We start from the raw sequence: 72,089 nt of genomic DNA, 5'->3' as shown, positions 1-72,089 counted from the left end.
AAAAAAGTTAAGCTGAAGACTCTAAGAGCAGCTGCAAAATTATGGTACTGCATTAGGTTGACTGTGAATATCCCTCTTCATAGCGATAAAGCCCCTATTTGGGACTCACCTAGTACTCCGGAATGTCTTAAAGATTCTTTGTCGCTCCCCCTAAAATCAGCAGGAGTAGTAGTATGGGGGCAAATTCTATACCAGAATAAAATCTTAGACTGGGAAACATTAAATAAAATCACAAACCTTTCTCTAGCTATGTTTAAATATTATCAACTCTCAAGTTGGGCAAAATCAGTTAAGGAAACGAGAACAGGCAATACAACCCTAGAAAGCAAAATGTTGGAGAAGCCCTTCAAGAAAGAGATATCATTCTGGTACTGGGCCCTCATAACATCAGGGGAGGAAGAATTTCGGATTCCGGAGAGAATTTGGGGGAAAGATCTGCCAACGCTGGATACAAACCTCTTTTTGGCAAGTATCTAAGAGCCAATGCTGGTCAATAGTAACTTCTGCAGCTTTAAAAAGAAACCACTTATATACAACCCACAAGGCTTATTGGACGCCGGAAAAACTGTCAAAATTCAGCGGATCTACGGTGAAGTCCTGTCCAAAATGCGGCTTACCGAAGGCCAATGACCTGCATATGTTCTGGCAGTGCCCCCATCTCGAGGACTTCTGGAAGGCGGTGGGTAAGTCCATAGAAGAGGTTTTGGGAAAACAGCTAACAGTGAGTATGGAGGTGGTCTTTTTTGGGGTTTCCGGGTCTACATCAGCAAACAGATTAACAAAACGGGAAGAGAGTCTGGTGTTTCTTTTAATCTTATTAGCCAGAAGAGAGATATGTGTAAAATGGATCATGCCAATAGCTCCGCTTCATGAGGAGTGGCTATCTTCAGTGCTAAGAACCTATAATTTAGATTAAAAAAAGAAACCATTTTCAAAATAATTTACTTTCTGGGAACTGTGGGAAAATCACTTTCGGGGTATATAAGTTAAGAATGTCTGATGGTTTTATTCTGTTCTTTCTCCTGGTCTTGTCTTCCTTATAAGTACGTGCTATGATTAAGTGCAAGCAACACATAATAGGATTGAAGGCCTATTAGAGTAGCCATGATGGCTAGCTCAACCCACCCAGAATTAAAACCTTCTACAATAGTAATGGGAAGTAAGGGGCCCCCAATTTTTTTCCCATATGATCCACATACGGTGATAGGTACAGATTACGTTTCGAAAGGAAGAAAGGGGCAACCCCGATAAACCCTTATTATAAGTGATGCACAATGAGGACTTAAAAAAAATTAAAACAAATTGTGTAGGTGTTTTATAATAATATTCTAAATCCAGTTAGTGTAAAAATAGTGTAGGTGTTTTAACCCCTTCGCTGCTCATGACGAGCTCAGCTCGTCATGCAGTACACTGGTCGTGTGCTCATGAAGAGCTGAGCTCGTCATGAAAAATGGGATTTGAAAAAATTCAGCATCCAAGAAGAATTGCCTCAGCATTGATGTGGTTAAAATAATATTCTAACTCCAGGGGGAGTTACCTGTACCCCATAACCCAAACCTAGCCCTGAACCCAACAAATACCACTGTACCCCATAACCCAAACCTAGCCCTGAACCCTAAAAATACCCCTGAATCCCAAAACCCAAACCTTGCCCTGAACCCCAAAAATACCCCTGTACCCCATAACCCAAACCTTGCCCTGAACCCTAAAAATACCCCAGTACCCCAAAACCCAAACCTAGCCCTGAACCCTAAAAATACCCCTGTACCCCATAACCCAAACCTAGCCCTGAACCCTAAAAATACCCCTGTACCCCATAACCCAAACCTAGCCCTGAACCCTAAAAATACCCCTGTACCCCATAACCCAAACCTAGCCCTGAACCCTAAAAATACCCCTGTACCCCATAACCCAAACCTAGCCCTGAACCCTAAAAATACCCTTTACTCCATAACCCAAACCTAGCCCTGAACCCTAAAAATACCCCTGTACCCCATAACCCAAACCTAGCCCTGAACACTAAAAATACCCCTGTACCCCATAACCCAAACCTAGCCCAAAATTACTTAAATTAATTTCTTTTATTTTTAATATTTATTAAATTAATTAAATAATTTTTGGGAATTAAATAAATGTTTAAATAAAATGATATACTTACCTATACTTACGTTGTAATGGCATGCGTTGTAATAGCATCTGCTATGTAATGTCATGCGTTGTAAAGGATCCTGCATTGTAGTAGTTGCGTTGTAAAAGTAGTCCGTTGTAAAAGTTGCGTTGAAACGGTTGTAGACCCCCCATACCATGTATATTATTCTAGGGAGAGGATCAAATGACATAATCCTGGCAGTGTCCCCCAATTGATCAATACGAAGCTGATACACATGCCAAAAGCAGATGATGATTGCAAAGGTTATCTACTCTGGTCGTCCAAAATATAGGTTTTGGCTCATACAGAATTAATATAGGACCGCTTGCGCCTTATACACGGACCACATCCATTTAATATGGATGAATTGCTTGTGATATTACATTATTTAGCATTATATAATGGACAAAATCCACTAATGTGACATCATAGAAATCTAACAGTATGCAGTATTAAAGAAGGGCCTGTATATTTGGTTGGAGAGGTGTGTAGTTGTAGTATGACTTATAGGGGAAGAGTTGGGTGTAGTGTGTGAGTTCCCGACACTGAGTATGTTTGCGTTTTAGCAAACTTGATGTTGTTGTTGTACTTGCAAATGTGTATAGAATAATATGAGTACTAGCACATGCTTCATTCAGAATATTTTCTACATATCTGATTGAAGGATAGTCCATGATGAGCCATCTCATTGTTACCAAAGGTGGTTTGAGCCAGAGGAGCAAACAAATACCACATTATGTGGGCCTAATTTCCATCGAGAAACATTGAAGGTGCAACCCAGTGAATCAAGAGACTTCACATTACAGGACCTAGTATAAATCTAGTGGGTGCACCAGGAAGTTGAAAATCACAACCAAGGGAAATCCACAAAAATAACAGCAAATGGGACTTTAAGGTCCATGTAAAAGTGGAAATGGAGCAACCGAGCAAATCCTTAGGGAACACAATGAATAGGTCTATGGGGACCACCCAGAAGCAGACCTATTGTTGTGGGTGAATTTAAAAAACGAAAGTGACTGTGAGTCCATTAGTGAAATGCAGTTAGATTACTAATTATGAGAGGGAGAGATTTAAGGAATGGATTTAGGGGGTAGGTTTACACACGGAATGTATTCTGATCCAAGGCATTGCCTGGCCCAAACAGGTATGACATCCTTGAAATCTAGACGCTTATTATCTAGACGCTTGGGTACGAGAGGTTTAATGGAAGTAGTGTCGTCCCCAGTAAATGTGATTGGAGGTACCAGTCATGTGACTTGTTTGAAAATTGGGTCTGCCCAGGTGTCTGACTGTGGGCCCGATGTAGGTGGCTCATTACCGGTCTGTAAACCGGAAATTCAGTAAATTTCAGGCTTACCGACCGGTATTTAGCCATTTACTATGTAGGTGATGGTTCGGTATTTACCGATTCTGTATTTACTGAATCATTAAATGGTAAATGGCATGTAGGAAGCACATTTAAGAGTGCTTATGTGCTTTAAGGATTCGTTATTTACCACCAACTATAAGTTGTTGGTAAATACCGAATGCCTTTGAAAATGCACTTTTTTTCGGAGCGGTTAGAGCTTATCCTGACTACTATAGCTAAAGACATTGTAGACTCTCTGAATAGCTGTGTTTATGATTTAAGTAAAAAATGCGAAAAAATAGCGGCAGCAGTAAATGGGATTAGTTGCTCCTTAGAAACGAAACATATTAAGGGCCCATTTTGTACAAGAGACAAGATTGGTGCAGAGAACACAGGTGCAAATGTCCAAAAGGGTAGAGTCCCTGGCATGTTGGTAACAGACAACACGCAAAATTGCACAACACTTAATGTGGGTACGGAGGCTATAGCAAAAGAGATGATGACACCCCCCAGTGATCAAGGGAACAATACTGATTTCATCAAAGTAAGCCCTATAAGGAAACATGGAGCAAAGGCTGAGTTTCAGCGCCAGAGGCCAACGGTTGTACAGCCGCGGATTAATCTCCCTCCCGCCGCAGCACCGTTTGTCGCTATCCTAGTGGGAGTTCCACCATTGAATGAGGGGGATAGGGAGTCCACAGATGGGTTACTTCATCTGACTAAGAGATGGTGTGACCAGAACTGTACGGGTAGCACTGGTATCTCCTCAAACATCTCTATGGCAAGAAGAGTGGGATGGCTAGGGAATACTAGAAAGGAGATTGAAGGTGATTGCGTTGTAGTCAATTTTAACAGCGCAAGTCACCCACCGCGACTCCTTTGGGATACATCTGAACTGAGGTATGAGGAAGGAAGGGTGAGGGCTGTCCCCTTAGGATTCTTCTATCCCCCAAGGACTACCGTGAGGGCGTCACAGGCAACAGTTCAAAGGGTGGTAGCTGAGCAAAACAGAGTAGAGGTTCGGCCTCCTGATATGGATCAGACAAGATGGTCCTCAGCCGTTACGGGTAGAAAACACTCAACCCATCCTTCAAACCAGGTGACCCAGATAGAAATGAGACATGATCCTATTGTATTAACAAACAGGTTTGCTAACCTGGCCGACAATATAGAAATTGACTGACTAGCCCTATCCATTACTTCATCTGATAAACATAACACTGACAGAGGTACACTGGATAAAGATACAGATATTGACCATCTAATCCCAGAGTCTGATATATTCAGCATTATGTCATGGAATATCGCGGGACTACGCCAAAAGGGCTGACTCTAACTGGTTGTCATCGTTAACCTCTTCCGATATTGTTGCATTCCAAGAAACGGGATAGGAAGGGAGATTTCTGGGGAGATGGTTATAAGACCTATTCAGTCCCCGCATGGCCCTCCTTAGCTGGGAGGTCAAAGGGGGGGGCTAATGCTCCTAGTTTCCACCAAAATAAAAGGGACAGTAAGATTGGTGGATGTTCAATCCCCAAATGTACTTGCCATAGAATGTATGGAGTTAAGCCATGGTAAAACACTAGTGATAAATTTTTATAATGCAGAGAAGGGGGGGTTACGCAATGAACATCTCCTTCTTTTGACCCATTTTTTAGAAGAGTATAAAAGTCAACAAACCACTTTTGTGTATATTATTGTTTTGGGAGATTTAAATATTCATTTATGTAAACACAACTGTCAAATAAGGGAGGATTATGGCCCTGCGTTTGCTTCAGTCCCCCACTTTGAACACACAATGAAGGGGGAGGCTCTGGAACATTTTCTGGCATCCTGTGATCTATATGAACCGAGCTTTTACGATAATCAAGAGAGGGTTCCTACATTCAAGGGTAGGGAGAATAACTCAATTATCGACTATATATTTGTTTCACCAGCCCTGTTAAAACATGTAATTGTGTATAATGCATTCTTGTCCCAATTTAGTGATCATAATCCAGTGATTATCAAACTTGACTGTGGGTTTGCTTTCTTAGAATTGGGATCTGGGGTTAGAGGGCCAACACATGTCAAAACAAAACAGCAAGGGAGGAGGCTGAAATGGTCTAAAATTATACCTGAAGATCTGCTAAACAGCTTACATGTGAGAGCTAAGGATGAACTGGAAATTTGTAAAGATCAGTGTCCCCAGGGGAAGGAAATAATTATTGACTTTGAAAAAATATTTTTCAAAAAAGAGGGAGGAAGGAGAAGTGATCAATTGATCAACGGACACCGTTTACCACTCAGGGGAGTGGAAGGTCCAGTCACAGCGTGTGCCCGTATCAATGGTTACAACAAGGAGGGGTTGCTGGACTGTTCCTAAGCGTGACTAAGGGAAGAACTAACTGGCGTGACCAAAGGTGTAAGTGTAACACCCAAGGGCATCCATTTTGTTGGATGGATTTGCCTCACACACCCCGAAGGATGTCATGCTTCATCATCGGCGGTTGCTCCTCGTCGGGGAGGCGGTGCAATCCCCGACGGGCTCACCTCAAAGAGGGGCTCTTTGGCGGAGATCTTTTTTCCAACAGCCTTATGGTGAGGTGTGGGTGTGTGGGCAGGGAGGTATGTGATAGTGAAAAGGGATATTTAAAATGTAGCTAAGGGTACCGGAATCAACTTTATTCTGGGGGTCCCTAGCTGCAATTAAAAACAGGGGGCTAGCTCACTAGGAGTCAACGAGTAAAGTCAGGTGAACCTAGATGGAGCTAGTGGTGAAGACGGTCGACATGTTTCTCGCAGTGGGCAATAGTTACCCGCGATTCATCAGGACCTATAAAAAGGTGATTTACAACATGCTGGTGTCATGTGTGAGTTTGTGTGTGTTTTACCTCTGTGGGGGTTGTCCTATGCCTAAACATAGAAAAGAGATAAAACAACAATGATTAAAAACAATTTGCAAGATGCAAAGTAGGTCACGCCATGGAAAAGAACTGTGAAAAGTGTGGCATGCTGTAGGTGTACTTGTGATTCAAGTAACAGTCATTGCATGCCTAAGTGGTTATGTATGCCAAGTGTCTAAAGTGTGGCACACAGAACAATCACTGAGTAAGTGAGGTGGATTGTTGTGAAGTGTGAAGAGGTTTAAGCAGGTTTAAAAAGGTTAAAATATGCAGCAGCTGTCCAGGCTCAAGTGTGCACCTGGGTTCATACCGTGTGTTGGCATCAGTCAATAGAGAGGAAGACACCCATTAAAACATAAAGGTGATTAGGTGAACAGTTGCACACACACTCTGACTCTAAAAGAGCCTTAGTTCTAACACACTCACATTGCCCACTCACCTATCTGTCAAGAACTACCAGCCACCAGAGGGGTCGGCGGGATAAGGCATCAAGGATGAGTCCATAGGTCAAAACTGGGGTAAAAGGTAAACAAACCGCCAGGCAACCATTAATAAGTGAGCAGTATCTTTAACCTCAAGGAACTCCTAGTCTAGAGCCCTGTTGTCCCGCTGCAACACTCACCTCTAATCTCTTGTGCCTTGGCTGCATGACCTACCCTTCTCCGCCGAGCTCGAGTAGATATGGGAGCTCGGCGGGAAGGGTTATTTACATCGGCAACAGCGAATCGAAACGAAACGCGCGTCTCCGCCTATCGGCGTGTCACGTGGTTTCCGTCGATTGCGGGGCGGCCATCTTAGACTAGTGGATCTGTAACATCAGGGAGGCTATGATGTGTAATAGCGCACCACTTAACTGTGTTCAGGATACCCGTTGATCAGGGGATTAAATCACGTAGGAGCCGGGTTTCGCTCCAGTGCTAAAAATGAGATGGGGCGAACATCATTCTAAATCGTGATATCGGTCAGTGTAGCGGCGGCCATATTGGAATGGTGTCACAGTGCCTACACCCCTGAGTGGGTCCACAGACCTAGCGTGCTGTAGACGGATTCGTATTGAATCTTGGGGTGTACACGCATCAGAGGTAAGATGCTAATGGCTCATTAGTAATAATAATTGGACAATACAGGATCGTCTGTTCCGAGTGTGTCATGAATAGCCCCTGAGGTACTGTGACATTAATTCTGGTCGCGGTATCGATAGTGTTGGGAAAACCACATATTTGAGTGTGTGTTAAGTTCACTATGGGGTATGAACCCAGTAGGGGGAGGTATAATTACAGATTGCAGCCCAATGCTGGTTGTAAGGCTGCATGGCAACAATGTTATAAGTTGGAATTCGGATGGCTCATAGCGAGTGCCACGGGATGTCTTCATTGAGACCCAGTCTATCAGAGGATAGACGGTGGACCCATCTCTGTTCCTTCTGAAAGAGGGCATTCTTGGGGCAGTTAGGGCTGGACTCGAGTACCACCCACTTAACAGAATCCGCGTCATGGCCTTGGTCTACATAATGTTTGCACATCTTTGTATGTGTCCTTTTGCAGCGGAAATTGCTACGATGTTCAATAATACGGGTTTTGATGGGGCGGGTTGTCATTCCGACATAATGCAAACCACAAGGGCACGTGAGGAGGTATATACAGTGTGAGGTGTTACAATTGGTGTGGTGCCTCAGCTCCCATGTGAAGGTCTCAGAGAGCTGTATAGTTTTAACTGTCATGGTGTATCGGCAGACTCCACACATACCACAGGGATAGTGGCCCGTGACCGGGGGAAGATGCCACAGTGTCTGTTGGGTTTCCTTTCTGGCCTTCTTAGGTCGGGTACTGATCAAAATATCTTTTAGGTTCTGTGACCTCTTGAAGGCGAACCTGGGGTCTTCCAGGGTCATGTCACCTGTGTTCAATATTCCCCAGTGGTGTTTGATTGTCTTCCTGATTTGGTTTGACAGGGGGGTGAACGTGGTCACACATGTGATGGGTTGGTTCTCAGTAGGGGCCTTTTCCCGGCGCTCAAGCAGTGCCTCGCGATTGTTATTCCTAGCCCGTTTCTTAGCTCTCAGAACATCGCTTTTAGGATAACCCCTGTCAAGAAGGTTCCTAGACAAGATTGTGGATTCCTTTTTATAATCACGCACATCACTGCAATTGCGCCTTATACGCAAGAATTGCCCAAAGGGCAAATTGGTGCGCAGGGCCTTCGGATGGTGGCTTTTATAGTGTAGGAGACTGTTGCGGTCGGTGGGTTTCCGATACATGGTAGTGCTTACTGACCCCTCGTCTAGTCTTATTGTTAAGTCCAGGAAAGCAATCTCCTTGGGTGATGAAGTCATAGTAAACTTCAAATGTGGGTTTAACGCATTAACCCACTCAAGGAAAGCTTCATGGGAAGTTGTGGGCCCTTTCCACAAGATCAGGATGTCGTCGATAAAGCGTTTCCACATTTTGATGTTATTGCGGAAAGGATTGGACTCATGGTCTATGTGTGTACTTTCAAACTTGGCCATATACAAACAGGCTACCGAGGGAGCAAATGTACTGCCCATAGAGGTGCCTTGGGTCTGGTGGTAAAATTTGCCCATAAATTCAAAATAGTTTTCTGTAAGCGCTAGGGTGGCGCATTCCATGATAAACGACTGTGGGGTGTTCGAATACCACCTTTCCAGGCCTAGTCTCTCCTCAATTACCTCTAGAGTGGCCCTCTGAGGAATGTTCGTGTAGAGGGCCTCCACATCTAGGGTAATCAATAGATCAATCTCCTCAGCGTTCTGAACACTGTCCAGGATGCGTAACACGTCTGTGGTGTCCTGGATGTAGGAGGGGATGTTTTTGACGAGGGGTTGCAGAAAGTGGTCACAAAATTGTGATAGGGGCTCCAGGACGGAGTCTATCCCTGAGACAATTGGTCTCCCTGGTACCGGTCTGGTTGCTTTGTGAATCTTGGGTAAGATGTAAAAATAGGGGACCCTCGGGTCCTTTTTGATCAGGAAGTCTGCCTCCTTTCTCGTGATCCATTGATCACACTCTGCGCTTGTAACCAGGCTCGTGATGGTAGTTAGCAAGCGCTGGGTTGGATCGTTAGTGATGGGAGTATAGTACTTTTGGTTGCCCAGTTGTCTGTTGCATTCTATCTCATAGTCTTTGGTATTCATTACAACCGTGGCGCCTCCTTTGTCCGCTTGTTTTATAGTGATCAGAGGATCATCAGCCAGTGATCTCAGAACTTTCATCTCATCCCTAGAGATGTTGCAGTGTGGTGTGTGTCTGTTCAATTTAGAAATATCTTTCAAAACCGCTTGTTCGAATGTGAGCACCTCAGGGGGGACCATTCCATTGTGTGGTGTGAATGTAGATGGATTATGTAGTCCAGAGTCATCTATAGGTTCACAGGGTTTGCCTTCAAAAAAGGCTTTTAACCTGACTTTTCTGAAAAACGACTTCAGTTCCCTAGTCTCTTGGAATTGATCGATCTTAGGTGTCGGAACAAAACCTAAACCTTTTTGTAGGACCTCCACTTCTTTCTGTGAGAGGAGACGGTCAGAGAGATTTGAAAAAATATGTCAACAGGTGGCCCTGGAACTCACACGCCCAACTAAACATATCCCAGCTAAACTGAAAAGATGGTTTGATTCCAATTGCTCTAGAGCGCACCAATCCCTGATGAAAGCACTGAAAACCGAACCTAGAGATAATCTATTAAATAAAGGTCTAAGGAAAGACTATAAAAATGCCCAGTTAACCAGAAAAAAGGAAATTACCCAAAGGGCGTGGGAAAACCTAATGGACACGGCAGTACTGAAGGATAGTGCTAAGTTCCGGGACATAGTGAATAATCCTCTTTTAATGGGGATGAGAACAGGCCACTGGATATTAATATCCCAGAGCAGGACTGGATATCCCATTTTGAAATGATCTACGCTAGTAAGACAAATGTTCCCCCTTTTTTGGCAGACACGGAAGATGAAGAAAGGAGAGAAGTGGTCTTTAGTGCAGTGGAGGTGGAGCGGGCCATAAATGATACCAAAAGTAACAAGGCGCCTGGCCCAGACGGAGTGCCTGCGGATTTATACAAGAGTAATCCAAAGGAATGGGCAAACATCCTATCAAATGTTTTTAATTCAACTGTAAAAGCAGGTTTTCCTGAAACATGGGCCAAATCTATTATAATACCGGTGTTTAAGAAGGGTCAAAGGGAGGACCCGCGCTGCTATCGACCCATTTCGCTGATTGACTCATCGGCGAAAATTATGGGTAGAGTGATACTGAATAAATTGACAAAATGGACCACGGATAATAAAATCTTGTCGGATTGTCAGTATGGCTTCAGAGCAGGCAGAAGCACAGAGGACCAGTGCCTGAATCTTTACCTGATATCTCAGAAATACACTAGAGCGACCAAAGGGTCGATTTACCTTGGTTTTATGGACCTCTCCACAGTGTTTGATCTAGTTAATAGATCAAAGCTGTGGAGGATGTTACTGGACCTGGGTTTTGAGCAGGGCTTGGTGTTTTTTTTGGCAGATCTACATAGGGATTTAACGGCAAGTGTAAGGTTAACACAGGAAGGAGTTTGTTCACAGTCTTTTAAATCAGGTAGAGGAGTCAGACAAGGGTGCATTCTGGCCCCCCTCCTTTTTACTTTATATGTTAATTCCTTAGATAAATATCTGTTGACATCTACACTGGACATACCGCGTATAGGAGAAACTTCCATCTCAGTTCTCCTATACGCGGATGACGCGGTCCTAATAGCCCGCACCCCTCTCGGTCTCCAAAGACTTTTAACTGAGTTTGGGGTTTTTATGGATTCCTTGGATCTGGTTGTAAACAGTGCAAAATCTAACACCATGGCATTGGGTCCTGGACGAAAGGAGGCTAGAACATTTTTCTGCAAGGATGTAGAAGTAAAAAGGGTAAAATCCTTCACATATCTAGGAATATGTTCGATGAACAATGCTCTTGGTCCCCCAAACTTCTGGCAAAAAAACATCAATGACCAGGGCAACTTCGGCCGTCAAAAGTTTTGCCCAAAGACTAGGAGGCAGGCCATGCGAAGCTGTACTTTCCATTTATAAAGCCAAATGCCTTTCAGCAGCAATGTATGGATCAGCAATCTGGGGGTATAAGCAAGCGGAGGAATTACAAAAAGTAGAGAACAAATTCTTCCGTTCTATCCTCTCAGTCCCTCAATCCTCCCCTACCTTTTCAGTACATCAGGAGTTAGGCATGGGGTTTGTGACAGATTCTATCAGTGTGGCCCCCCTTATCTGTTGGTTGAAAGTTTGGATTAATTCTGACTTACACCTAAATCATTTGATAATGAAAGATTGTCTCAAATTAGATAAAGCTAAGGATATTCAGTGGTTATCCTACGTGAGCCATGAGCTGAGACAACTGGGCCGACCTGAACTTTTTGAAAACCCGGCATCTATTGTCAAAGGGGACATTGGCTGGGTGAGGGAAAATTTTATGGCTCGTAAAGCCATGGAGAAGGAGGAAAATGAGCTTAAAAACCCCTTGTCAGAGCCCATTATTTACTGACCAAGACACCAGCGATAGAGCCGTATCCACAGATAGTTACAAGGACTTTCCACCGAATTTTATTGACAAAATATAGGTTTAATTTAATTCTTTTTGCTTTGGGAGTGTTTGATGGGTGGAGTAAGCCTGAGGATACGGCACTTTGCAAATGTGATGATATGTCTATACAAGATACAATGCACTTTACCTTCTTTTGCAAATTTTATAACGAGAGCAGGTCAAAATTCCTAAAACCCCTGTTAAGAAGTCTGGGGATTGCACAGGTGAGGCCTGCTTTATTATACCTACAGATGCTTGATACTCCCTGGGTAATTTTTAATGTGGCTAGTTTTCTGGTTGCTGCTATACGTGCAAAGAACTTAAGATGTATAAATAATGGAGTTGGTATGGATTTTCTGTGCTCATGATCACTTCTACTGATTCTTCTATCTACCTCACGTGTTTAAATTATGCCTTTTGATAAAATTGTAAATAGATTGTTAATGTTGATTTAAAAAAAAAAAAAGTTTAGGACGTTTTTAAACAGCACAATGAATGGAATTTTTGTATGTTTATGTGTACTTTGTATGATTTTAATTAATTGAATAAAGTGGTATTGACTTGACTTGACAATCCTGCCACCCTTCAGAGTGTTCCCCCTTTTACTGAATCAGTATTTACCGATTCGGTAATTCCCTTGAAGGCCCATAGGAATAAATGGGAATTACCGAATCGGTAAATACTGATTCGGTAATTACCGAATCTTACCGATTCGGTAATACTTACCGAATACATACCTACATCCCAGTTACCGATTCTAAAATACCAAATCGGTAAAATTCGGTATTTTAGAATCGTTAAATTTTCAATATCTACATCTGGCCCTATATGTTTTAAATGGTGAAAGGAGAAATCAATATTCAAGACATTAAAACATATGTCAACTTTTTCCAAGAAACCATAAACTTTAAATTTTTGACAAAACTAAAAGGTTTTCTTCTGAATTAACTTGATGCAATTTACAAGTGTAATTCCAATGTCAAAAGATTTAGTTGAAAATAAAGTGGCTTGTGCATTATTTCTAGTTCGGACACTGTATTTCTTAGAAATCGGTCACAGAATGTTTTCCTCTAATTCAAAGAGTAACCAACCTAGGAAGTGATGAATTATACAATATCATACTTTCAAATCACAGACATAGCAAGCAAACCTTGCAAAAATTCTACGTCTAAGACCAGGGCTTCTCTAACTTGGGTCGTTTCCAATATGAATTGTAATAACAGATTCAGGAGTCTCTTATCAGAAATACAGAGAAGGAAATACCTCTTCTTAAGTTAATGATGGAATGAGCTACGCACTTTTTAGGAGCAGATAGGCCCTATATCTGCTTTGTCTAACATCCCTTACCCTTTTACAGAGAAGGCACTTTTCTTTAGGCAGGGGAATTGAATTATCTAACTTGAAAATGTAAATGCCAAACTCAGAATTACTCACAGCATTTGAAATGTGGCATTACAATGCCTCAGACTGACAAACTACATCCAGCAATGAAATTACTGTGAGAAATTGGGTTGTTGGCTGAGGGGGTGTGAGCTCTTCTCAAGCAACAGCCTCAAACCTTGTCAGGCTGAACCACAGAAATCCCTAAACTAACTGTGTTTAACCCTCCGGTATCTTGACACAAAAGCAGTCAGGCTTAGCTTATAGGTAATTTGTAAAGTATTTATGCAGTACACAAACAGTAGTAAACTGAAAATACAACACAAAAAACCTCACAACAATTTAGAGTACATTTTAATACATTATTTGAGACAAAAATGATAAAATCCAATCAGTAGAAATAGAAATTGGTAGTTTCAAAGATTTAGATGAAAGTAGAACTAAAAGGCATGTAGCACCAGCTAAGGGTAATGAGTTATAATGGACCGGGACAAAGTCACAAGTTCAGGTCGACCGCTATGGAGCACAGGCCGGGCACAGGACCAGGTTTGACCCACTGAGGATTGTACCTTATGTCCTTAGTGTGGGGTGTGCACAGCGTTGATATGCGGGGCTTCGAGTCACTTCAAACCGGATTTTGTGGAACCTTTAGTTAGGCTGGTACAACTATTTTTACCCCACTTCCAATGGTCCAGGACTGGAGGGGCACCACTTGAATTTCTCAGGACTGACGCGGCTGGGTCTAGGTACAGGTTCAAGATAGTTGCAGCCATTCCTGTCCCTAAGGCTCTGATAAGGCAGTCAGCCAACTAGACAAGCAAGTCACTCTGGTAGTCATGGATGCAAGCAGAAAAGCAGGTCTCAAGCCTCAGGGCAGTCCTCTGAGGGCACAGGGCCGGCTTCAGGCAGCAGGGCAGTCATCTTGAAGTAGCAGGGCAGTCCTCTGCAGTACACAGAAGGCTGCAGACAGCTGATCAGTCCCCAGAGAGTTCTTCTGCAGGTCTAGAAGTTAATTGAAGAGTTGATGTGAAGGTCCTAATTTTATACATGGTGCAACCTTTGAAGTGGGAGAAGCTTCTGGGGTTTTCTCCCACAGAAGTGTCTAGAATTGCCTGTTTCACTGTCCTGGTCTGATCTTGTTTCGGGGCACATTGGCCTAGTGTGAAGTCTTTTGTGAGTGTGCGGAGTGAGCCCCTTTGCAGGACAAGTGTGGAAGGTAAGATCGCCACCCCCCCCATCACCCAGTCTCACTATTATGTGGCCGACTGAGAGGAATACACAAAGGCCAACTGACATTCACATCTAATCATGCGACCCAGGAGCGTGTTGCAGGAAATAAATGGTTACAACAAGGAAATTCCAACTTTAAAAGTGCCGTTTTCAGCATTGTGACTTAAAACCCGACTTTACAATTAAAGAGGGTTTGAAATTACAATTCTTAAGAGATCAAACTTGAGATTTCTACCTACTCCCAATCACATGCTACAACTATTTGAATGTCATAGGGTAACTCATTGTTATCCTGTGGGAGAGGTAGGCCTTGCAGTAGTGAAAAACGAATTTAAGATTTTGTCACAACCAGGAAATATTAAGCATAAATGTACATATCCACTTTTTTTTAATACACTGGACCCTGCCCTATAGGCTGTTTAGGGCCTACTGTCAGGGTGTTTTATATGTATTAAAAAGAAAGGGTTGGGCCTAGGAAATGGTTTGTTTTGGCAGTTCTAAATTGCAGTTTAAAACTGCATACACAGCCTGCAGGAGGAGGCCTGAGACATGCTGTAAAGGGCTACTTCAGTGGGTGGCAAAGTCAGTGCTCCAGGCCCACTAGTAACATTTAATTTACAGTCTCTGGGTATCTGTAATACCACTTTACTAGGAACTTACAAGTAAATTAAATGTGCCAATTTGGAACAAGCCATTGTCACTTTGTAGGAGTGAGCAAAAGCACATTAGCCCTAGTTAGCAGTGGTAAAAGTGCGCAGAGTCCTAAAAACCAACATAAATTGGTTAAAAAACAGGAGGGGTGAAGTCAAAATGTTTGGGGGCTCTGCAGAGAATAGCAAGGTTAATAATCACTGAGAGTTTTTCCACAATGTTACTCTGCTTTAAATAGTACAAACTTATATGTGCTTGTGGCTCTGCTAAAAGGACCAAAGAGTCTAAACCCAACTCCATCATTAGTGCCTGGATCATCAAGTTAGTAGGAACTGAGAAGAGATTTTTTAGATACTGGCTTCCTAACTGCTGAGTCATTGGTCAATAGTCAATAGTGCAACCCTATACAGAGCTTGAGGTTCTAATTTACCTAAAGTTGCTATTTTTTAAGGTTCGTAAGAATAACCTCCAAAACAGGTGTCAAACCTTTTAAGAGCATTGACAACGGAGAGAAGCGGCATTTTTAATACAGCTAAATGGTGATCCCATTTCAAGTTAGCAGCAAAGTATTTGAAAACCCCCACCTGTTGCAGAACAACATTATTAAGAAACCAAGTAAATGTATTTGCTTGTTTAGAAAATATCAGTGTCTTGGTCTTCTCCACATTGAGAACAACAATATTGGAATCACAGTATTTACAAAGGGCCTGACGTTTATTTTGTGAGCCTAGAGGGTTAGAGTCCATTAGAACTAGATCATATGCATACATGAGACATCGAATATAGATGCCTCCAATTTTGGAGAAAAAAGAGATTGTTGTTGATAATACAGTAGTAAGACTCTTGCCGTAGACCATTCCTAACTGGAATTTTATCGTTCAGAACTCCAAGACCATTCAAATGAACCTGGACCCAGTTACAAGAATGCAACTGTTGGATTATAATTAAACAGCAAATACCATGAAATACCATAGCTCAATAATTTGATCCATACTCTACCACAGTCGACCAAATCGAATGTGGTATGTAATCAACAAAACAACAACATAGTTTGCCTGTTTTTTGCAATCTGTCACCTCACCTTTGTCCAGAGGATCATACAGTGGCCCACAGTGGAATACATTTTCATATATCTGACCTCTTCTCTAGGGATAATGCCAAGCCCAGATCTCTAGAAGTTTCAACAAGGTTTGAGCATAGATATCAGACATTATGTTCAGCAGTGTGATTAATCTGTTCTTGGCAAGCTCCCCTGTGCTGTCTTCCTTATGAATCGGTTTGATAATTGCACACTGCTATGAACTGGCTATCATTCCTGTGGCGGAGACCCATTTAAAGAAAGGTCCTAAAACATAACTCCACCAGAGAGGGTCTGCCTTAAATAGGATAGCAGGTAAACTATCTGGACCACCTGCCTCCATCAGCAAAGATAAAAGCTCTGCTGGCTCAGGGTGGTCCAAAAATGCACACCATCCATAATTATGGTAGATACTGCCCTATCTTACCCGGCTGGGGTGACTCACAATTGTGGCAGCTGATACTAGTTCAGGCACACAGGCATGTAGACCCCAATGAGCCATTACCTATAAAATATGACTAGTCTGCCATTACTGGGATTGGTGAAAGTTTATAATATGCGCTTCTGGCAGGGGTTGTGGGGGGATCAAACCACTGACCAGGAAAACAAAGACCAAGGCCCAGGAGATGGAAGTCTCTGTGGGTGTTGCATAGCAGATGTTTGCTGCCTCAAAGCCACAACGATCTTACAGTCTTGCTTCACAGAACAAACCCAAGGACAACATCATTGCATAAGGTTCAAAGACTTTCAGGAAACATTTCAGGTTTGTGTGTGGTGAGACAGTATTGTCCTGACCCGTTCTGCAATTTATGGGTGCTCATATTGCCTCTTTTCAGGCCTGAGGGAGACATTGAGATTTTTCTCCTCACTCTTAGGGGCCCATTACGTTCTCGTTAGGAAACTCTTCCGACTGAATCAGTTTCAGAATCGTTTCTGAACTAATCAGGTTCTGCGAATCCGACAGACCGATTACAATGCTTCTGTACAACGTTCGGCCGGACTCCCATTGACTTCAATGGGAGCCTGTGTCCCGAACGAGAACACAGGCTCCCTTTGAAAAAAGGGTTTGTTGGGGAAAACCGTGCATCCTGTGACGGGCAACCCATGTTGCCTGCCACACCGTGCATGGTGGTAAAAAGGGTTCGCATGGGTACCCCCACAGGCCCTAACCAGAGGCCTCTGGGTGAAGGGGCGCCTACTACGGACCCCAAATTCAGATTTTGACAGCCGTTTCGTGTTGGGCAGACCGAATCGGAACGGTTGTCAGAATCGGTCATCGTAATCGCTGTATGATTCATCTCCGAATGACTTGGGCTGTCCGAATGTCATTCAGGACCGGTTCGGACAGCCTGAACGGTTTCCTTGCATTGTAATCAGTCGTTGGGAAATGTGTCCGATTCGGTCGGAAACATAGGTTCCGAATCGGATTTGCCAAATCCGAATCCCGCTCGAAGCTTTTCCGGACGGTATCCGAATCGGCACCTTAGTATTTGAACAGAGTCCCACTGACTGAGGTTGGATGTCCTAATTCTGGAAGCGTTTGAACCCTGCCTGTACTGCTTACAGTTCCAGAGATATTGCAGTTCACATTTGCAGTTGGATACTATCTCTAAAACCCACATTATGTGGTTGTTTTCCAAGGTCCTATGTGTATCCACACTGCCCACAAATCTACCTTTGTCCAGTTTTGAAATACTAGCCAATATTGTTTGGTACCTCATTATATTCTTTGTTGTGTTAGCCCAGTTCCAGCACTCACAGTCTCTCTCCAGAATACTGATGCCAGGGACTAGTTGGGACAGTAGCTGGTCTCCTCCTAAACTGTGTCCAGAAGGACAGACCCTAATTACCTGAGCCCAAGTAGCTCTGTTAGCTAGACTTGAAGACTTTAGAGAACCAGTCCCCTAGCACCCTCAAAGCAATCTTTTTAGTTTGGGAGAGAGACCCTGTTTACTTTTATTGGTTGGTGGATTTTAAGGTAACTTGCTTTTTAGACATTTTTAGGTTGAGCCTAGCTGCTCTAGGAGAGGACATTTAGAAATTGGTCTGCCCTTTTGTTACACTCATGCTTGTGGTGGCATTCACCTTGCGGGAGCGAGCAGCGGCGCGCAGGGCCCTCTGTTTTCAGTTAGCGTTGCTGCGCGCGCTTGTTGACACTCCTCTACTCTAGCTCTCACCCTTGCCCTCCCTTGTTTTCTTTAAGATGTGCTTTTGTTTGTTGCACCCATGTGTGATATGTGCGTGTCTATTTTCAGAAACATTTTCTTACACGTTTTAATATATCATGTTATCGGTGGTGATGTATAGATGCCTAAAACAATGTTTAATACGGATTGTACAATTTCTTATAGCCACTGTTTGAAACATATTTAGTCAGATGCCTTACTTGCTTTTGAAATAATAATGAATTACACAACGCAGTGCTGGAAAACATGCATTAAGGATCTCATGAGCAGGAAAGTGCATTCTTAATCATATATGTAAAATAAGGACGGCTTGGAATGAGGGGGTGGGCTCAGCCCACAGAGTTCAGACAAGTGCCTTTAAGGTTCGATGGTGCTTGATGAATATGTTGTCAATGCAAGCACCAGCTAAACTGATGTTCATCACACAGTCCTAAATATTCTTTCCAGTGTTTCTCCCAAATTTGCCCGGTGTGGCACAGCTGAGGCTGGAAGGTTTCAGCCGGCACCAATAAATACCTAAGTTAGGGCTCCCGGTACACCCCACTATCCTTCTAAACCGTAAAATGTTTGTTTTTTCGCAGAGGTTAGCACTCTCATGATCAGTTTTTGTTTGTCTCTTCCCAGAAGGTTGGGCGTAATTTGAACACCAACGTTGCCTGTTTACCAGCCAGACAAGTCTGCCACTGACACTGCCATAATATAGTCGTAGGGTCAATGTACACAACCTCAGTGTGTGTAGCCTGATGAAGGAGTCACTGCAACCTCAGCTCTTTTTTGTTATATAATTAAATATTTTGATTCAATCAAGAAAAAACTATGGATTAAGACTGTAAATATTCGTTCTGCGTCCCAGAATGTCTTTTATAGCACTAAAATCTGATCTCTGACGGCCTGAGCTGCACTGGTATTGATTTTAAAGGGCTGAGCATTGACTGTATCTGCAGGATGACAAGTCTAGCACGAAAATAGCTATCAGCCACTTGTCCGTCATTCCAGATTAGCATTTTCAAATGAAGATTGAAAATGTACAGCCCAGGGTATATGAATTCAAATCACCAAAGTACCATTTTCACCATATCAGCCAACAATGTGCTTGGAACGACACCTGGTGGCCCCTGCCCTCGGAAGCCCGCCCCACCCCCATGGACCACGCACGCAACCTCGGAATATAATCATCAGCAGAATTACGATTGGCTACAGCGGTTACCATATGTGGCTGATCCTGCCACTAGGAATGTATATGCCCCACCCCACCCTTCACCACCTCCAAGCACACACGCGCTCTCCCACTCACCACACACACACTGTTCCTTGCTGCACATGTTCACACACTCCCCCACCCCAACACATGCAAGACCACACCCCCCACACACAGACACACACACACATCCGCAGTTGTACGTACAATGGCACAAACACACAGCTCCCCCCACTCACCCACACATATATTAACACATGCCCCTGCACTCTACACACCAAAACACATACACACACACATCCTCTGCCTCACTCCTACCCCAACATCCCACATAAAGATTTGGCCTAATGTTTATCTGTAGCACCACCCTCCAATAAGTGTTAGGAAATATACACTTCTCATGAAACCATAATTTATGTATTAACTATCTGATGGTGGTGGTTGTGAGAAGTTGGCCTGATATATAGTGTTCACTATTCTAGTGCTCACTGTGTATCATACCAAACGACCCGTATTGATGATTGGTTGTAAGTCAACCTTATAGACCAGCTATCCTAGTAGCATGGACAAGAGCAGTCTTTAGGCTAAACTCTAGAGGGTGTGTTAAGCCAGCTGTTATACCATCACATATACCCCTTGAACACCAAGTGAAAGGACACCACACAAGTTGTTATGAAAATAAAAGGATATTTATTTACAACAAGTCTACCCTGATCTCTTTATGAGTCAGGGAGCTAAGCACATAACAAAACTCTTAAGAAAATACTTTAAGTTGCACAATTTACACAAATGCCCGAGGGGCACTGTAGGAAGGTGGATACCTGACTATGGTTGCCCCCAACTTTTTGCCTGGTGTTTTGCTGGTTTTCCGACTTAGTTGACCTGGGGCCCTACCAATCAGGACCCCAGGCCTACTGCTCTCTCTCTAAAATGGATTCCATGTACCTTAGGTACATTTCCAATTGGTACTGGGCCACCTTATCAGACCCTGTAACTCAGGGCATAGGTGTACCCAGGGCCTACCAGGGGCTGAAGCATGTATTATGCCACCCCTGCTTTCAGGTGTCATCCATCTTCGATCCAGGCTTGGATCAACTCGAACTATCTTCACTGGTCGCCTGCCAGCAACTTCTTTCTTCAGGCTCCTGGTTCGTCTACAAGGATTCCCGACGTCTTTTGAGACATATGCAGCTGCAGCCCCTGGGCTAGGTAAACTCGGCATTTCGGTGCCCCAGCATAGCCTCACTATCCAAGGGTCAGGATCCACTTTCGTTTTTCTCCTACCAGGTCGGGTTCGCCCGAGAACACTAACTTTGTCTTTACTAGCTCCCATAGACTTTGTCCCGCATCCCGCGTGAGAGTGCACACTCTGCACCCAAGTCCCCTAGACCTCCTATTAGTAATCTGAAGGTTCAGTGGTCAAGTCCTAGCGATTCCAAAGCCTATTAGTACAGTACTTACCTGCTAGTAATTTCGCATTCCACTTTTGTAGTATATGGTTTTCCGTGCCCCTCGGGCATTTGTGTAAATTGTGCGAACTAAAGTATTTTCGTAAGAGTTTTGTTGTGTGCTTAGTACCCTGTCCTCATAAAGAGTACAGGGCTGTTGTGATCTAAATAAATACACTGTTTATTTTCATAACACGTGTGTGGTGTCCTTTCACTTGGTGTTCAAGGGGTATATGTGATGGTATAACAGCTGGCTTAACACGCCCTCTAGAGTTTAGCCCGAAGACTGCTCGTATCCACGCTACTAGGATAGCTGGTCTATAAGGTTGACTTACAACCAATCACCATAAGGGTTGTTTGGACTGATACAAAGTGCTCACTAGAATAGTGAACATTATATATCAGGCCAACTTCTCACAGGCACGAAAAACCATATACTACAAAAGTGGAATGCGAAATACTAGCAGGTAAGTAACTAGATCCAGAGGCTTCAGGATCGCTAGGACTACACTACTGAACCTTCAGGTTAGGAGCAGGAGGCCTAGGGAGATCGGGTGCAGAGTGTGCACTCTCACACGGGATGCGGGACAAAGTCTATGGATGCTAGTATTTGTAAAGTTACAGTTATCGGACGAATCCGACTGGATAGACTGAAAACGAAAAAGGATCTGGACACTTAGATAGTGAACCTACGTTGGAGCACGGAAATGCTCAGGTTACCTAGCCCAGGGGCTGCGGCTGCATAGGGTTCAAAAGACGTCGGGAATCCTCGTTACAGTCTATGGAGCCTGAAAGAAGAAGTTGCTGGCAGGCGACCAGTGAAGAAGTTCGATGTGATACAAGCCTGGATCGGTGATGGAGATGACCTGAAAGCAGAGGGGACTCAGTTCTTAATCACCTCGACCAGGTGAGTGGGCGACACTGGACTCTGCTGTCCCTCGGACCAGGAGGCGTTGTCGGCGACCAGGCTGGAGGTGCGAGCTGTCCCACGAAGGTGTCTGCTGTTGGCGATGCTGGACCCAGGATTGGGGCAACAAACCTGGGCAAAGTCAAGCCCACGCGGAGGAGTCAAGATGGCGTCTGGAGTGGACCAGGAGGGTCCGGGGTGCTCCTCTTTTAGAGGGGAGCTAGGGCCAGTTTGGAGCAACCAGACCAGCGGTGTAATCGTCGTGGTGCGTCGTCAGGAGGGCCACTAGCCAGCAGGCAAGTGACCGGACAACGCGGTGAGCAGCAAAGTGCAGAAGGGCCCTACGCAGATCTCGTGGATGCTGGGGGGCTGGACTTCGGTGCTGGAGCTGCTCAGGGTTAGGGCTTCTCAAATCCCAAACCACTCACTCGAGGATCCCTCGGCGGTCGTGCTGGTTAAGCGTTGTGCAGTTTTGAAGATGGCCGGTCCCTTCAGGTCTCGTCACACCCACGAATCTCAGCTGGGCTGATGATGCAGGTAGAGGTCAGAGATGCCAGGGAATCCGGGTCTCGTCGAGCTGGGCAGTCTTGATTCGTAGGATGGACTTACAGCAAACCGCGATGCTTAGATGGTGCCTGCGGGTGCAGGGTGGCTACTCCTTAGCCACAAGGGAGAGTCTTCAGAAGGTATCGAGAGTTCCTTTCGTGGAAAGTAGTCAAGATTCCGAATTATCTAATTTGGAATTTGGGAAGGGGGCCAGCTCCTACCTTTATTCTAAAGAAAGGGGCTGGCACGCGACTAGGTCCTGCCCATGGGTGGGACCAGGAAGGGGGTGGTTACACCCCTCTCCCTTGTCCGGACTTTCCCCAGCTCAGGGGCTGGTATGCCCCTGGAACTGGTTCAAGCCGACATATGCACAGTGAGCACCGGGGTGCCACTTGCAGTCACCTTCCTCTCAGCCCTGCCTACCTGGGATACACAAAACCCTGTCTGGAATGGTGCTAGCACCGCCCCTGACAAGAAACCCTTTGTCCAAGCTCTCCTCGCTGGAAGGACTCCCAGCAGCAGGAGGTCAGACTTGTGTCTGTGGTGGCAGCATCCATTTTGTGATGCTGAGGCTCGAGTTAGCTTTAACCGGGGTTCACAGTTACATACATGTCGAGTCCCTCTAGAAGGGTGGAATGCTAACCCCGTGGCCAGAATTGGCGAGGGGTTAGTATTTCAATTCGTATGACACCTTACTTGACATGTTTTGATAAAGCGATACCAAAGTTGGCAAATAACCGCGAGGATTATAATGCACTTAAGAGTATATGGTACGCGTTATCATGGAACAGCTATTAGGACTTGGTTCCGCAAGCTGCAAACGGGCTCAGCTCATGCCAGAGCACCATCTCACATAATTCCAAGCACTCTGCCTTCAGGATTGATAAGGCCTGCCATAGGAGTGACTGATAGGAATACATGTGTCCATTTTAGGGTTAGATATAGGAATACTATATCTAAAGCAAAGGGTGATTACACCACCTTGCCCCAGCTGTCGTGCAGCCAGTTGTGTCAGATTTAGATGGCCAGCCAGGGGTGGCATAATACATGCTGCAGCCCCTGGTAGGCCCTGGGTACACCTATGCCCTGGATACCTAAGGTATACTGTACAGGGACTGATAAGGTGGCCCAGTACCAATTGGTAAATGCACCTAAGGTACATGTGTGTCAATTTAGAGAGAGAACAGCTAGGCTGTGGGTCTGATTAGCAGGCCCACAGCCAGGGAAAGTCGTAAACCAGTGAAGCAAAAAGCAAAAATCTGGGGTGATCATAGGATTGCAGACCCTACTCTCCTACATGACCCCCCCCCCAAACTTTGGGACAATAAGCTAACCTTGACCAGGTGAGCCTTCTTGCTCTAAGTGGAAATACCTGGAGAGCCCATCTGCATTGCCATGATCAGTGCCAGCTCTATGCTCCACTGTAAAATCCATCCCCTGTAGGGAAATGGTCCACCTAAGTAGTTTGGGGTTTTCACCCTTTATCTGATTTAGCCACAAGAGGGGCTTATGGTCGGTCTGAATCTTGAAATGAGTGCCAAACAAGTATGGCCTCAATTTCTTCAGGGCCCAAACCACAGCAAAGGCCTCCCTCTCAATAGCTGACCAATTCTTCTCTCTGGGGGTCAGCCTTCTGCTAATAAAAGCAATGGGCTGGTCATGACCATCAAAATACAGCTGACATAGAACAGCTCCCACACCCAACTCAGAAGCAAGTGTTTGGCCAATGAATGTTTTGGAGTAGTCTGGACTCTTTAGGATAGGTGCTGTGCACATGGCCTGCTTTAGGTCATCGAATGCTTTTTGACAGCTTGCTGTCCACTGAACTTTCTTTGGCATCTTTTCACTTGTCAGGTCATTAAGTGGAGTCACAATAGATCCATAATTTCTGACAAATTATGTAATGTAATTCTGTAATATCCAGTCAGGCCCAAGAAAGCTCGAACCTGAGTCTGGGTGGTTGGAGGAGCCCAGTCCTTGATGGCCTGTATCTTGCTCTCCAGTAGCTGAACCTGGCCTTCACCTACCAGGTGGCCCAGGTATACAACCTGTGTCTGCCCTATCTGGCACTTAGTGGCCTTGATAGTGAGACCTGCCTTTTGCAGTGCCTCTAACACTTTCCTCAGGTGGACCAGGTGATCCTCCCAGGTGGAGCTAAAGACAGCTATATCATCAAGATATGCTGCACAGAAGTCATCCAACCCAGTGAGAACTTGATTCACCAGCCTTTGGAAGGTGGCAGGTGCATTTTTCAAACCAAAGGGCATTACCACAAATTGATAATGCCCACCAGGGGTAGAAAATGCTGTTTTGGGCTTGGCCTCCTCAGCTAACCTGATTTGCCAACACCCAGCTGTCAGGTCAAATGTACTTAAGTAGTTGGCAGAAGCCAATCTGTCTATAAGTTCATCTGCTCTTGGTATTGGGTGGGCATCAGTCTTAGTGACTGCATTGAGGCCTCTGTAGTCTACGCAAAACCTCATCTCTTTCTTACCACCCTGGGTGTGAGGCTTTGGCACTAGAACTACTGGACTAGCCCAAGGGCTATCTGAGGGCTCAATGACTCCAACATTTTCTGCACTTCTGTCTTAATGCAGTCTCTGACATGATCAGGCTGTCTGTAGATTTTACTCTTGACTGGCAGACTGCCAGCTCAGCGAACCCCAGCCAGGCCGCCGACAGCCTCACGAAGTGGATCAGCAACTGCGCGGACGAGCTCGCCCTGCTGAGGACCCCGCCCAGCAGACCCGGCAGCAAGAATGCCCCATGGTTCACCGACGAACTCAAGAGCTCCAAGAAGAACTGCCGAGCCCTCGAGAAAGTCTGGAGAAGGGAACCAACACCGGACAACATGACCACCTTCAAGCTCGCCACCCGGAAGCACCACCAGCTGATCCGCGCCGCCAAAAAAACTGCATTCAAGGACCGGCTGGACAACAACGCACACAACTGCAAGGAACTCTTCAACATCGTGAAAGAGCTATCCAACCCCAGCGCAGGAAACAACGACATCACCCCATCGCAAGACCTCTGCAACTCCCTCGCCTCATACTTCCACAACAAGATCGCGGACATACACAACAGCTTCAACAACCAACCAGCGCACACCACAACCGAACCACCGCCCCCCACCACCACCCTCCGCGCCTGGACTCCGATCAGCACCGAAGACACCGTCCGCACGATGAACTCCATCCACTCCGGATCTCCAACCGACCCCTGCCCCCACCACGTCTTCAACAAGGCCGACGCTGTCATCGCACCCCACCTGCGAGACATCATCAACACATCCTTCGACACCGCCACCTTCCCTAAGAGCTGGAAGCACGCCGAACTCAGCGCTCTACTCAAGAAACCCACAGCGGACCCCACCGAACTCAAGAATTACCGCCCCATCTCGCTCCTCCCGTTTCCAGCCAAAGTCATCGAGAAGACCGTCAACAAGCAGCTGGCCGCCTTCCTTGAGACGAATGGATCCCTCGACCCCTCACAGTCTGGCTTCCGAGCCAACCACAGCACCGAGACCGCCCTCATCGCCGCCACCGATGACATCCGAGCCCTGATGGACAACGGAGAAACAGCGGCCCTCATCCTCCTAGACCTCTCCGCGGCATTCGACACTGTCTGCCACCGCGCCCTAGTACAGCGCCTCAGCAACGTCGGAATCCAGGAGAAGGCTCTGGAATGGATCATCTCCTTCCTCGACGGAAGAACACAGAGAGTCCGCCTACCACCGTACAAGTCAGAGGCCACCGAAGTCATCTGCGGCGTCCCTCAAGGATCCTCACTGAGCCCCACCCTCTTCAACGTCTACATGAGCCCCCTCGCGGCCATCGCACGCCAACACAACCTCAGCATAATCTCCTACGCCGATGACACCCAGCTGATCTTCTCCCTGACCAACGACCCCGCCGCCGCCAGAGCCAACCTGCACGAAGGGATGAAAGAGGTAGCCGAGTGGATGACGACCAGCCGCCTGAAACTGAACTCAGACAAGACGGAGGTCCTCATCCTGGGCTCTTCGCCCTCTGCCTGGGACGACTCCTGGTGGCCCCCCGCCCTGGGCACCGCACCCAAACCGACAGACCACGCACGCAACCTGGGCTTCATCCTGGACTCCTCCCTCTCCATGACCAGGCAAGTCAACATCCTACGCATGCTACGAAAGATCTTCTGGTGGATCCCCACCGAGACCAGGAAGACCGTCACCCAGGCCCTCGTCACCAGTCGACTGGACTACGGCAACGCCCTCTACGCCGGTACCACCGCCAAGCTCCAGAAGAGACTCCAGCGGATCCAGAACGCCTAAGCCAGACTCATCCTCGACATCCCGCGAACCAGCCACATCTCCGGACATCTGAGAGACCTGCATTGGCTCCCCGTCAACAAAAGAATCACCTTCCGCCTCCTCACCCACGGACACAAAGCCCTACATGACCAAGGCCCGAGCTACCTCAACAACCGAATCAACTTCTACGCCCCCCAACGCCACCTCCGATCAGCCAACCACGCCCTCGCCGCCGTCCCCCGCATCCGAAGAGCGACTACAGGAGGAAGGTCCTTCTCCTACCTGGCCGCCAAGACCTGGAACTCCCTCCCGACCGACCTGCGCCTGACCCAAGACCACCTCTCCTTCAGGAAGAAGCTGAAGACCTGGCTGTTCGAGCAGTAGCGGCACCCCACTCCCCCCAGCGCCTTGAGACCCTACGGGTAAGTAGTGCGCTCTATAAATGTCTATGATTGATTGATTGACTGTCCCCAGTGTCAAGCTCATGGGTACACCAATTGGTCTGACTGGGTGTCAGAGAGAACATATGTCTAAAGGATTGAAGAACTTGTTTGCAATCCTTTTGCTGATGTTCAGAGAGGCTGCCACAAAAGACAACACCATCTACTGACCCATCATCAGGGTTCTGAGTGAGCAGGTCTGGGAGAGGGTCACTCTCCTCCTCCTGTCCCTCATCTGTGGCCATGAGCAAGCTCATGTCCTTCCTATCGACATATGCTTTGAGCCTGTTCACATGGAGCACCCTGAGGGGGCTCCTGGGAGTTCCAAGGTCCACCAGGTAGGTGACCTCTCCCTTTTGCTCAATGATTGTGTGGGGCCCAGACCATTTGTCTTTGAGTGCTGCTGGGGCCACTGGCTCCAGCACCCACACCTTCTGTCCAGGCTGGTAAACAGTCAGGACAGCCTTTTGGTCATGCCAAGCTTTTTGTAATTCTTGGCTGGCCTCAAGGTTTTTAGATGCCTTTTCCATCTACTCAGCGATCCTGGAGCGGAGACCAAGTACATAGTCCACAATGTTGGCTGCAGGCCTTTTGAGAGGTCTCTCCCATCCTTCCTTCACCAAACAAAGGGGTCCTCTTATAGGATGCCCTAACAGAAGCTCAAAAGGGCTGTAGCCAACCCCCTTCTGTGGGACCTCTCTGTAAGCAAACAAGAGGCAGGGTATCAGGACATCCCATCTACGCCTGAGCTTTTCAGGTAGTCCATGAATCATCCCTTTGAGGGTCCTGTTGAATCTCTCAACAAGCCCATTGCACTGTGGGTGATAGAGTGTGGTGAACTTATAGTTGATACCACATTCCTTCCACATTGCAGTCAGATATCCTGACATGAAGTTTGCACCTCTGTCAGAGACAACCTCCTTAGGGAAGCCCAATCTGGAGAACACTCCAACTAGGGCTCTTGCCACAACAGGTGCTGTAGTGGTCCTAAGGGGAATAGCTTCAGGATACCTGGTGGCATGGTCCACCACCACCAGTATAAACTTGTGCCCTGATGCTGTCTGGGGTTCCATTGGACCAACAATGTCAATCCCCACTCTTTCAAAGGGTACCCCCACCACAGGTAGTGGTATAAAGGGGGCCTTTGTTGTGCCACCTGACTTACCACTGGCTTGGCAAGTGACACAGGAGCGACAAAACTCCTTGGTATCTTCATTCATGTGAGGCCAGTGAAAGTGTGGGTTAAGTCTGTCCCAAGTCTTATTCTGGCCTAAGTGTCCTGCAAGGGGAATATCATGGGCCAAGGTCAGAAGGAAACCCCTCTGAGACAAGGGAATGACCAGCCTCCTGGTTGCACCAGGCTTGGGGTCTCTTGACTCAGAGTACAGGAGTCCATCATCCCAGTATACCCTGTGGGCACCTGTGGCGTTCCCTGCAGCCTCAGCAGCAGCCTGCTGTCTGAGGGGTTCAAGTGAAGGGCAGTCTAACTGTGCCTTCCCCAGGTCTTCCCTGGAGGGTCCCCCTGAGCCCAGAAACTCAACCTGATCAGGTTGAAGCTCTTTAGGCTCAGTTTCCCTCAGTTCTTGAAGGTCAGCCTCCTCTGAGACTTGATCCACAACCTGGGGCAAGGGGGAAGGCAATGCCTTAACCCTACTGCTCCTTCTCTTGGGAGGTGTCTGGTCCATTGTTCCAGGATCCAGCACCTGTTCAGTGGGGCATCTTTTGGCCTGTGACCTAGTCACAGCAAGGACATGTGCTGGCAAGCCTAACATTTCCATGTGAGTCCTCTGCTCCACTTCTGACCATAGTGATGTTTCCAAATCATTGCCCAACAAACATTCTACTGGGAGGTCTGAACTAACCACAACTTTCTTTGGGCCACTTACCCCTCCCCAGGAGAAATCAACAACTGCCATACTATGATTGGTAGTGACATTGCTGGCATTGGTCACCAGGAAATCTGTACCTGGCATGATCTGTCCAGGGTCCACAAAGTTAGGTGTCACCATTGTAACACTAGCACAAGTGCCCCTGTAGGCCTGAGCCACTTTTCCATTAATTAAAGGTGTCTGCCTGTATTTGCCCAAAGTATTGGGACTGACATCAGGGGATATATCCACATCCCCTGTACAGACAAGGACAGCCTGAGTGAGTGTGCCAACTAGGTTGTCATACCCCTCAGTTCCCAAGGTTAACCCAACTAATCCCTTGGGAGGTGCACTACCACTACTGACTGTACTAGGGGGTGCAGGTGCCTTAGTTTGCCCTCCTTTCTTGGTGCACTCACTAAACCAGTGAGTCTTACTTTTACAGTATTGGCACCACCTTTTTGACTGGCCTTCTTGAATCTTCTTTTTCTGCTGTGAAGCCTGACCCCGTCCCTCTTTGGTTTGTTGGGGACCTGTTGAAGACTTCTGGTCATTTTGTTCACTCTTGTTACTACCCTTTTGGTCTGCTTTCTTCTGACCACCCTGGTTCTGAGTCTGGTTCTGCTTGACCCTTGTTATGACCCATCTGTCTGCCTTCTTTCCCAATTCTTGGGGAGAGGTCAGATCAGAGTCAACAAGGTGCTGATGCAACAACTAGTTCTGACAGTTATTAAAAATCTGTTCTCTCATGATAAGATTATACAACCCTGTATAATCGGTAACCTTGCTACCCAGCAACCAGCCTTCCAAAGCCTTAGTGGCACAATCGACAAAGTCAGCCCAATCCTGAGACTGAATTTTCTGGGTGTCTCTGAACAGTAACCTGTACTACTCAGTTGTTAAGCCAAACCCATCAATCAGTGTATTCTTCAGGACTTGGTAATTGTTAGCATCCTCAGCTCTAGTAGTGAGGAGCTTATCTCTACCTTTGCCTTCAAAGGAGAGCCACAAGATAGCTGTCCACTGACTCTGGGAGACGCACTGGACAGTGCAGGCCCTCTCCAAAGCAGTCATCCATTTGTGGATGCCATCCCCTTGTTTAAAGGGGGGCACTATCTTACTCAGGTGTCTAGTGTCTAAACTCCTGTCTTTATCTCTAGGGATAATGCTGCCACCAGTGGGGTCTGCCCCACTCAACTTCTGCTCTCTGGCAAAGGCAAGTCTTTCCTTGGCAAGGGTAAGTTCTTCCCTCTCAATCCTCAGATTGACTTCCCTCATCTTAGCTTCATGCTCTCTTCTCTGAGGGGATGTCATCCCTCTGTGAGAAGAGGCCTGAAAGCCATTGGTACGAATGGATCTGTTAGAGCCTCTGGAGAGAGACCTAACTCGTCCATTCCCAATGTTAAGCCTGCCTGAGAGTGGGCATGGGGGTCCCCCAGTTCCATTCTCATGCATGCTTAAGTTGGTCCTGGTGAGTCTACTGACTACTACCTGACCTTTGTCTGCCTCGTCCCCTGACAACTCCTGATCCTCCTCCTCACTTCCTGTTCCATTGAGGTTGAGGTCAGGGCCCCCAAGGGTTCCCTCTAAGGGGGGCATGCTCCCATCTGGATTAGAAGGGCCTGTGTTAGAAGCCCTCCTTGCATCATAAGTCTCTAAGAGACCTATCAGAAATGAGATGGTAGGGTTAGAACCCTGTTTTAGCTTCCTGGAGGTACACACTTGTCTCATCTCCTGGAAGCCAAGAGCTGCATATCTTGACATGACCTGTGGAGGGTCAACTGACATAAGAGGAGCTTCTGAGTCCTCTCCTTTGTCAGACATGCTTTGCTAGTGAGGTGTAAGTGATGCACTTACCTACACTATTTGTTTGCCTACTGATCCCTTGCTAAGAGTTGTAGTCAGGGTGTGCTAAGCCCTGTTACACTACAACAGCTGGTTCAGTAGAACTCAGAGTATTCTAAGCTAAGTTATATGTACCTTGGTACTTATGTGATCTTTCAAATGATATTCTTAGGATACGTGTGGTAAAACAACAGCAAGCTCAAATCCCACCGCTGCCACCAATGTGAGAAGTTGGCCGGATTTATAGTGTTCACTATTCTAGTGATCACTGTGTATCATACCAAACGACCCTTATTGATGATTGGTTGTAAGTCAACCTTATAGACCAGCTATCCTAGTAGCATGGACAAGAGCAGTCTTTAGGCTAAACTCTAGAGGGCGTGTTAAGCCAGCTGTTATACCATCACATATACCACTTGAACACCAAGTGAAAGGACACCACACAAGTTGTTATGAAAATAAAAGGATATTTATTTATAACAAGTATACCCTGATCTCTTTATGAGTCAGGGAGCTAAGCACACAACAAAACTCTTATGAAAATACTTTAAGTTGCACAATTTACACAAATGCCCGAGGGGCACGAAAAACCATATACACTAAAAGTGGAATGCGAAATACTAGCAGGTAAGTAACAAGATCCAGAGGCTTCAGGATCGCTAGGACTACACTATTGAACCCTAGGGTTAGGAGCAGGAGGCCTAGGGAGATCGGGTGCAGAGTGTGCACTCTCACGCGGGATGCGGGACAAAGTCTATGGATGCTAGTATTTGTAAAGTTACAGTTATCGGACGAATCCGACTGGATAGACTGAAAACGAAAAAGGATCTGGACACTTAGATAGTGAACCTACGTTGGAGCACCGAAATGCTCAGGTTACCTAGCCCAGGGGCTGCGGCTGCATAGGGTTCAAAAGACGTCGGGAATCCTCGTTACAGTCTATGGAGCCTGAAAGAAGAAGTTGCTGGCAGGCGACCAGTGAAGAAGTTCGATGTGATCCAAGCCTGGATCGGTGATGGAGATGACCTGAAAGCAGAGGGGACTCAGTTCTTAATCACTAGCCAGTGATTGTGTGGGCACCAGGATGGCACCGGATGAAGTCACCTCGACCAGGTGAGTGGGCGACGCTGGACTCTGCTGTCCCTCGGACCAGGAGGCGTTGTCGGCGACCAGGCTGGAGGTGCGAGCTGTCCCACGAAGGTGTCTGCTGTCGGCGATGCTGGACCCAGGATTGGGGCAACAAACCTTGGCAAAGTCAAGCCCACGCGGTGGAGTCAAGATGGCGTCTGGAGTGGACCAGGAGGGTCCGGGTGCTCCTCTGTTGGAGGGGAGCAGGGGCCAGTCTAGAGCAACCAGACCAGCGATGTAATCGTCGTGGTGCGTTGTCAGGAGGGCCACTAGCCAGCAGGCAAGTGACCGGACAACGCAGTGAGCAGCAAAGAGCAGAAGGGCCCCACGCAGATCTCGTGGATGCGGGGGGGCTGGACTTCGGTGCTGGAGCTGCTCAGGGTTAGGGCTTCTCAAATCCCAAAGCACTCACTCAAAGATCCCTCGGCGGTCGTGCCGGTTAAGCGTCGTGCAGTTTTGAAGATGGCCGGTCCCTTCAGGTCTCATCACACCCACGAATCTCAGCTGGGCTGATGATGCAGGTAGAGGTCAGAGATGACAGGGAATCCGGGTCTCGTCGAGCTGGGCAGTCTTGATCCGGAGGATGGACTTACAGCAAACCGCGATGCTTAGATGGTGCCTGCGGGTGCAGGGTGGTTACTCCTTAGCCACAAGGGAGAGTCTTCAGAAGGTATCGAGAGTTCCTTTCGTGGAAAGTAGTCAAGATTCAGAATTATCTAATTTGGGAAGGGGGCCCGCTCCTACCTTTATTCTAAAGAAAGGGGCTGGCACCGGACTAGGTCCTGCCCATGGGTGGGACCAAGAAGGGGGTGGTTACACCCCTCTCCCTTGTCCGGACTTTCCCCAGCTCAGGGGCTGGTGTGCCCCTGGAACTGGTTCCAGCCGGCATATGCACAGTCACCTTCCTCTCAGCCCTGCCTACCTGGGATACACAAAACCCTGTCTGGGATTGTGCTAACACTGCCCCTGACAGGAAACCCTTTGTCCAAGCTCTCCTCGCTGGAAGGACTCCCAGCAGCAGGAGGTCAGACTTGTGTCTGTGGTGGCAGCATCCATTTTGTGATGCTGAGGCTCGAGTTAGCTTTAACCGGGGTTCACAGTTACATACATGTCGTGTCCCTCTAGAAAGGTGGAATGCAAACATTGTGGCCAGAATTGGCGAGGGGTTAGTATTCCAATTCGTATGACACCTTACTCGACATGTTTTGATAAAGCGATACCAATGTTGGCAAATAACCGTGAGGATTATAATGCACTTAAGAGTGTATGGTACGCGTTATCATGGAACAGCTATTAGGACTTGGTTCCGCAAGCTGCAAACGGGCTCAGCTCATGCCAGAGCACCATCTCACATAATTCCAAGCACTCTGCCTTCAGGATTGATAAGGCCTGCCATAGGAGTGACTGATAGGAATACATGTGTCCATTTTAGGGTTAGATATAGGAATACTATATATAAAGCAAAGGGTGATTACACCACCTTGCCCCAGCTGTCGTGCAGCCAGTTGTGTCAGATTTAGATGGCCAGCCAGGGGTGGCATAATACATGCTGCAGCCCCTGGTAGGCCCTGGGTACACCTATGCCCTGGATACCTAAGGTATACTGTACAGGGACTGATAAGGTGGCCCAGTACCAATTGGTAAATGCACCTAAGGTACATGTGTGTCAATTTAGAGAGAGAACAGCTAGGCTGTGGGTCTGATTAGCAGGCCCACAGCCAGGGAAATTCGTAAACCAGTGAAGGAAAAAGCAAAATCTGGGGTGATCATAGGATTGCAGACCCTACTCTCCTACAGTGGTGAGCTGCATTTGCCATATTGTGGAGCTCAAGTGTCAGACTAATTGTTCGACCACATACAGTTACTTTGAGTGAGAATATTGAATACGCGCTCCTTGCAAAAATGTCCTGTGGCCCATATTCTTTGGCGTTATGTGTGTAGTCTTGTTTTATGGAAGGGGCTCCATAGCAATGCAGAAGGCAGGTCAGATTTTGCTTCACAGCATTGCCTCACTTGCATAGAGATGGGCCAGTCCAACTGAAACAAAGACTTTGCCTTCGTGTATGAACATGATCAACAATATCCTAAAGCACACTGCTGGATGTGTGCCACATTCAATAGTGTACACTTTTGGAAGGAACACAGTGGGTTCACATGTTGCACATGCTTCAAGGGCGGGATTCCGACCACTTCTAAAAGCAGTGGCCATGAAGTTAGCATCTTCACATGAGCAGCCAACTACTCTTACTAGTCAATCAGGACCCCTTTCAATGTTATGTGCTATCTGCATGCAATCAAAGAGAAGTGGGTCGCCTTCTGCACCATGTGTTGCTGCGGCACACTTCTCCACATGAACATAATGTGTCACATTTGCTGTCTTTTTAATATACCTCATCTACTCAAACTGCATAATGTCTCTGACGTATAGGAGAAAGCATGTTACCCTGACCTTCCTGTATGCAAATTGATGGTGTGAGGGTCAGAATAATACTATGGATAATGTGCTGCATGGCCAAATTCTTATAAGGTCCTAAATGCGAGATCTATTGGCTATGCCAATGCTTGTTTAGATTCCTAGTCACCTACATTCATGCCCAATGAGTTCTCTCTTGCGGCATCCTAGACTGCTGAGAAACTGGGGCAAAGGGCTAACTATAAGACCTATCAAAGTCCTCTCTGGCTTTGAGAGCTTGAGTACTATTTGGCTGAGTAAACATCTGCAATGTTCATATGTGTGATGAGCATATCAGACCAGGGTTATTCTTGTCTATATGATGTGGGACATGTGTGACACCAGACTATTGTTGGAATGTCATCTCATCTATATATATATATATTCACTGAAAAAACCATAGGTTATAGACCATATATAGTTAGGGATTAGCATTTAAAAAACCTTATTTTATTTGCACAAAACCATTGAAATTCCATATATAGTTAGTTGCACTAACTATATATCGTGGACCCGCAATCCACTGCTAATGATGTCACATATTACATCATTCATGACATGGTCAGTGACATCACTGATGAAATCTCAAATGACATCACTGATGACATCACTGCTGACATCTCAAATGACATCTCTGATGACATCACTGATGACATCTCAAATGACATCACTGATAACATCTCAAATGACATCACTGATGACATCACTGATGACATCTCAAATGACATCACTGATGACATCACTGATGATATCATTCATGCGACAATACAATGCATCTCCTCACACTTTAATATAACCTCTGTTACATCCAGTGTAAAATACAGAATATAATTTTTTAAACCATTGACACACCAATACTAGTTACTACATACGCACTCACTGATTCCTATGTCTACACACAGATTCACTCATTCACCCATACAATCATTCATACATAAAATCACTCATCTTTACAACACTATCATATGCACTCATACACCAATACAGACACTCACACTCTGCCACTCATCCATGGAGTTACTCACACACCTAGTGAGTCCTGTAAAGAATCAATCACACTTCCATTTTCTAATCAATACAGTTAAACATAGAGTACCTTACATTTTCAAACATATACTAACACATACTTACTCTCTTATACAATCATTGATACAAGAACACATTGATCTGCACAGAGTCACACATCTCCCAGCCAGCCACACACACACTCAGTCTCCCATACAAATACTTCGACAATCAATCAATAACCCATATAGTTACTCATATAGCTACTGATCAACACATGCAGCAGTTTACAGAACAACAGACATAATGATGCACAAATTAAGACAGTTTAGTCACTAACCCATGCACTCAGTGAGACACATTTAATCACTCACTCATACAGTCAGTCACGCACCTACTAAATCCTTCATCCAGACACTTATACATCCACTCATTCTTCAATATGTAAGACATATTTTGACTTTACAGAAACATACAGTCACTGGGTGTTGTCATCAGTGATGTCATCAGTGATGTCATTTGAGATGTCATCAGTGATGTCATCAGTGATGTCACTGACCATGTCATGAATGATGTAATATGTGACATCATTAGCAGTGGATTGCGGGTCCACGATATATAGTTAGTGCAACTAACTATATATGGAATTTCAATGGTTTTGTGCAAATAAAATAAGGTTTTTTAAATGCTAATCCCTAACTATATATGGTCTATAACCTATGGTTTTTTCAGTGAATTTTCAAGGTTTTGTAAATGCAAATTCCTAACTATATATGGTCTATAACCTATGTTTTTTTCTGTGAATTTCATTGGTTTTTTAAAAGCTAATATCTATAGCTGTAAAATATATTCTTTATTAAGTGACGTATCACGTAGCCCGTGAGACGCCTCATGATGCATCGCATAACCGTGACGTATCGTCTCTGCAGCGCAAACCAAACCCAAAACGTAAGCGCGCCAGAACACGCTTAAAGATATATATATTTTTTTTAACCTTAATTAGACAAAATCCACACGTGCACATATCACAAACGTTCAAAAAACACAATATGTCGGACTCCAGTTACGCTGCCGGTTAGCTGCCCGGTTAACGTACCAGGAAGCACCTTTACCGCGAAAAATCGCAATTTTTTTTTTCTTTTGCCCCGCAGGGAACTTTAATAGCCCCCTCATCAATCCTAGGGGTTCAGGAGGGGTCTGCCTTACTTACCCCTTTCATTCATTTACACCTTTTTTTTTTCCACCTCTTGTCTCTCGATCCTACCGAGAGACAAGATGGCGGCCGCTCTGGACTGTTTACAATGTTGACAGCCAATCAGCTACTCCTCAGGATTTTTTTTTTGGCCCCGCGTGGTTTTATAATATCCCCCTCATCAATCCTATGGGGTCAGAAGGGGTCTACCTTGCCCTCTTTCCTTCATTTCCCCCTTTGTTTTGGTCTCCTCTTGTCTCTTGATCCTACCGAGAGACAAGATGGCGGCCGCTCCGGACTGTTTACAATGTTGACAGCCAATCAGCTACTCCTCAGACTCCCGTTACACTGCCGGTTTGCTTCCCGGTTAGCTGCCCGGTTAGCTGCCCGGTTCGCTTACCAAGACGCGTCTCTACGGCGAAAAAATCGGATTTTTTTTTTTTTTGGGGCCCCGCGTGGCTCTATAATATCCCCCTCATCAATCCTAGGGGGTCAGAAGGGGTCTACCTTGCCCCCTTTCCTTCATTTCCCCCTTTGTTTTGGCCTCCTCTTGTCTCTCGATCCTACGGAGAGACAAGATGGCGGCCGCTCCGGACTGTTTAGAATGTTGACAGACACCGGAGGGCCAATCAGCTTCGCATCGCAAAGTTCCGATACGCGAAAAGTTCGCTAACCGGATCGCTGCCCGGAGCGCTGTTACAGATATATATCTTGATTTAAACGTTAATTTCTCAAAATCCACTGAAGCACATATATTGAGACCTAGCAAAGGCACATCGGGCTAACAGTCCCTACAATTTTGCCAAGTTTCGTGGAAATCCATTCAGCCGTTCGGGCTAAAAGTGAGTCCAACCGCCCTATGGAAATTAACATGGGAAAAACGCGTTTTGGGACCCCCCTTTTTTCTCGGCCCCCCCATGACGAACCCCCCCCCAAATTTCCAGGAGCTGCTCAGAAACAAAATGTGCCATTTTCCTGAAAATTTCAGCCGATTCCGTCCACAAACGCCAAAGTTATTAGACATAGAATTTTCAGAAATCCCATAGGGAAAAAATCCTAACTATATATACCTACTGGCGACCGCCAGTAGGTAATATATATATATATATATATATATATATATATATATATATATATAAATATTGTGCCCAACTGGAATTAATAAGAGAACATCTACACCCAATGGAATCATACATTAGTAAAAGATATTAAGGACACAATATTTCATTATACAATATTCTGACCAACAACGTCCGAGAAGACACCACTGCATAGGACTAAATTGCTTCATATTCTTCTATAAAGCGTACATGATATGCTCTAGTGGGAGAATATTCTAAATTTTCACACGCCACCTTCTGTTATCAGGAGGTCGCTCCTTACTATATAAGAGTTTGATAAATAGCCTCCTGTTAGCAGGCATGCACCCATAATCCTGCTCCCCCAGTATACACAAACATAACCCCCTCTTCTGTGGCTCCCCAGAAAAATGCAATATGGCCATAAAGAAAGTGTATCGTACTACTAAGAGTATTACACACTTCTTGCAAAAGGTTTTTTTATTGGGCCACCACAGCTGCAGCCTCTCCCCATCAGGCATACAAAAGTCTTGTTTACATATTTCAAATGATGCCATTTGTCCATTCTCAAAAATATCTCTTATCATGCTGCATCCTCCCTATTTACAGTTCCAGAACCGGAGGCCATCAGCAGCAGGGGTCAAGGCAGAGTACATATGCATCTGAGAAAAGGGTGCTGGAAAGGAGGTAAGTGATGTGAAGTGGGTTAATTTTTTTAAGTATTTTAGTAATATGGTCATTAACAGATTAATGAAGGGTGGCTAGGTCTATGTTTAGGTGACAACCATAGATTCTCCCGTAATGGTTGAAAATCTAACTGCTCAAATTCTAGAATCACCCCAGGCAGGGACATGTTGCGGTCCCCTACTGCGAGGAGAATTTAATCGCAAAATGGCTCACATTGAAATCTTCACCTCCCGCTCTCATGCCCTTTATTAAGTAACTATTTATTATCAGAATGATAATAATAATTATTATTACTAGTAGTGAAATGAAAAGAAGGTTTATAAAGCGCTGCAGTTGCCCTGAGGCGTCCACGCGCTAGTGATCAAAAAGCAGTAGTTATAGTAATAGTAGAAGTAAATATTTATGAATCACTTAATAAATCATATACAACGGACGGATATCTGCTACATTTATGCTTGGTGTAACCGTCTGCCAAACTTTAAATCAGGCCTCTAATGTGGCCTGTTTTCCCAAAACTCAACAAGATTCCATGTTATGTATATGTATATGTGTGTATATATATATATATATATATATATATATATATATATATATATATATATATATATATATATATATATAACAGGAGGAGAATTATATGTCTCTGGTGTCCAAATTGAGTAAGGACCACAAAAGGGAGGAAATGTGGTAATATGGCCTCAGGATGCCTACATTGAAGAGGCCATGAAACAACTTAAGGACTCTTCTTGTTATACTAAAACCACAGGCAAGGATTACAATCAGGCCAAAGATTTACTATTGAAACTATTGCATAAGTGGAAGAGAGAGGGTATGATCTCTAAACAAGAATTTGACTTCCTACATGTAGAATTTCCTATATTACCCAAACTATATCTCTTCCCTAAAGTACATAAACAGGTTGTTCCAGTTCCCGGTCGACCCATCATCTCGGCCATTGGAGGAATGGTGGAACATGTCACTGAATATATCGACTACTTCCTGCAGGATTTAGTCAAGGAATTGCCAACTTATATCAAAGACAGTGGAGACTTTATCAGAAAAATCAAGGACATTCCATGGAGCGATGATCTTTTATTGATCACGTTAGACATCGAATCGCTCTACACCAGCATTGTGCATACAACTGGTTTGGCAGCTTTGGAATATTTCCTTGGGAAAAGACCTGTTGGTTGCTATGTTCACAACAAGATGATAATAGAACTCACTACATGGTGTCTAAATAACAACTTTTTTCTATTTGGTAATAATATCTATATTCAGAAACTGGTTGTTGCTATGGGGGCCTGTTTCTCTCCCAGCTATGCGTGTCTTCAGGTAGGCTGCTGGGAGGTACAGGTCCTCCTGCGCGCTCATGGCGCAACCTATAAGAGACATGTCGTGCAATGGATGCGCTATATAGATGATGTTTTTATTATATGGAGGGGGAACTATGAAAGTACTAACAATTTTCTTTCATCTATCAATATTAATCAAGAAAATTTGAGGTTCACCTCCAATATAAGTACCAGGGAAGCAGAATTTCTTGATATAAAAATATTTGTCAATGATGGTCGTCTTGCCATGAAACTCCACAGAAAGAGCACTGCGGGCAATAACATTCTTCACGCCAGCAGTGCTCATCCACGACACACTATTGATAACATTCCGTTTGGGGAGCTGCTCAGATTGAAGAGAATCTGTAGTACTGATCGTGACTTGGCTATTTGTACTAATGAAGCCCTAGATAGGTTTAGACGCAGAGGCTACAAAGAATCCATCTTAAAACTGCCATCCAGAAAACCAACGCCAGAACTCCTGAGTCTTTGCTAACTTCTACTCACAGTAGTTCGGCAACATCAATCAGTGAAACTGAGGAACAAACTCCCAGGCTGATTACCGGCTACAGTAAACAGGCCAGACAGATTAAATCCATTATCAAACAGAGATGGCCTGTGTTAAAAACTGATCTGGTTTTAGCTTTAGCTCATAGGCTTTCTGATAATCCCATTGTCACTTATCGGAGGGGACCCTCCCTTAAAAATCAGATCAGTCACGAATTCCCAGAGCTTGAAAAGAGGGAGGATTGGTTGAAATCCCGGCCGTTATTCAAACGTTGCTCTACTTGTAGAGCGTGTAAGTTTGGGAAAAACACCTCCCAATATTCAACTCCATTCAGTCCGGTTATGATGGACATCAAGGGCATATATAACTGTAAGACTGAATTTGCTGTCTATGTCCTGACATGCACCTGTGGTCTTAGATATGTGGGCAGCACTAAGCTACAGGTGCATGCCAGGATACTCAAGAATTTACGTGCCATCGTTAACAATGATGGCACGTAGCCAGTCGCCAGGCATTTTAGAGCTATTCACAACAACAATCTACAATGCTTGGAATACTAGGTCATTGCTTCTGTCCCTAAACCTAGGCGAGGCGGTGACAGGGAGAAAATGCTTAGGAGACTAGAATCTCAGTTCATTTTAGAACTAGACAGCAGATTCCCCAATGGATTGAACACTACAGAAGACTTACATGTTTTCTTATAACCAGGATTTCCTCTTTATCTTTCTATTAATATGCAATTTCCCGTTTTGATCTGCCTCAAAAACCCATGAAATGTCATGAATTTTATTTTAATTATCTTACACCTTCCATGTATCTTTTGCACATTTGTTTTTTTCCTTTTTTCACTGGATAGAGGATTTATATTACTTTTCCCACTGTTTTTGGGACACAGACACTATGACAATATTTTGGTTGGTTTTCCCCTGATATATTCAACATGAATTGATTTTGGAAGTTATTAGACGGATCTCTATCTTGAGGTTTTGAGCATTATGATGTTTTTGACATATACAAAAGAAATTTTTCTTATTAGTGCTGTAAATATGTGTAGATAAACCACTATTGCATTTATGCAGAAATATAGCAAACTGCTGATATGAAATGGACAATGATTTTTGATGGTTTAATTTTATTTGATAGATCCATAATATATGATCTATAACATTTTACCATAAAATTATTTATATATATTTATATATATTTATGTATCCATGCATTGTTGCACATACTGTCTTGTGCTTTTTGCACATTTTGCATTTGTACTTTATTTGCGTAATTTGCACTTTCAAATACAAAGTGATTGTTGTTTACATTTCTTCTTGGATTGACAGCAGTTTATCTGGTTTGAGCATTTATGCCTGTATAACTACATATTCCAACTTGCCAATTACAGCGCTTCTTCAATTATTTATATTCTATCAATATTGGTCTATAAACGAATCCGACTGATTTATCACCTCATTAGATAATGTTGATAACCATACTTCCTTTAAGATTTTTTTGAACGCTATTCACGGTTTGGAAAACAGACTGTATATGTCAGCAATGTGTAATGTGTCTTTCGTTTACATTTCTCATCACATGGTGTCGTAAAAGTGAAAAAAATAAATTTGAAACTGAGAAAAAAATCGTGCATTGAACCATATATAAAGGGTGTTTGTTCATTAGCCTGACGATCTGTGACCAAGGGCAGACGCCCGAAACGCGTCAGTTTTGGTAAACTCTCTTTTGCAATAAACTCTGCCGAAAATACGTTGGGACTTGCGTGGTCTTTCCTATTTCTACCTGTAGGGTGGCGGCGTGGTGAGAGACTGCTGTTTCTGCATATATATGTGTATATATATATATATATATATATATATATATATAAATATATGTATATATATATATATATATATATATATATGCTACGATTATCCAAGCATTCACTGCCTCCACCATACCGAGAGTTGCGTCGTCACCATAAGACTCCTTGGATCGAGTCCCGCTACTCCACCATTTAAACGACCACGGCGTGTGAGATTTTCAAGAATTCTTTATTTCGCCGCTGCCAAACGCGTTTCGACTACACAGTAGCCTTGATCACTGGTTACGGTTTAAAGAGCGCGTGGCCATTTTTAAAGAAAAAAAGTATTCATGTTACGTCATTAACACCACCTGTCGACCGACAGGAAAGACAGACTTAAAATTCACTTTGTTTGTAATATGTTATTTTTACACATTTGCTTCGACATAATTAAATACATTTTAAAAAAATGCATAGCGTGTGTCAGTTCATTCAATTTAAGCATAACTGAGTGTTTTAATAAATTCTTGGTGCGAGCGTTACTGGTATTCAACTCACATGTCAAAAAAACTTTATCGACAATGACACGCAGTTTTAAAGCTGCGAGCTGTGCATATATACTATACACTCATTGTCAATCCATTTCATAAGTTGACGAATTCTGCCCATGTGGGCCTGCCGACTCATGCTTTAAATTGTATTTCCCATTATTAATTTGTCATTTCGGCAAAATATCACTTGATGAGTTGTTATGTACACTCGTACCAATTACATGTAATGTGAGAATAGAGCTCAAGTGAGCAAACACACAAGTTATGACCTTATAAATAAGCTGGCATTGTGCTTGATCTTTCAAATAGATGTTGACTGCCAAGTGTAATTAACATTGTCAGAAGTACTGTCCACAAAATTATACCTGATCAAATTAGTTGTCAACTATATTTGCAGCAGATGCTACTCGTTAATTACCGACTAGCTAGTATCATAGATGTCTATGCAAATCTTCTTCAATATTAAGACCGTTTGGTTGCTTAGTATTTAACTTGATTATATAGCTTGATTCAAGTTTCCTTAGCTTGTTCAATCTATTTCCCCCTCTTTGACTGGCTGGAATAGAGTCAATTACACAGTATGTCAGCCCTTTTGCGTCCTTATTGTGCACTAGTTCAAAATGCCTGGCTACAGGATAAGCCCTGTCTGCATTTTTAATTGCTCGCAGGTATTGTAATATCCTTTTGTAGGCTTCATTGATTGTGCTGCCCACATATCGAAGCCCACAAGGGCACTCGAGAATGTAGATAGCATAATCAGTCTTACATGTATATTTATTTTTGATCTTTTCCATTCTGTTGGAAAGGCCTAATCTGTACTTGGTACAGTTTACGCCGTGATTACATGCCTTACACTTTGTACATTTTACAAAGCCATTCTTGTCAAGCCAAGTTTTTTTAGGTTGGGGTTTTTTAAGCACATTACTTACTAAACAGTCTTTGATGGATTTTGCTTTCTTAAAAGTGATTTGTGGTCTCTTTGGGGCTTCTTTCCCAAGCACGGGGTCGTTCTTAATGATATGCCAATGCTTGTTGAGTATTCTTCTCACCTCAACATGTTGGTTACAAAAACCTGTTATAAATCTGCATTGGTTCTCATTATTGCTGACTTTTGTATTACCGAAGAGGATTTGCTCTCTCTTCAGTTTTGAGGCTTTTTGTATTCCCTCTGCTATCCACGTAGTAGGGTAGCCCCGTTCTTTAAATCTTGTACTCAATATTTCTAGTTCTTTCTCAGTTTCCAAAGGAGTACTGCAATTACGCATGACTCTGAGACTTTTCCCATAGGGTATACTGCTCTTAAGGGCCATCGGGTGAAAACTTTTTGCATGCAACAAAGTGTTGACACTGGTAGGTTTTCTGTAGAGTTTAGTTTGAATTTTCCCATTTTCGACATACACTGTTAGATCTAAGAAGTTGACACTGTTATCACTTATGGTACTGGTAAAGGATAGATTTAACTCATTCTTCTGAAGGTTTGATATGAATGTGTTAGCCTCCAGTTCAGTGCCTTTCCAGACCAAAAACAGATCGTCGATAAAATTCAAAACACTCCTTCTGTCACGAAAGAAATGGGGCGCACTCCTTTCAGCTTTACACAGCAAATTATTTATTCAGGACCTTTTCAGGATAAAAGCGATTGATCTACGCGTTTTAGATGCTGCTGGCATCTTGCTCACGATACACTCGATACTTTTTTTGTCATTATTTAAAAGCAATTATGGATGTGCATTACATAACTTCCTGTTTCCTGATATTTAGCATAATAGTGCATTATGGATGCTGTAGTTTTACATAAAACTACTGCCAAAGTAAACATACAAATACAAAACTTATGAGCCTTATTTCATTATGGTTTTTGCATTCTAGTTTTTTCAAGGTTTTTTTCCCACTGGAGGGAACATAATCAAAAACTATCTCCAAGCTCCAATATCTCCAAGCTCCAAGTACCCAAATACGTTGGGTACTTGGAGCTTAGATATATATAAATATATATATATATATATTCACTGAAAAAAACATTGGTTATAGACCATATATAGTTAGGGATTAGCATTTACAAAACCTTAATTTAATCGCACAAAACCATTGAAATTCGCATATATAGTTAGTTGCACTAACTATATATTGCGCACCCGCAATCCACTGCTGATGATGTCACATATTACATCATTCATGACATGGTCAGTGACATCACTGATGACATCACTGATGACATCACTGATGACATCACTGGTGACATCACTAATGACATCTCATTTGACATTACTGATCACATCGCTGATGACATCATTCATGTGATAATACGATGAACCTCTTCAGACTCTAATATAACCTTAGATACACTCAGTGTAAACAGACACTCACAGACTGTCACTCATCCATGGAGTTACTCACACACCTAGTCAGTCATGAAAAGAATCAATCACTCCTCCATTTCCTCAACTATACAGTTATACACACCTTACTAATTCAAACATATTCTAACACATATTTACTCTCTTATACAATCCCTGATACAAGTTCACAATGATCCATACAGCCACTCACACATTCACTGGCTCTTATGCACAGTTATTTATATATTCAACTCTCACATGTACTGTGTTTTACATATGTACTTACTTTGACATGTAGCACTGAGATATCCATTCACTCACCAATACACTCATGCACACAGTCAGCTGCCCATGCAGCTGTTTCCACATGCACTTTTGAACCCATACATCTAGTGAATCAACTGCTCACACATCTATGCACAGAGTCATACACCTCCCAGCCACCCACACACATACTCAGTCTCCCATAAAAATACTTGGGCAACCAATCAATAACCCATATAGTTACTCATATAGCTACTGATTAACACATGCAGCAGTTTACAGAACAACAGACATAATAATGCACAAATTAAGACAGTTTAGTCACTAACCCATGCACTCAGTGAGACACATTTAATCACTCACTCATACAGTCAGTCATGCACCTACTAAATCCTTCATCCAGACACTTATACATCCACTCATTCTTCAATATGTAAGACATATTTTAACTTTACAGAAATATACAGTCACTGGGTGTTGTCATCAGTGATGTCATCAGTGATGTCACTGACCATGTCATGAATGATGTAATATGTGACATCATCAGCAGTGGATTGCGGGTGCGCAATATATAGTTAGTGCAACTAACTATATATGCGAATTTCAATGGTTTTGTGCGAGTAAATTAAGGTTTTGTAAATGCTAATCCCTAACTATATATGGTCTATAACCAATGGTTTTTTCAGTGAATTTTCAAGGTTTTGTAAATGCTAATCCCTAACTATATATGGTCTATAACCTATGGTTTTTTCAGTGAATTTCAATGGTTTTTTAATAGCAAATATGAAAAGCTGTAAAATGTATTCTTATTATAATTCACAAATATATTTTATATATTTTTGCATTATATTTTTCTAATTTAATTTATATTATAGTTTAAAATATTTTCTCTAGTTTCGCTGCCGGTCCGTGAACCGGTAAACGTACCGCGTTAGAAAGCCACATCGTGATGCGTCGTGTAATCGCAACGTATCGCGTTACTGCGTAATGCGCCTTATGACGTGCCGCGTTAGCGCACCCGAAGCGTTCTGGAACGCGAACCAAGGCGCGAAACGCAGAGCCCCGGAAACGATCCGAGGTGCGGCGCGGACCGTGTAACGTAAGCATAATAGGTCATGTGACTAGTTCATAAAACTTTTCATTGGTTCATTTTACTTTTATTTTCCTAATGATGGAACGCTTGATCATATGACGTAAAATAAACACTTTTCATTGATTTAGAACATTTTTTTTTCTCAAATGATGAAAGTCCCACCTTTTTTCCTCACTCCGACTTTCATTTTTATGAGAGAAAGACCTGTTTTTGCTTGTTTAGTCATGGCATCTGTAGTAGCTGCAGCTGGTGGATCCCCACCACCACCACCACCTCCAAGGAAGAGAGGACCAACTCCACAGGTCATCTTCCAACAAGAGGAGGAAGAAGAGGAAGACGAGGAACAGGAGCAAGGGACAAGGGGTTTTTTGAAAGAAATGCCAAGGACGTCCCATGTTAAAGAAAATTTTATTTGGCAATTTTTTTCTTTTCCTCCACATGAAAAAAAAGTAAACGCAAGGTACGTTACCTGCCTCATCTGCCACGATGTACTCTCCAGAGGGACCGAAAAAAAATATAGTTATGGTAATCATACCATGCATCGACACATGGAGAGGTGGCACCCGATTAATTATAGTGCTGCACAAATTCGAGATTTGGTGGATAACCCCCGACCTGCCAGTACATCCACCAATGAACTAGCAATAACAGAATCAGAGGCAAGGGAAACGGTCCCAAATCTTCAGAAGAACTTTGGACAGATGAAAATGACATGTATAGCTTGTGGCAAATTAATTTCATGTGGAGAGAGGAGTGTTACTCTAATAAATAGAGCATATGAACATCATCAATGTCCAAAACGTCCCAGAAAGTAAATTTTCTTTTTTTTTGTTGCTCCTGTTGAGCCCTTTGTAATGAATCATTTTTGTTTCCCCTTCCTCCAAAAAAACACAAAAAAATATAAAACAACAAAAATAATTAAAAAAAAGTTCTTTTCAGAACTACCTTCCCTTTTAAAAAAAATTGCTAGAATGTTTAGCACTCTAGCATCCTCTATTTCTTTTGATTCGCTTCCCGGTTAGCGCTCCGGTACGCGAACCGGAAGCGAGCTAAACATTTTTTTTTTTTTAAAAAGACGAGTAAATAAACAGAGAGTAATGTGAAAAGAAAGACAAATAGAGGGAGTAACACACATTTACTGTTGAAAGAGGGACTGATAAAAGGAGTGAAAAGAGTAGTATAAATAAGTAATAAAAAAAGAAATGAAGGAAGTAGCAAAGGCAGGAAACTAAGGGTTAAAGAAATGAAGCAGTGGAACTAATAAAAGTTAAATCTGATAGACATGTAACGTAAAGAGTACTAAACACTTACCTTATAATTGTCATTAACGTAGTCAATTATCATTTTTATACTTTTAATCTGTGTAAGAAAGAACAAAAAAATGTAAATTAATACAAGGTAGTAAAAAAAAGAGTGAGCATGAGACAAAAGGAATACATATTATAAATCACAATTCAAAGTACAAAATTAATTATACATATTTAATGGTTTATTTTTGCTGTTATCAGAAAATATCAAATTTCACTGAAAACAGTAAGTTGAAGGTATTCATCATATAACAGCGGGGAAAAAAAACACAATCAAAATGATTGTGTTTAAAAAACCGAAATAATATAACTAAGCAGAAATCAGAACTCTTCAAAAGTAACTTACTTTCTATGACGTCAAAGGATGTCCTATGAACAGCTTATACTCTGTTGTGCTGTTACTATTTTCTGCCCGCCACTTTCTGAAAGATAAACTCCATCGTTTTAAGAAAACTGAGACATACAAAGCAATTTAAAACAGCACACTAAATTACAGCAACACCTAGAATCATTATAGTGCAATTACCTACCCTAAATTCTCACTTCAGTAATCAAGTCAAAAGGCAACATTGCTTCGTACTCAATTCGTAATGTTTGCTGAAAGACTAGCCTTTTTTATATTTCAAATGAGCTGTGTAATATCCAGATGTTGTCAAAGGACCATCATAATATATAATAGCTGCAGTTGCAAATGTTCTTCCTGAAATCGATGATTGTGTAGCCAAAACATTTTTATTTAGACTTAACAACTTTTTTTCATCCAGTTTATGTAGTTCAAATTGTAAAATGACATTTCACCCATAAGTTTCCATAAAAAATATGGACAGCATTGCAGACTTACATTTCCTCTACTCCTTATTTTGATCTGCTGCTTGACTTAGCTTATAAACACAAACAGTTTTCGCTCTGTACTACAATTATCCACAAGGCCATATAGAGTAGGAGCCATTAGAACCTCTGGGAATTCCTCTAAACAAATTCCTCTAAACAAATCCCAAGATTCCTTTCCTAAAATTTTGGTTGTAAGAACACCAGGTAAGAATTTTGAAGGTGGAAAGGCAATCTTTTTTTGAAAGTTAAAACAGAATCATTGCAGAATGACCACCCGTTTCCAGATTTTAAATAAGCTGTATAATGTCCTGAATTAGTTGAAGGACCGTCATGATATATAATTGCAGTAGTTATAAAAGTCCTTCCTGATATTGACAACTGCGAAGCCACAGAATTATTAATTAAAGTTGTCAATTTAGTTCCATCAGGCCTACATCGTTGGAACATTACAATGACATACTGGCCATAACTTCGTAAAATTAACGTGGACAGCATTGCAGACTTACATTGACTACACTCCATGTTTTGATCGGCTGCCTTTACTAGCTTATTGAAGGATACTGATTTACTGTCAGGCAAAGTTAAATATATAAATCTTTCTGAGTCTACACTAGTAGTACTTGATAGCCTACAGTTCTCGCAGTCATGCTGCCATAGATAAGAAATGCCAAACAGATAATCTACATCTACACCCTCATCTTGCAATACATCAAGCATATACATTAAAAACTCCTGACAATCCTGCTGAATATTTTCAGAGAATTCTGTTTGACCTGAACATTCGTCTAACAGAAAACGAATTTCAGACACACTTTCTACTCTCGTTCTATCAGCACTACATTTCTCTAACACAGAATTCAACAAACAGCATAAACTTTGTTCCGAATTGATCACAATCTGTTCTTTTAAAGTCTCTAGTGAAAAGAGAACATTAACAACTACATTAGCATAGCAGTTGACACCAGAACTATTTTCAAATTGAAAACCAACATTTTCAACAGAATTCATTTTATTCCTGCTTACAATTTTTGGATCATCGACTTTTGGTCTTTTTGCTTCAACCTCCCTGCTATTACTGATATTTCTTCGTTTCCGGCCTACCACACGTTTCTCAAACAAAGGATATTGAGGCAAATGTGGCGCATACTCTCTTCTTAACCTATTGTATTCCATAACACAATCTAGATCCGCACAAATGTTTGTGACATCACAGTCAATCAAGTACAATCCCGATAAAGTTCTGACTCGTGACAATGCTACATAAGCCATACCCTCTTTGAACACAGAACTGCCAATATTCACTAAAGCAGTGTCTACACTTAAACCTTGCGATTTATTAATTGTCACCGCATATGCCAAGCAAACAGGAAACTGCTTACGGCGAACATATAAGTCTTTTACAAGCAAAAACCTTGCTGTGCAACAACCAATTAGCTGTACTTCTTCAATACCATCAAATTTAATTTTTAAAAATTCAATTCCATCTCTACTTCTGTATTTCTCAAAATCAACAACATTACCCATTGATCCATTTACCAGACCTCTTTCAACATGTAAATTCCTTCTCAAAATGATACGGCATTTTAAGCACACATTCAGAGTCTTTTCAAAACCCGTAGTTTTAGATATAGTCTTCTCTAATGAATCCAATTTAGATTTCAAATTCTCAGACAAAATAATTGTTGCTCCCATATGCTCTATTTTGTCAATAGCTTCCAGTTTCACAATCTCTTGTTTTTCTAAATTCAACATTTTGTTGTTGAAGATGGAACATTCAGCAAGAGTTGGCATCAAACATATTCCTGATTTCTTCACAGTAATTTTCTGAAAAATATCCTCTGGCAAAACGTCTTCTTCTGGATATAAATTTGACAGTAATCGTGCATGTAAAGCTTCTTTACCACGCTCAGTCACTTTCCCGATTCTAACATCTTGTAGAATATTCTTGTAATCTTCGTCCTTCGCCTGACGCATATTTTCACGCAGCTCAGCATAACTGAAGTTTAACCATATGTTAACGTTGCCAATGCTCCCTAGGCATTTCTTGGTATCTTCAAGTGTAAGCAGTTTAAACACTGGCTGTCCTTTCTCTGGTGTCAGCTGCAGAAGATCACCAAAAACAATGATGTGTTTGCCACCGAATAACACATCATACTCTGTTTTAAGAACTTCCTGCATTCTCAAACGCACAAAGGCAAGCATGACATTGGAAACCATGCTTATATGGCTGAGATACCCGCCACCCCCTCTCAACACAATCCCCAAGGATGGGAAACCGGAAACAGTTCTGAACTTTTGGAAGACGGGAGGGAGTGACCCTCCCGGCCGTATTTATTAAAATATGAAACAAAATTAAAACATTAAAATAACAGTTTCATATTATGTACAATTTCATTACCACATTGCGATGTTTGGCTAACCTTAACATATTCTCTAATACAAAGGTTCTCCTAGCCGAACTAACATCCTACAAAACATTTAACTTGAAATTTTGAAATTGTACATCCTAACGTTTAAGGGCCAACGGCAAGGTCGTAACCGGTGTCAAGATCCCTAAACCAGAAATATCCCCCTCACTTGTGAGGGGCGACCGCACAGAGGCGTACCTCAAGTGCAACTACCAATTTCCCTTGACTTGACGGGGGCCCCAATAAACTCGACGCCACTTAAAGGTCGTCCGAGGACTCGTGTGAGGTATCTAGAAGGTAGCGTAGACCCCCCCCCAAACCCCACACAACTTACCACATCTGCCGTCGCAGACGTCCATGGCCCCGGGAAATTCCCCAGGAGGGGGCTGTAGCCCCTCCTACCCAGGAAGGGGCCTTGACCGCCTTTCCTTTCCTTTCGGCGGCCCATCCTTAGAAGGGACCGCCTCCCCGTTGAGGGGCCAATGGCCACCTCCCTCGAGCGCTCCCATCCGTAATGGGTGACGCCCACTCATAGGGATCTACCAATTAGTGCTCACCGATCATGACCTTACCGCCCGACCAAAATAAATACGACAATTCTAACTAAATTACTAAATGACTAAATTACTTAAAAGACAGTAACAACAACAACTTTATTAAAAGCATGCTTACTGATGAATACTAAAGCAGGATTACTTTATTTGCAACACATACCACAAATTGACCATTCTTTATTGCATATTCAAAGTTATCACGATAATAATCACAACCTGCAAACGAAAATTAGAGTTACCACATCAAACTTTATTCAAAACCACTTGCTGTCCTCAGGGGCTGGTGGGTGGGTCAAAATTGGCTCTTCGTTCCGTCTCGAGCTCACGTGCAGCGAGGAGGTGCAGCTTCAGAGCACAGGAACAAGAGGATGCTTTCTTGGCTTGTTGCTCCTTTTATCCGTCTTCAGGGCGGGCGTAAACCCGCCCCTGCCTGCCCCAAGGGCGTGGCCGGCCGCGTCAGTGTCTAGGCCAGCCCACTCCAGGGCGGGAAAAAGGCGCGCCCCGGCTACGCCGCTTCGGGCATACCAGCCGAGACTCGCCTCCCACCCAAGATGGCTTCCCGGGGGGATCGTGGTACTCCGCCATACGTTCGGGGGGACCGAATGGTCGCCCCTTTCCATATGGCTGAGATACCCGCCAACCCCTCTCAACACAATCCCCAAGGATGGGAAACCGGAAACAGTTCTGAACTTTTGGAAGACGGGAGGGAGTGACCCTCCCGGCCGTATTTATTAAAATATGAAACAAAATTAAAACATTAAAATAACTGTTTCATATTATGTACAATTTCATTACCACATTGCGATGTTTGGCTAACCTTAACATATTCTCTAATACAAAGGTTCTCCTAGCCAAACTAACATCCTACAAAACATTTAACTTGAAATTTTGAAATTGTACATCCTAACGTTTAAGGGCCAACGGCAAGGTCGTAACCGGTGTCAAGATCCCTAAACCAGAAATATCCCCCTCACTTGTGAGGGGCGACCGCACAGAGGCGTACCTCAAGTGCAACTACCAATTTCCCTTGACTTGACGGGGGCCCCAATAAACTCGACGCCACTTAAAGGTCGTCCGAGGACTCGTGTGAGGTATCTAGAAGGTAGCGTAGACCCCCCCCCCAAACCCCACACAACTTACCACATCTGCCGTCGCAGACGTCCATGGCCCCGGGAAATTCCCCAGGAGGGGGCTGTAGCCCCTCCTACCCAGGAAGGGGCCTTGACCGCCTTTCCTTTCCTTTCGGCGGCCCATCCTTAGAAGGGACCGCCTCCCCGTTGAGGGGCCAATGGCCACCTCCCTCGAGCGCTCCCATCCGTAATGGGTGACGCCCACTCATAGGGATCTACCAATTAGTGCTCACCGATCATGACCTTACCGCCACAGGCCGGATAGTTGACCGGCTATACGGACCCCCCACAACACTCCTACCTAAAGGTCATGTTTTAAAGTCTTTAGCCAAGCTATCAAGTCTCCTATGAGTAACTCGTTCCCCACCCGGGACAAATGAACACCATCCCCCAAATACATACTGTCACCATTAATACAACCATGCGAAATAGAATGCAGTGTATTGGAACGGAACAATCTACTCACTTTGTTATTAATTTTTCTTACTGAATGATTCAGAGCAGAAACAGAAATAGCCCCCCGCCACACTTTTCGTGGTATCATATGGGACCATGCAATTGTGCACCCTGGAACTCTCCTCGCTAACCAACTTACAGTGGAAAGCATCGCCTCAAGAAGAAGTCGTCTACCAGTGGTGACCAAATCATTGCCCCCAAGATGTACTATGACTATAGACGGCGGTGACCTCGTCCGCCCTAGCAAACCCTCGAAAAATGATTGAAACTGGTCAATACAGAGTCCGCCCCTTCCGTGGAAGGACACACTGTACCCGTATTCCCCAGCCACGTGAATCATGTCACCTGCTTTGAATACGTCCGCGGCACGCCTCACGTATGAGTGGCCCACGACCCACACCTCCTTTTTCACAGCCGGTGATGTCTGACCGCTGGCCCGGTGTTGGGTCGACTGCATAGTCCGCCCCGCCTCGTAGGCTTGCGCAACTGAAAACCAAACAAAAACAGCTTCACAACATGTGCAACCGCACATACCTCTTATAACAGTTGGAGGACCAACGCCCCACACGTTTAACTTGTTCGACATTCAGACCCCTGGCTGTAGCCTCTGTAGCAGCCCCTATCCGAAAGGAATGGGTCCCAAACTCGCCCGGGTTCAAGCCCGCAGCGGTAATCGACATCGCAAGCACCCGCTGAAACTGAAACCTCGTCAGTGGGGTGGCGTCAGCGTGTCTCAACAAGGTCCCCCCCCATGATGCCACCCTTTGTGCTAAATAATCCTCTACACAATTCACCGGGCACATGGAGGACCCGGGAATCCTTCGTATGATTATGCAATCACCCCTCGCACCCTGATCGGTCTTGGACCTGACAAACGAGACTGTCATTGTCTCCCCTCTGATCTGAACGTGCTCTTGGCACAGTCCCCCCATCACGTCCTGCTTGTTCCTCACCACTAGTTCGCTTACCCGCATAGCCCCATGAAATACCAGCGTAAAAGCGGCTCGGAATAACACTGTCTCATACTGGGATGAACACGTTGCAGGGAGTCTGGATAATAACAGGGCTAACCTATCCAAACCTATCGGGCGCCTTTCGTCTACTCTGCGACCCTCAAGGCGTTGCCACCCACGTAGCGCTTTTTGCACAACGAAAGACGCTGTCGAGTCCTGGATCCCATGAGCCTTAGCAACAAAGGAAATGGCAGCCCGATGCCTCTGGGCCGTAGCCACCGATTTGCCTGCCTGATGTAAAGACATCAGGAATTTCACTACCCACTCCTCCTGGCCCCAAAGCTCCCCTCTAGCAGCCCCCAAAAAGGCCCAATAGGAACGGAACGCCCCTTCATATGCCTTCCTCGTCCTGGGTGCTAAACTCTCTCCCACGAGGTTACGAAGTTCGGGGCACCGAGAGACCAGAGAGCTTCGGGAAAGGGTGCCGCCACCGGGTCTGCTGTGGGCAGAAAACCCCAGAAGGCCTGCATACGAAAACGAGAAAGCGCATCAGCCGCCTGGTTCATCACCCCCGGGACATGTCTTGCCTTAAATAGTACATTCAATTGCATACACAGTAATACGATTTCCTTGAGCAGTCTCAAAATCCATTTGCATCGTGCTGCCTGGCTATTGATACATTCAACCACGGTCATGTTATCAGACCAGAATACCACAGAGTGATCTCTGAACCCCTCGGGCCACGTTCTCAGGGCCACCAGAATGGGGAAAAGTTCCAGGAAAGCAATGTTACTTGTCAGTCCACTATCATGCCACCACGACGGCCATTTTTGTGCCGACCACTGAGTGCCGAATATGGCACCAAAACCAATGCTCCCTGCCGAATCTGTCCACAGCCCCAGCTCCTCAGAGGACACGGCCGGTTTGTTCCAGACAACTCGACCATTGAAATCCGCCAGAAATGCCAACCAAATGCGCATGTCCTGGCGAACCTCTGCCGAGAGCCTTGTGCGATGATGACCCTCCTTCAGGCCGACCATGGCTTGAGCGATCGAGCGTGAAAAGGGGCGGGCCATCGGTATAACTCTTAGGGCAAAATTCAACTGTCCCACCAATTGTTGTAATTGATGTAGCTTAACCTTAGTCTCACTTATACACATTTGCAGGGATGCCCTGAATCTTAACACTTTATCACCTGGTAAACGAAAACAACCTTCTTCGGAGTCGAGCTCGATCCCCAGAAACTCGAGGCAAGTCGAGGGACCCACAGTCTTACCTGGTGCCAATGGCACGCCAAACTGATTCATCAAGACACAAAATGCAGCCAAAGCCTGCCCACATTCCGGGTCCCCGGCTGCCCCCAGGAACAAAAAGTCATCGAGATAATGCATAACATTTTGAAACCCCGTCTTCTTTGTGAAGACCCATTGCAGGAAACAACTGAACTTTTCGAAATAGGCACAAGATATAGAGCACCCCATCGGCATACACCTATCCATGTAATAGTGACCCTGAAACATGAAACCAAGGAGACGCTGATCGTCTGGATGTACCGGGAGCAACCGGAACGCTGACTCTATATCAGATTTTGCCATCAGCGCACCGGGCCCCAGGCGATTCAAAATGGCCACGGCCTCATCGAAGGATGCGTACCGCACTGAACACACTTCCGGGTCTATCGCATCGTTTACGGAAAGACCACGTGGGGCTGATAAATTATGTATCAGCCGAAACTCACCCGGGTCCTTCTTGGGGACCACCCCTAAAGGGGAACAAACAAAGTTAGCAACTGGTGGCACATTAAATGGACCGGCGACTCGACCTCGAGCCACCTCTTTCCCGATCTTTTCCTGCACCACGGTCGTATGCTGTAAGACCGATATCTGGTTTTTACACTTTGCTATACCCTGAAAGTCCCCCACTGGGATGCGGAAACCATATGAAAACCCGTTCCGCAACACCCCAGCGGAAGCGTGATCCGGGTATTCGCTGAGCCAGGGAATCATTGCCATGGTATCAATCGGGGTAGGTAAAGGCGCCCCTCGGCCTATGTCAGACCTGTTTGGCGCCTCCTCTACCCCCGTTATCACCCGTTTTGGCTCTGCACATGGACTCAGGATGGGATGATTGCCCACACCCACCACATTCGTGCCTAAATTTGCATGACCCCTGGGGCCTAGTACATTTACCCCTGTTAAAGTTCCAACAAACCCCCCTTTTACCTGCGTTGCCGGTTGGCCTCGAGTGATTGTCGTTACTCGTACTTGATCGAAAGGGCGTCCCCGCATATTGGCGGGAGGATTCACCAACGTTACTCCCTACCAATGGCAACTTCAACATACCAGTATCTTCCATTTTGGACCAGGACACAGAATCATAACAATCCCAAGTTAAGTTTTTATCATGTTCTTTCGCTTTTCGGAAAATATTATCGTAACAGAACCAATGATTGCCCTCGTGTGATACAGAATACCCCATGATCCGTGACTGATAAATCGGCAATTCGGACAGCAATTCGGGCCTACGTTCACCCAAGATGGATGTAAAAATCCCCCATGCTTTGCCCCAATTGCCAATGTTTTCATTTACCTTAAAGGCGGCCATCTTTGCGCGCCAAACACTCGGATGCATGAGCTCCTTCTGGCTCTTAACATGCTCCATCTCATAATGATCGGTAAGCAACGAGAAGATGTTTATATACTCCTCTGCCCATATCTTCTCTTTGATAGCCAGAGGGACATGTTGACCCAACTTTTCCCTTCGAGAGGGTGCCGACTCATCCCTCGCAATCGGCAATGGCCGCTTACCTGAACCGGAAGCTGTATCTGCGACTGGACCTGTCCCCTGTGGTTTCTCTACTGCCGCAGCCGGCGATGGTGCCTTCGTCGCTTCCCTTGTTTCACGCAGTTGCTTCATCAACACCTGCGCGTCGACAGCCGTGGCGCCCTCGCTACCTTTACCCAACCACGCTGCTAATTGTGCTGCCAGCTCGGGCGGCATATCCTCCCCGGACACGGGGGGTGACCACCACGGGAATCGGATTCCCTTCCTCCGGCACGGGAGTGGGTGCTTCGAGTGGGGTACTGGGAACCGGGATGTCTCCCCCAGCTGCTCCCCTTCTGGGCCTCTTGCCTTTTCCTCCTGGAGCTGCTCCTGCCAAAGGACGTTTCGGCCCCCCTTCCTCGTCTTTATCCGCCATTCGCCTTTTTAGGTCGGTCACCTCCTTCATGAGAACACGCAGCATCTGGTCGGTAGTCATTCGCTTTCCCGCCTTCTTAGGCATTCTCCGACAGAGTATCTGTAAAAAAAAAAAAAAGAAAGATTACAACGCTCAAAATTGGCTCTTCGTTCCGTCTCGAGCTCACGTGAAGCGAGGAGGTGCAGCTTCAGAGCACAGGAACAAGAGGATGCTTTCTTGGCTTGTTGCTCCTTTTATCCGTCTTCAGGGCGGGCGTAAACCCGCCCCTGCCTGCCCCAAGGGCGTGGCCGGCCGCGTCAGTGTCTAGGCCAGCCCACTCCAGGGCGGGAAAAAGGCGCGCCCCGGCTACGCCGCTTCGGGCATACCAGCCGAGACTCGCCTCCCGCCCAAGATGGCTTCCCGGGGGGATCGTGGTACTCCGCCATACGTTCGGGGGGACCGAATGGTCGCCCCTTTCCACTTCGTCAATGATAAGAAGTTTCATCTTCTTCAACACTCTAGATACTTCACAACAAGCATCCCCAGATAACTTGTGGTATTGTAATTTGTTATCATGCTCCACTGGCAGCATCAGTAACCGATGCAAAGTAATCCCTTTAATGTTATGAGCTGCCAGTCCAGTTGGAGCGGTCACAACACAAGACAGCGATGACTCAGTCCTTTTCTGCAGATAACATGAAATTGCTTTAATAAGGAAACTTTTTCCAGTTCCTGCTTCTCCACTCACGTATAGTCGGACAGGCTTCAACGACGTACATGAGCACTCTTTCTTCTCATGACTTAATCCATGCTCAATTTGGTTGGTAACTTCGTCATATATTTTCCTCTGCTCAACGTTGAGTTGTCTTTCCAAATCTTCTAAGTTAACCGCATCCTCCCGAGCATGTGCCATGGCTCTTTCCACTTCAATCATGGCAGTGGCATCTTCATTTTCGATAACTGGTTCTCCTAGTGGATCCTGACTCAATGAAACAGAACTCTGACTGTCCTGAGAACTGTCTCTAGCAATCTCGGCTGCAATTGTTGCTTCCTGCTCAATTTCTGCATTCAACATTTCTAGATATTTTGGAAAAACAGGACATTCTATGGACTCCTTGGCTGCATTGAAAGAGTCTTCGTAACAGAGGAAATCCCCAAGCAGTTCCTCTTCTGCACGCCAAGGCTTGAAAAGTTGCAAAAGAGCTAAATAGAAAAACTCTTTTCTTTCTGGAGATTCGCAATCCAATTTTCGATGATTTATCAATTGACATTTTTTTTGCTTGACCAGACATCCCTCACTTCCAATTACAGCATACACTCCTTTATCAATATCTTCTTTGATGTTCCTCTTGAAAACGTAATTTTGAAGAACATCATACAGACAAACATTCTCCAGGTTACTGCTTCTATTTGGATAATATGTATCCAACATGTTGGTCTTCAAAATATCTGTACTGTTTGGCTCCTTCTCCGCCAAATACTCAATTTCCCGTACAGGTTTCAGAACTCGATTACGCGTTGCAGCAAGACCAAGACTCGCCCAAATGATACTCCTAGATTTGGCATAGAGACTTGCTGAAGATAACCGGTCAGAACATTCGTAAGCTCCGATTTCTCGATGCAACAACATCTTCAGACTGAAACTGTACAACTTCTTACTGAGGCTCTTTTCATGGGAAATATCCTCCCACATATCCTTCAGTTCTGTCTTTTCTTTTTTTGTGATGTAAGACGTCACATACCGAGCCACAGCCATACAGTTGTCAGCCACAAACTGTATATCCATGTTAGCATTCCAAATGGACAAAATCACTGGGTTGTAGTCGTTAATATACTTGGACTCTTCGTTTCTTTTCAAATTGTATGTGTTTTTGGGTGATTTCCTCGTCACATTATGTCGCAGCGAAGACATCAAATTGTTAACTCTTCCTTTTGATATCACCGATCATGGAAATGCAAACCGACATTTGATGTAGTACTTGTCCTTGTTTCTGAATTTACGACGACAGTACTTTCCACAACGATAGCTTTGAAACCGTAAAACTTGTTCTCTTAGACTTTTGTCTTTGTTTGTCTTTGGAACAGCACATGTAGCATACTGTTCTATGAAACTCATCACTAAGTCATCCGGATCTGTTCCAAATTTGGGTGCATCTTTGATCCATAGCAGCATATGTATATGAGGAGCACCTCTTGCTTGATACTCCTTTCTCCAGAAGAAATCCAACACCTCTCCAAGAGGTGGATTTTTCTTGTTCGTGATGAAAGACATCATAGCTTCAAATCTATGATTGAAGTACCTGCATACATTCACAGGATCCAAAGAGCACAGTTCTCCGGGTGTCTTGAATTCAATATTTTCATTGTTTCCATTTGCCTCTCATAGAAATTCAAGTAAGTCTTCCCAGCCATACTCAGCACAGCTGAGAGTGAGGAACCATGTGGGAGTTCCTAAGTTCCTCAGCATACATTTTAAGTCACCATGACGACGGTACCAATACTCATTAGTACCACGCTGACATGCCATCAGATTAATCAGGTGAGAATCCAAAATACTGTCTTGCACATTGACTTTATCCATAAAGTCCCTTGCCGAGATATTTCTCAGTTGTACACCACTTTTCAAGATGTGGTTCACTGGATAAGACAAACCAGAGAGATCACTTTCAAACAGTAGATGAAATAAATAGGGAATGCATTGACGAAACCTAGGATCTTCTGCATACAATCGTAAAGTCCGGTATTCTGAAGCAGGAATTTGAACAGGTCGCTCATCATATCGTCCTCCTCGACCTGTGGGAAATAACTGTGGGAAACATCGAGCTTCCAAACTTTCCTCCCAAACACTAATGGGACTCCCTTTGGCTTGTTTCATTTGAAACAACTCAATAGCATTCCCCATGACTTCCTTGGAATGCAAAGGATGAACACTATAATGTTCATATATTTCTTCCTTTTTAGAGGCTTCTACTTTCTCAATTTGTCCAGGACACAAATCGCTGTCCTCTTCTTCACTTACTTCCTCTTCTGCAACACATACATTCTTGTAGTACTCATTATTTTTTATCAAATACAATGTTGCCTTTTTGACTTTCCCAACATCCACTAAATCTTGCCAGATTTTCTTACTCTTTGTCGGAACACCATTAACTATGATAACCAGAGGTTCCTCTTCCACTTTCTCAACTCCAATTGTATTAATGTTTTTCTTCAAATCCAAAGGCAAATAAACAACCCTTCCCTTTAATCCTCTCTGTAAATCTGATGGAGGCAACTTACCTGTCTTTGGCTCCATTCGTACAATAGCCTGAAAGGGATGGACACTTTGAATCAAAATAGAGTCATAAGTATTTAAATCCTTCAATTCAGAAGGAATGTCAACTAATTCCAGATTATTATAAACCGCTCTAGCAGGCATCTGGTTTTGGTTTAATTTGTTATAGCAATAAGTACACATACGTTGCTCTGCTCCCAAATCAAAACAATTTTCTACCATCAAGTATGTCACAAAATCCTTCCATTCACTATTGTTTTCCATATCACTTTTTGCATATAAATCCACTAACTTAGTCTGATTCTTATAATAAGTCCGTCGACAACACACACAAGTGAAATTAGGCCTCTCACATGTTTTCACCATAAACGTGGAAATTTCCTTGTGAAACCTATGTGTACTGAAAATCTGTACACTGTCTTCCACATTACCTTCTTCTAGTGGTTCAATATCAACATTGTTCTCTTTACCAGCAAAGTAACAGAACTCAATTTCTTGACAAATATTCTTCACATCTACTTCAGAACCATGCAAAAGAGCTCTGCTTAATTTTTTAAGCATAATTGCTGGACTCTTAGCATAATACAACATTCTAACTAATTTCCTCACTTTATTATGATGCACTGCTAGCATCCTGAAATGATGAAAAACACTCTGGCATACTCTCCTAGAAAGACAAGCCAGTGAATGACCATGCAAACCTGTCACTTGTCTCACTCTGCAAGGATCTAATTCTTGCAACAACTTTATTTTTTGTTTTAAACTTTTCTTATTAAATGTCCGTATAAAATCACAAAGCAAATTGATGGAATCCTGTCACACACTGCAAATAGAACTACACTTCCAGGTGAAGTAGTGTGGCTCACTGGTTAGAGGCGGCAGACCCGAGAGCAGAGGACGGCCCGGGACCATAGTTCGATTCCCGGCGCAGCAGGTTTCTGGACCAGGGTCAGCAGACTCGATAATTCTCTCGCCTCGGTGCCCACTCTGATCAGCGATCACACTCGGCAACTCTGGGCATTAGCTTGCCTCATCTTCACTAACGGCCCCACCAGACCGCGGGGATGCCTGGTCTCACCCTGGAGATACCCATTAAGGGACCATCTCTCAGGGAAGCCAGGAAGGGTTTTGCAGTGGTCAAAGCGCCTTGGGACCCTACGGGTAAGTAGTGCGCTATATAAATGCCTATACATTTACATTTACACTGGTCCCTTAGGACGTCTCCCTAAAACCTCATCACTTAACACCTCTTCTGCATCTGCAGACACAAGTATTTCTTTTTCAACCAGACGACCATCTTTTACCTCATATGCTCGACCACTGCTGTCAACTGCATGCACCAAATCATTGTCCTGAAAATAACTCTCCTCATTAAAAAATGCCTCACTATTTGAACTATGCATCCATTCTCCTAAGAAAACTTCACAAATTTTTTTTCGATTAACTTCTCTCTTCCGTCTACTATTTGATTTGAAAATATAGATTACCTTGTTTAGTTTCCTAATTCTATTAATTACCAAAATAAATAACTTTCGCTTAATTTCGAAAGCCTGATCAATAATTTTCTCTACATTTTTCTTTTTCTTATAAAATGCCACTTTCTGTTGACCTTTCTTAAATTGTTTTAGCAAATTGACAATTACCCTGTTGCGGAACATTCGCCTACAAATGTCCCTGAATGTATTTTCCCTTCTACTGCCATGCACAGAGTTATCTCCTGCTCTAGCAGAAACTTTTTTGACGGGCCTTTCCTTTCCATTTAAATTGGCTCTCTTTTTCTGGACTAAAACTTGTTCTGTAGTTATACTTTTGTTTCTACAAATGTTTCTAAGGAATGATTTCGTTCTCTTACCCGGAGCTTTCTTCGTGCGTTGAGGTGATTTTAATGTAGAGGACTGCTGCAAGCATTTAGTAATCTGCTGTCTTTGACGTTTCGTAGCCTTTCGGATTCCATCCTTAGACGGCATTGTCTAATTTCGAAATAATCTGCAGTTGAATCTGTGGTAAAATATAATAAAAAATGTTATTAACCACTATTACCAAACAGTAAATCAATAACAATAAGAATTAGATTCAGCAATGCTATAAAAATGATTCAGTAAAATGTTTTTAATTTTACTGTGATAGTGATAATATTACAGGGCTTTCATGCAAATGACTGCCCACCCTGCAACAAAAAGCCCACATGAAACTTTACGCACATTAAATTGTGTACTTACCTGCAATAATCCATATGCCAGTGTTTACGTCCCTCCACCCTGCCCCACCGTAACTCCCTCCACGACCCGCGGCTGCTATCTTGCAACATGGTGCATCTTGTAAATCTCTCCTGCATTATAAAAGTGACGCAACAGCAGCACAAAAGAGGCGCACAACCAGCATAAATCTGCCCCTAAGACTTTAAGGGCCAGATGTAGGTTGGTCGGTAACGGCCGAAAAACGGTATTTTCGGCCGTTACCGACCAGTTTACAAAATTTGGCATGTAGGGGGCAATATTATTACCGAATCGGTAAAATTACCGAATCGGTAATTTTACCGATTCGGTAAAATAAAACATCGGTAAATATACCGATTTGAAGCCACCCATATGTAGGTGGGACTCTTCAGAGTCCCAGGAGCCTTAACGAATAGGTATTTTACCATCAAAACCAATTTGATGGTAAAATACCGATTCTGGTGTGCATGCAATTGATTTCAAAAAACGTTTTTAAACCTTTTACGTAAAACAATTATATACCTACATTCATGGGGAACTGACTTAAAATGCCCTAATACACATGAAAACGTTTTTTTAACGTACTTGCACCTTTTTTTCAATAACTTTTAACATGGCTATGTAACTCAAACAATCAAAATCAAAATATTTCAAGCACACATGGGGGCGTATTTACAAGGGCCTTGCACCACGGGGAAAGTGACTACAAATGACCAGACACACATGGGGACGTACTTACAAGGCCCTTGAACTAGGGGGAAGTGACTTGAAATGGCTAAGCACACATAGGAGAGTATTTACAATGCCCGTGCAACACTTATGCATCATTTTTTACATATACGCTGTAGAGCAGCATGGGGCAATAACAACACAGATGCATCATGCATCTGTTCCACAAAAGCGACGCATTGCAGGAGTCACATCACAAGTAAATAAATTCTCATAATTTTTTTAAAGCATGCCTTTTCCTTAAAAACGATTTTCTGATCATAATTTGAAAACACAGCACAGCTCCTATGTACATACACACCTTGTCAGTACTAATACTTTACATTATCTACAATTACAATTGGTAAAAGAATGCAAAATCGTCTTTGAAAGCATAATGCAAACACTTGACGCAAAACATCATTTTAAATACACAGCTGGCTTTCTTATTTACGCAGAAAAGCATACTAGTCTTTATCTAAAATATAGAAACGATAACTCACCTTTACAAATTCTTTTTGAATTTCAAAACAGTCTCAGAAACACACCAATTTTTCTTTAGCAGAATTAAAGGTATGCACTCCAGAGGCTGGAACTAACAAAGGCACTGAAACGCTGATATTCATCACACATATCTCTCATGTCAGCCAATCAAAACTCTTCCCTCACTATTTTCAAATCAACACCCTTCCCCCCTCTGCTCTTTCTGCCCTTTTTCCATAGCAACTACCGCCTGCCAGACCTCTCATGTTTACAAGTTCACACAACAATGTTTCAAATGAACTCTGAACTCTCAGTACACCTGCTAATCCACTGCAATGTTTCATAACAACATTTTTAAATAACCATTCAAATTACATCTTTCAAAGAACACATCCATGCACCCTAACTTTCTGTTTTCAGCAATGCAAATACACCAATCACTACTAATGAATCATTTGCACTGAAACTCCACAGTTTTTTTATCATTACAAACTTCACTATTTCAACTGTCATTTCATTCCCACACTTCATCTGACTGCAGCAAAAACTCCTCTAGCCATGTTTTCAGTCTGGATTCTTGGACATAGCTACATCCACTGGGCTCACAGGTATGCTGATAACAGAAATTTACACAACCTCAATTTACAAAATGTGGAAATCAAATGGATTGGCCGAAGAGGATTGAAATGTCACCAATTGATACCATTGGTGAAAACCTTTTTACATTTGCCAAACCCTGACCTCATAATAGTGCACTGTGGAGGAAATGATTTTGGTACTATGACTGGGGTAGGTCTGGAAATGCTCCTAAAAGACACCTTTGAGCAATTGATGACACTTTTTCCTCAAACTGCCTTGGTATATTCCAATATATGCCAAAGACAAAAATGGAGGTGGTCCAATCAATTTTGTCCACAAATTGAGAAATCGAGGAAGCATGTAAATAAGTCTGTTTCAGCTTACATGAGAGACCATGGAATGGGTGCTATCTACAACAATAACTTGCGTTACTATATGCAAGATATCTACAGAGGAGATGGCGTGCATTTCTCAGATGAGGGGAACAGAGTTTTCATACTAAATTTAAGAATGTGTATTGGTTCCTACTTATAAGTACCTAGAACTTACACAGAACCCAAAAGCTCTTTTCAGAGCTACCTTAACTTTATTTACTCTTTTGAAATTTCGAATGTACCTTTTTTCACTAATTTTCACTTATGTTCGCTTCCCGGTTCGCTACCCAGTTCGGGTACCGGCAGCTAACCGCGCGAAAAATGCAATTTTTTTTCTCGACATATATGAGCCTCCTCAGCCACCCTCAGAAAACCTAGGGGGTCAGGATACATCTAAAGTACCCCCTTCTACCCATTCTGAACATTATTTACCCTCCATCTTGTATCTCAATTCTACCGAAACACAAAATGGAGGACTCCCGTAACGCTGCAGGTTCGCGTACCGGGACACGCACTGACAAGCACTCGCTCAAAAAAGGTGGGAAAGTAATTTACATAAAAACCACTGGAGACACTTTCACCAATTAAACATTAGCTCATACTACATACCAATCCCGACCATTTTCACAAATTTCGTAGGACTTCCATTTAGCCATTTAGCATATAGAACTCTCTAAAATCCCTAAGGTAAATTACTTCACAAAAAATATCGGAAGCGTTGGAATTGACAACCAATTAAAATATTACTTTCAATTTCTACTATTATATCATGACATTTGATTGGTTATGTACCTGAATATATATAAACAAAGAGAGAGAAACACAGCCATTTTCACTACTACTTCTTGAAGTGCATATCCACTACATTTCAACTTATAACTTCAAGTTGTATTTAAAAGGTAAGATATTATTTTAAAAACTGAAGTATGTTCTGTACTGTAAGCTAATTAGGAAAACATTTTCTGATAGTTATATGCTATCACTCTGTAATACTTATAGAATAAAATAGACTTCTCTGTTTTAGTTATGGATGGAGTTAGACTTGTCTTGTATAATTCAGAATTCACTAAGAGTTTATTTGATAATTTTTTTCATATTTCTACTTCCAGTTTGATACCATACACTGCCCAACGAAAAAATCACTGTTTAAAAAACCAAACTACCTGTCTGTACATAAACCCAACAGTGCCCTATCTGTACTGATATATTTTTTAAAAATTCATTTTTCACCATACAAAATGGAAGGACAACAGAAAAATAACTTGGAAACTGAAGCAGGAACAAAAAAAAGAGCCAGAAATTGACCATGAATTCAATGATGATTCACGGAACAATGAACTTCTGCAATGTGTGGAAGCAGTAGATTTCCTACTGGAAAATGAAAAAAGAAATTGATAATGAATTTTTAGAATTTCTTTTAAATTTTGAAAAAGAATCAGAATAATAAATTTTTATTTCATAATTCAAAAATTGTTTGACACATTATTCATTTTTATATGTATATTGTAAACTAGTAGCAAATTGATTATAATGTGAATTCAGACTTTAAATATACTGTGCAACTTTTTTGTGTTACATACTAAGTTTGCTCATAGTTACTTCCTTTATTCCACTATATTATCTCCAATGTGTATTTAACATCTCTTTATCATCTCCTACCTCCATATTGTTTCGGCTTTCCAGACAGACTATGGTATGAATTCTATATACCACAAAAACTTCAGAAACAACTTGCAAGATATCTACAAAGGAGACGGCGTTTATTGATTTTTAGACTCTGCATTGGTACCTACATGTTGCTACGTAAATAAAAAAAAACAAAAAAAAAACAACAAAACGAACAATCAATAAACATACAATAAGTTACAAGTCAATCATTCTTGTTTCCTTATAGTACGCTCCCCGGATCGCTTTCCTGTACGCGTACCGGGCGCACCCCACGAAAAAAACTTTTTTTTTTTTGGCCCCGCGGGGCCCTTTTAAAGCCTCCACATCAAACATAAGGGGCCAGGGAGGATCTACTATGCCCCCTTATGGTCATTTGCCCCTTCGTTTTGGCCTCCTCTTGTCTCTTGATCCTACCGAGAGACAAGATGGCGGCCGCTACAGACTGTTTAGAATGTTGACAGACACCGGAGAGCCAATCAGCTTCGCTTCGCAAAGCTCCGTTACGCGAAAAGTACGCAAACTGGTGCGCTACCCGGGACGCTGTCACAGATATATCTGTTTTTTTAAACGTTAATTTCTCAAAATCCACTGGAGCACATATATTGAGACCCAGCAAAGGCACATCGGGCTAACAGTCCCTACAATTTTGCCAAGTTTCGTGCAAATCCATTCAGCCGTTCGAGCTAAAAGTGAGGCCAAACGCCCTATGGAAAACTCAATGTTAAAAACGCGTTTTGGGACCCCCCGTTTTTTCTCGGCCCCCCCCTTGACGAAACCCCCCCAAATTTTCAGGGGCTGCTCAGAAACAAAATGTGCCATTTTCCTGAAAATTTCAGCCGATTCCGTCCACAAACCCCAAAGTTATTAGACATAGAATTTTCAAAAGTCCCATAGAGAAAAAATCCTAACTATATATACCTACTGGCGACCGCCAGTAGGTTGTAGGTTATATATATATATATATATATATATATATATATATATATATATATATATATATATATATATATATATATATATAACCTACAACCTACTGGCGGTCGCCATATATATATATAACCTACAACCTACTGGCGGTCACCAGTAGGTATATATAGTTAGGATTTTTTCTCTATAGGACTTTTGAAAATTCTATGTCTAATAACTTTGGGGTTTGTATATATATATATATATATATATATATATATATATATATATATATATATATATATATATATATATATACACAAGAACAGTAGTCTCTCACCACACAACTACCCAGCAGGTAGAAAATAGGAAAAACCACGCGAGTCCCAATCTTTATTCGGCAAGTTTATTGGTAAGGAAAGTTCACCAAATCTGACGCGTTTCGGGCGTCCACCCTTGGTCACAGATCGTCAGGTAAATGAAAGAACATCCCTTTTAAAGGGTACATTGCACAAATTCAATTAGTGATTTTTTTCTCATTTGCAACACCATGTGATTAGAAAATAAAAACCGAGGACACACTACATATGGCTGACCTAGATAGTATGTTTTCCAAACCACAGTTGATATATACAAAAATCGAGCAGAAGGAGGTATTTTTTCAATATTTACATTTTGTTGCCAAAATCATGCAGACATTTCGTATTTGGTTGCAATGTTTAACATCATGTAAACTTCATTTCAAACAAATGCTGTCGGTGTCCAATTAAAGTGACACGTGATACCCGCATAAATGCTGTGATTCAATAGATTGCAGTGTTAGAAAGACACAATATAACTAATGGTCATCTGTCATTGAAAAGTGCAATGTGCGCAGATAAAGTGCAGATGCAATTGTGCAAAAAACGCAAGATATTCTGTGCAAACATGGCATATAAATAAATATGTGTATAAATATTTATAAATAATTTCATGTTAAAATCACCCAGGATCGTCAATTGATAGATCCTGATGATAGGCATATGACCATACAAAAATATATTCTCTATTAATCTTTTCGCAATCTGTTAAATTACTGCATGAATGCAATGGCAGTGTAACTGCAATGTAGACAGCAATGATTCACAATATATAATTTGTTTTTGTATATTTTGACAAAGCAACTGCTGCAAGCCGCCTTCCAAAAAATGCTCTCCATGAGTATTTCAAAAAAGAAAACAAACCAAAAAATGTATCTTAGTGTCTGTGTCCCAAAAATAAATGGGGAAAGTAATGTGAATCCATTAAACCAGGGAATAATGATAAAATCAATTGTGCATGTGGTACTGATCAAAAGGGGTGGTATACAGTGTATATAATAAAATTCATAGCAAAATTTACAGAGTAGAGGCAGAAAAAGCAGATAATGGCCCATGAACAAATCATTAAATAAGGATCGGTTATAAGAAAACATGTAAATCCTCCGTTGTATTCAATCCATTGGGAAATCTGCTGTCTAATTCAATGATAAATTGAGACTCGAGTCTCCTCAGCATTTTCTCCCTGTCGCCACCCCGTCTAGATTTTGTTACAGAGGCAATTACATAATATTCCAAGCATTGTAAGTTGTTGTTATGTATTGCTTTGAAATGTCTGGCAACGGGATACGCGCCATCGTTGTTGACGATGGCACGTAAGTGCTGGAGTATCCTGGCATGCACCTGTAGCTTTGTGCTGCCCACATATCTGAGGCCACAGGTGCATGTCATGATATAAACAGCAAAGTCAGTTTTACAATTGAATGTGCCCTTGATGTTTCTGGCAACTGGACTGAATGTAGTCAAATATTGGGAGGCGTTTTTTCCAAATTTACAAGCTCTACAAGTAGAGCAACGTTTAAATCCCGGCCGGGATTTCAACCAATCCTCTTGTTTAGCAAGCTCAGGGAATTCATGACTGATCTGGCTTTTAAAGGAGGGTCCCCTCCGATAAGTTGCCACAGGATTGTCTGGAAGCCTAGGGGCCAGAACCAAGCACTGTTTTATGATGGATTTAATTTGTCTGGCCTTTTTGCTATACCCGGTAATTAGCCTGGGAGTTTGTTCATCCCTTGAATCAGTTGATAATGTTGATTCACTATTGGCGAACAAAGATTCACGGGTTCTAGCATTGGTTTTCTGGATGGCAGTTTTTAAGACTGACTCTTTGTATCCCCTGCATCTAAATCTATCAAGGGCTTCATTTGTGCAGACCTCTAAGTCCTGATCAGTACTGCAGATTCTTTTTAACCTGAGCAATTCCCCAAATGGAATATTATCTATAGTGTGTCGAGGATGAGCACTGCTGGCGTGCAAGATGGTATTGCCAGCAGTTTTCTTTCTGTGAAGTTTAGTTACAAGACGACCATCCTTTATATATATTTTGACATCTAAGAATTCAGCTTCGTTTGCACTTACATTGGAAGTGAATCTTAAATTTTCTTGGTTTTCATTGATGCATGCAAGGAAATTATTGACACTTTCCAAATTTCCTCTCCACAAAATAAAAACATCATCTATAAAACGCATCCACTGTATGACATGCTTCTTGTACATCGCGCCATGGGTGCGCAGGAGGACCTGTTCCTCCCACCAGCCTACGTGCAAGCACGCATAGCTATGGGCGAAACAGGCCCCCATCGCTACACCTCGTTTTTGTATGTAGATATTGTTACCAAATAAAAATAAATTATTGTTCAAACACCAACCAGTAAGTTCTAAAATCATCTTGTTATGCATATAGCATTCCACAGGTCTCTTCCCAAGGAAATGTTCCAGTGCTGTCAAACCAGTCGTGTGCACAATACTGGTGTAGAGCGATTCAATGTCTAAAGTGATCAATAGTAGATCATCACTCCATGGAATATCCTTGATTTTAGCAATGAAGTCTCCTGTGTCCCTTACATATGTTGGTAATTCCTTCACTAAATCCTGTAGGAAGTAATCAATGTATTCGGTAACATGTTCTACCATTCCACCAATGGCCGAGATGATGGGTCGGCCCGGTACTGGCGTCACTTGTTTATGTACTTTTGGGAGGAGGTAAAGCTTGGGTATTATGGGAAATTCCACATTGAGGCAGTCAAATTCTTGCTTTGAGATCATGCTCTCCCTCTTCCACTTGTGGAACAATTTCAACAGTGATTCCTTGCCCAGATTGTAATCCTTGCCTGTAGATTTAGTATAACAGGAGGAGTCATTTAATTGTTTCATGGCCTCCTCGCTGTAGGCGTCTTGAGGCCAAATAACCACATTTCCTCCCTTGTCTGCAGTGGTGACGATGTTTTTGTGGTCTTATGTATATATATTCACTGAAAAAAAATCACCCATTTAGACACTTATATACCCACTTATTCCTTCCATCGACACTGAGATATACATATATAAAACATTAAATTTTTTAGAAAAACACACATTCACTAGATGATGGCATCAGTGATGTCATTTGAGATGTCATCAGTGATGGCATGAGTGATGTCACTGACCATGTCATGAGTGATGTAATATGTGACATCATCAGCAGTGCATTGCGGGCGCCCGAGTTTTAGTTAGCTGAACTAACTATAACGGTGGAATTTCAATGGTTTTGTACGAGTGAAATGTCCAGCTAACTATAACACTGCTGAAACCTATTTTTTTTCAGTGAATTTCTAACGTTTTTTAAATGATAATTCCTAACTATAACCTGCCTGAAACCTATATTTTTTTCAGTGAATTTCGAAGGTTTTTTAAAAGATAATTCCCTAGTATAACCTGCCTGAAACCTATTTCTTTTTCAGTGATTTTGAAATATTTCTTCACTGACAATTTTTAAAATGTATTGTTATATTTATTTCTTTGATACTGATTTACAAATTTTTTTTATCTATTTATTTTTAGATGTCTTACTATTTTAGATTACAATACACATTATTTAAATATTTTTTTAATGAAATGTAATACATATATTTTTTTTATATTTTTATAACATTTTCGTTTTTCTTCAATTTTTTTGAGGAGTTGTGCATGCAAAACGCACCTTTCTCAACTACTGCGCGGAACATAGCCGCCATTTTACAATTGCTCAGCAGGATCCCTGTAGGGTGTGTGATGGGTGCGTATTTTTATGCACAATCGCTATGTGACCCGCAAGCGACTTCAAGCGCATACGCAACATATATGTATCACAAACACCACACACGCGGGGTTCCGCATGACCTCATCTACATGTTCAACGCAGTGGGCACGCGACTTCCACAAAATTTTTCAATATACAAAAAGATATATAGATATATATGTATTTATTAAAACATATTAAGGCAAAAAAAATGATATTCTTTTAGTTTTAATAAACTTATATTACCTTTAAATGCTATTTCGCGATGTCGCTCTAGCTGCGTGCTGCGTGTACGCACCCAATGCGGATCCCATGTGCCAAAAAAAAGAGATTGGATTGGTTTATAACACTTACTGTTCTAACTATTGAAGAACCCTTCCCATTTTAATTACTCTTCTTAGACCTTCCTTAGGAGAAGACCTGTCCTGAAAAGAACGTCACTTTTTCTTCATTGTAAACCTGAATTTCTTTTTTGGAATCAAAAATAGCTACTGGTTGGGGCGT

This window comes from Lissotriton vulgaris, chromosome 2_1 (genome assembly GCF_964263255.1).
Source record: "Lissotriton vulgaris chromosome 2_1, aLisVul1.2, whole genome shotgun sequence".
NCBI lineage: Eukaryota > Metazoa > Chordata > Amphibia > Caudata > Salamandridae > Lissotriton > Lissotriton vulgaris.
This window is presented reverse-complemented; position numbering follows the sequence as displayed.